Consider the following 71,279-nt stretch of genomic DNA (forward strand, 5'->3'; position numbering starts at 1 on the left):
GTACATGAGATTACTTATTTTATCACTATGATATAAATGGTGGGATAAATAACCCAATGACTAAGGTAGCAGAATACATAACTTAATCTGTAAGGTGGAAAGGAAAAGCAATAAAGAAAAGGAAGTTAATAAACACTTCGAATACATACGTAGGCACAAATATGACTGATTTTTGTGTCAATTTTGTCAAGTTGTACTGTGACAAACAGCTCAATCAATTGCCGACATATTTATCTGAAAAGTATTCAGATGAAAAATCTTGGAATTATATTTACCCTATTAAGATTTCTAGTCTACTGGAAATTTAGTTGCAGTAGCATCAAAGTGAATTTGATGTGCACCCAATTCCAGAGACATTGTTGATATTGTGTCTGCTTCTAATGTAGCGTTGTTTTTAGTGCTGCTTACTCTCCTCTATTTGGTAATTTTAGAGTATTTTTATTTCCTTTACTTTGATGATAGAAATATTAGAATAGAATTATACTCAACATGACAATGATGAAAATATCTTTTATTGAAATTTTTGCAATTTCTTGAGATCTTGGAATGAATCTCCATACTACTAGACATTCTTAGGCTACCTTAAGAGACGTGTTGGAATGAAGCTACACTATCTTTTTTATGTTTAGCTGAGGCCTACCTTCGTAACTAGGGTCATGAAGTTGCTACTTGATTAATAGTTGAACATGTTTGATAAACTTGGGGCTTATATTATGCAAAACCTTGAAGTACAAGGACAAAAATGACAAATTTATGTTGTGTTGTTCTGATCTACTGACCTCTAAAATGAACCAAGAGGTCTGGATTTTGACTCTACTCTGTAATGATTTTTTACTTTTTTCCGTTGGTATGTTCTATATTAATTGTCAAGTTTTATTTTTCGAGAGTCTAATTGATTATTTTTTTGTGTTGAATTGCATAAATTAATTCTATATCTTAAAACCATAATTTACATATCTAAAATTGTATGAAAAATACTATTAATTATAATATGATAAAAAAAATAATTATTAATTAAAATTTATATAGTTTGATATTTGAAAAATAAAACATAACAAGTATTTTGAGATAGAACAAGTAGCACTTAAAAAGACTGCCCACGCATACAAATATTCAATCCCACAATGATTGAAAAAATAATTTTCAGTGCCCCACTGTTTTGAAAAATACACTAGTGACAAAAATAGAGGGGTAGAATGTTGAACCAGAGGCCACTTGCAAGAGAGCCCATACCATATAGTATTAGGTTTCTAGAGGATTTTACTTGGTTTGCTTTGCCTCTGTGGGTATTTGAAGAGCCAGACTTTACCTCTCTAGTATTTTTAAATGACGGCTTGGGATATATTATTACTTCTTTTTCTTTCTTATCCCTTTTCTAATCTAAAACTAAATTTTATTTATTGGGGACAGTGGTATATGACTATAACTACAGTACTAACGGGCAAAAACGTTGCCAAGTTATTTAAGTGGAAAATATCTTGACTTAGAAAAGAAATTAGTTTAGTAACCAAAAAGTCATCAAGCTAGATCAAAAGTAATGAGAAGCAGGATTAATTCCTGAACATATTACTCTTGTCTGTGACTTTCTTTGTCTTCTACTTGTGCCTGACAAAGATTTAGAGTAGCTAGGTATAGCCTCGAATATCATCAAATAGCAAACAAGAAAAATTAGACTAACCCTAATTAGACTAACTAAGGTTGTTGTGGAACAGTGACTACTCTTTCATCCTTAATCAAAATCTTGATTTCGACTCCACTTTCTCAGAACGAATTCAAATTTAGTTGAGCTCGAATGTGGAACTTGATCCAAACATCAAATGCGGATAATTTGTTTTCCCTTACTATATCGAAACACACGAGTAAAGTTGTAATACTTTCCATAATTATTCTTGTATAAACGTTGAATGAGTTGTGTCATGACTCACTTTTCGGATCAGTTTATTTTGATGGATTCAAAATTGACCCAAATTCATGCATTATCTCAATAAAGAAGCAGTCGTATTTGAGAAGAAATAAGCTTCAGCAAACATGTTGGTTGATGTGAAGAAAAACGTTTAAAGCAAAATAAAGTAGCCAGAAAGTGTTTTTCTTCAATAAAGCTCTCGTATACTGTAATTTGAAAAACATTTTGCTTTTTCGACTCTCTTTTCTTTTTAAAAAACTTTTCTTTTTCTTCTTATCTTTGCTTCTTCTTCTTTCTTTCTTTTTTCCCTCCCTTTTGGCAATATCCGAATCATATACTCTGATATAAATGATACAGAAGTTTAACCAACAATTTGGCATATATTAGATTATTATCCGTATGATTATATATTTCCGTGTAAAGCTACTCTATAATATTAATCTCTTTTATTACAATTCATTTTATACATTGATTAATAAATTAATTTGCATCAGAGAGCGGTTTTAATATTTGAATTCACAAAAAAGACGGATGATTTCGGCTTCCAAAATGGTCTCTCAAGAGTCAAGATGTTGACAAATCCACCCAAAATATGAAAACATAAATAAATCGCAAAACAGTACCGAAATTATCACCGGGAGAGCCCATAAATAACTTAAGAGAACAAAATATCTAATTAAATTCTCTGATAAATTAGATTGGCATAATACATAAATGTGTCTTTTAACTTGACATTATTTCACAAATATGCCCTCCAACTTTGGGTGTCAACAAATATACACTTGAAACATTTATAAAGTTGAACAAGTAGACACACAAGTCCTATGTGACATAATACACGTAAGACACCATATAGGATATGTGTGTCTATCTGTTCAACTTTTATACAAATTTAATTGTCTACTTGCTTACACACAAAGTTGAAGAACATAAATGTAAAATGACTCCAAGTTAATAGGGCATATTATGTATTATGCCAATAAGATTTGACAGAAAACAAGTATGGCTACTTTAGGTACTTCAACTTTTGGTTAGGTTAACTCAAAATATATTTGATCAAGGGAAGGAAGGAATCAGTAACGTACAGCCTGAAAATTGCAAATTTACATCCAAAAATTCATTCACCAGAGTCACCCAGCAACCACAATCTGAATAGCTTGGCCGAAAAAGAACTTGGGTGTTGAATGCAGCTAACCGTAATTTAGCCTACCTTTTATGAAAATGAAATAAAAAATGTTCTAATGTTGGTCATTGGTCCAGTAAGATGCGAGTAACACTATTACGTTCATCAATATGAGACTCCTTTCGTCAAGTTTAGGCAATGGTCAAGTAAGATTACAAATGCAGGTCTTATAAAATTGAATTTAGAAAAGGCACTTGATCATATGGGGCTTCCTCCTAAACCTAAGAAGAGATGGCCTTTGAAAGAAGATGGCTTAACTGGATAAAATTTTATCAATGGAGCCACTGAGAGCTTCTTTTCTTCCCAAAAGGAAATTCAGATGAACTTGCTATTTATTTTTATGATGTGGGACCACTAAAGATATGATTTTTCTTGGATTGGGGCAAAGGTGGCCTGCCTCACTAAAGATAACCTTCATAAAAGAGGGTTACCCTTATGAACAGATGTTATTTATGAGGAGGCCAAACGGAAACCACTAATACTAATCATCTTCTTTTTTTTTTGGCACCCCATAACTGACCAGCTATGGCAGCCATTTCTCAACTTTGCCGGAATCAAATGGTCAATGTCTAGGAATATACATAAACTCTTTGGAGTCATTGGTATAGATAAGGTTGGACAAAGTAAGAAATAGCTGGTGGCATATGATTCCAGCTTGTATCTGGTTGGTGTTTTGCAGATAAAGGAACTCCTCTTCTTTTTTCCCCACCCCGCCCCACTAGGAGGGGATCAATAGTGTTCCCACTTACCCTCCACTGACTTGAACCCTCAGCCTAACGGTTGATGGTGAAGGTGCTCAACCATTTGAACAACCCTCACTTGCCCAGATAAAGGAACTTGATATTTTGAAGGCAAACAAAAATCAGTACAGAGGATTAAGTTAGATTATATCTTATTATTTCGCTTTCAATTCTTGTATAAAAAGGAATATGCTATGAGGCATAAACTTCATTAGATTTCACATAGCCCCTCTAAAGATTATAAGAGGGCTATACTTTTGATTCTTCGCTCACTTGATCAGAAAATTACAGCACCTTTGTGTCGTTTACTAATACAATTATTACCATTTTATTTAAAAGGACAGAGGACTCCAAAGTAAGGACAATAGTGAACTACCAAGTTAGCACATCCCACATTTTTATGGCCAATTTCCTTCTAGATCTCTTCCTATACCTTAAAAAATGTTTGAGAAAAGAAACTATTTGATTGGAGAAGGTGGTACTTGTCCATAGGTGGATAAGCTGATCTGATTATCATTCACAAGACACCTAATCACCTGCCTTTTAATTATTTTGAAAAAAGAACTAAGTATGCTGTCAAACAAGACCAATCTACCTCCCATCGATAAGTACTGCCTTCTCAATTTGTCCAACTTCTTCATAATCACAGCTATGATTTAGGGTAGATACATAATGCAGGCGACTATGATTGGAAATTGAGACAAAGTAGGTGAAGAGTAGAAAGAAATCACACGAACTGAAGGTAACATCTCATGGGAAGTAAAGAGTGAGCAACATAATCTCTACCAAGTTATATGGGAGAAGGTAACTCTGGAAACTGTGAAAATTAGAGTGAAATATACCTAAAAAGAACCCCTAATGTTGGATTTGTTATGAGAAAAGCCAAAATCAAGAAGTCTAGAAGACAATGGTTACTGCAAAATAAGGTAGGCTTAATCTCTGGGTAGAAAGATTTCACGAACTGTGTTCTTGACAGCATACTTAACTACTTTTTTATATTAATCGAAAAAGAAATGGACAAACATCCACCTACTTTGTGTCTCAACTCCCAGTAGTAGATGTGGTTGTGAAGTTGTAAAAACTAAGAATAAATTTCCTATTTCAAGAAAAGAGCGAGCAGAACAATTTCCACCCGGTCAGATAGGAAAAGAACTTCCAGGCAACTGCTGAGACAGGTTTCTCCCGTGGTAAAAACACTTGTATTTCCTTTATTTCCGACCTAGAGGTTTGACAGTTCTAGTCGCCCAGGAGGATGTGAGAAAGAAGCACCCTGTGTCCTTGAAAATATATATCAGGAGCTTCTTGTTCAAATGATAATGGACATGTACCTAAGATCATGAGATGATTTTTCCTTTTCATTCTAACAGTAAAGGAGGTTGCAATAGCTCAACACCAAACACATCATGACACAATAAAAAATTGAGAAACTGTTATAATTGGAAATTTGATACCCTATCATCTTAGTTATTGATAATTTGATATTGTATAAGTGGTATAAGAGACAACATATGAGTGTCACTCTTTGAGATGGGGGTAAGTAAATGTGGATCTTTCTTCATCAAGCAATGCTACAGCCTACAATGCATTAAAAATAGCTAAGAGTACCAGCATAAACTGGTCCGGGAAGATCTGAATAAACAAAGTATCTCTTAAGGTGGTTCGCTTCAGCTGGACTGCTATTCATGATATTTGTTTGGCTTGGTTTTATCTCCAGATAAGGGGTATGGTTATGTTTAACAGCTGCTAATGTGTGCCAGAGAGTTGGAAGATGCTAATCATTTATTTAGTTGTGTGTCTCTTGACACAGTTATCGAATATGCTCCTTTATATACACAAAGTTGATGATGCCCATGCCTCTACAGGGAACTTATTTCAGCTGGTAAGGAAGGATACTGGCAAGCAGCACCAAAAGGGTTGGACCATGATTCCAGCTTGCATTTTTATGAATTGTTCGGAAAGAGAGAAACAACAAATGCTTCAACCCAAGGTTTTAACAGTAATATATAAAATAGAAATGCTTATATCTGTTAGCTAAAATTGAAATATATACACAATATAGACAATTAATTTGTACTCTTTAGCTCCTTACCGGAAGTATAGGGAGCTGGTGTATTTTGTATCCACTTTGTAGAGGTAGCACCCTTTTGGTGCTAATTTAGCCAATGTGATGAAATTCTTTTACTTGTCAAAAGAAAGCAGAAATTAAATGGCTCTAGAAGTTTTGATAAGAAAGTAGATATATATGATAAACACACGTGAAGACAACATGCTGCAAGTTACAAATCCAGAGATTTGATAATTATGTGAATATTGCATCACTATATGATGCAAAATCTTTAGTACAACTAGATATATTAGAAATATTAGAACACACTAAGGTCAAGATTCTGAAAAGCTTCCCCACCATATTACCAAGATAATGATTCGGCAACCAATATTTTCAAGCTGGAGAAGAAAAAAATCTCATAATTCTATGGTGTACACTTTCACCATCTCATTGAGAAAACAAAACCAGCTCTAAATTTCCAAAATAGTACTAAACTACTAGCCTTTGAATATACAGAGATTTAGAGTTTTCATCATTTTTCAGTGGTAATCCAACTAGTTGTCTATGTGATACTCATAGAATAAAATTGGCAACTTTACATATATAGCACCAAAACTAAAAAGGTAAGGAAGAAAAAGGAAAATGATATGAAAAGATTTTCAACATGCTCATCTAAAATGAGATTTGTACTATGTCCAGGAAATCTGTCAACAGAACAGAATTTGCAATGTCAGAGCACAGGTTCAAAATTGTATCTAACCTGAAAATCATTAACATGTCCTGGACCAGCACTCCTTCCATTTTCCCTCTCATAATCAGCATCATCCGTGGGCAACTCGTGGCGACAAACAGGACATGTATTACGGATATTTAGCCATGGCACAATACAATCACAATGGTAATCGTGAGAACAAGGCAACCTAGTCACTTTCTCCGTTGACAAAATCTCATCTTTGCAAACTGCACAAGCTGCATTGCTTCCTTTCAAATCTTCATCACTCACGACCAGCAAAGGAAGATTTTCCAGTACAGATTTAGCTGCTGGTGGACTACCCTTTAACCTCTCTTGGCTTCCAACAAAATCAAAAGTACCAAACCCACCGTCATCTTGAAGTATAACAGCATTGTGAAATTCAAGGCTCCTTTCGAAATCATTAACCGCCAGCAGAAATTCCCATTCTAAATTCCTCACTTGCCCCTCTTCTCCGTCTTCACCCAAACCCAAATTTCCTTCTTCGGAAGAGAAATCAGAAGAAACAGAAATTTCTTCCATTCGTCCAATCAGATAACTCATATTGTCCCGCCTCCCTTCAACCCTCTCAACTTCTTCCCACTCTGAATCTTCATCCAAATCCCCCTCATCACCAACCCGAAAACAGCTCCACAAATCCGGCACTCTCGAATCACCAATTTGGTGAATAACCCCCGAAATTACCTCCACATCTTCTGAATCGGACTCGGAGTCTACCCCAACGACCCGAAGTCCATCAAATTCAAACTCAAGCTCTACTTCTTCACCGTTTGGCAAAACCCTAACATTGGAATTGCTGTGAACAACACGGGGATGATCCGTAACGTAGTCATTTCGGGAGTCGAACAAATCGGTTACAAGGTCCATTTGGTCTTCAGTGCCATAGAAGAAGGAACTAGGGTTTGCGATCAAGTCGGAGCGGTCGGACTCCGAATCAGCGGATTCGGATTCGGGGCCCGAGTCAAAATCATCAAAAGAGGGAATAAAGAAGGTAAGGTTAGAAGGAGAAAAGGAGTATGAGGTGTCCTCCTGTTCGACTTCGTTCTCGCTGAAATTGGTTGTCTGTAAATGGAAACTTTGAAGGCTATAATTTTCCGCCATTGAATTGGAAAACAAGTAAACAACACAAAAGGGGAGCTCAAATTAAGTTAAAGCTCCATTGTTCTGCTTGTTCACTTAAAGACATAGTAATACATAAACACATTGCCTTAACTTGACGTCTGTCTATAACTATGATCTTTAGCTTTGAATGTGCACAAGTAATTATTTAAATTTGTATAAAATTGAACAAAAAAACATATATATTTTACATGGCATCCTACATAAAAATTTTATGTCCTACGTCCTATATGTATTATGTCATATAGGAGATGTGTATCTATTATTCAATTTTATACAAATTTAAGTGTCTACTTGTTCATACTTAAAGTTAGAGGGCATAGTTATCCACTGAAATCAAGTTAAGAATCATGTTTATGTATTATATTCCATAAAAACAAGTGAGAAGATGCATGATATTTGCTGTCCTTTTGTAATCTTTTTACAAATTTATATTTGGATAGTTTCAAATGTATATTATAAAATGATTAATATAATTATATTTTTGTTTATATAAAAATAGCTAAAATCATAAGAGATATATTGTGATCATATAATATAGTTTGTGAAAAATCATAGAAAATACGTTGTACGGTATAACTTACCTATATATGAATTATATATTGATTATATATCATACATACTCTAAAAGTTGAATATAACTTAACTATACATAGAATATATTCTGAGTATACTTGAAATATACACTGATTATTCAATCTCAATCAACTCAAAATTACATCTAAACTATCTCAAAACATTTGATATGATTTTTTTTATGTTTCAAGTCTATTGATACATAATTTTCTAAAAACTATTCATATTCGTGGTACATTGAATTTTTACAAAGAAGAAAAACCTGGAAGAAGAAGAGGAAAAAGAATCTAAAAGAAGAAACTGGTAGCAGAAGACGACGACAATAAAGGTGGAGAAGAATTAACCATTTTTTTATAATTAAATTGACTGAATAATCATTTGATATAATTATCCTAACAAAAATGGTCTCTATTTTATTTATTAAGTGTTAAGGTGATGTGCCTTAAATCTGATCGAAGAAGAAGAAGAAATTGAAGGAAATGTACTTATGACTCTTTATGTTTATAAATTATGAACGTTGCAATTTAAAAAATGACTGATTATTTTAAATATATAGCATCTAAACATTTAAAATGATTGTAATACTTTTGGTTGCTTATCGTTATGGTTGAAAAATTAAATCGTATCGTAAAATGAATCAGACATATTAAAATTTAATATTTAATTTGATTTTAGATTAAGAAAATCAACAATGTTTAATTTGATTTTAATTTTATTTTAAAATAAACCAAATTGAATCGAGTTACCATAAATTTTATAATTATTTATTTATTATTCATAAATAAAAATATAAAAACTCATGTTAGTGCTTTTGGTACATAATTTAGTTGTACTCCTCCATGGGTAGATTGAGCTTGAGGTTTACATTTTATTTTTTGCTATAAAAAATTAGTATTCTTTTGATCTTTAGTGTATAATGATTTTAGTATTGCCTATTTAAATTTCTTTATTTGTGTAAAAATAACTCTAATATTGTTTAATTGATTAATTGAATCTACAATAGCTTTTATATGAATTGTTCATGTACGAGGTGTCCGTGTTTATTGAAAGATGTATGCTCTCATCACACTTATTGCTTTCAAATTGAAAACACTAAAATACCCGAATTAAATCGAATCGAACTGTAGTTATTTTTTATTTAATTTTAGATATTTAGATACTGACTGTTTTGATTATAATTTTAACCAATAATCACTCCAAAACAAACCATGAAAACCTCTAAAATAATACTCAAATATACAAAAAAAAAATATTTAATTTATTGTTGCGTTAAAAATTTTCTTCTCCTCAAATATTGCAGCTCCTAATAAATTGCTCGCTCTTTCTTTTTTCAATATGACAGAGGGAAGAAGTTTTGGGAAATATTTAGGGTACCCTATCTATGTTAACAAATTGGATCGGAATGACCTTCAGTTCCTACTTGAGAACTTCAAATAATGCCGTTTGACGGGTTGGAAAGTTAACTTGCTTTCTGATGCGGGAAGAGCCACTCTTATCCGATCTACTTTTAACAGTCTTCCCAGCCACGTAATGCAGCTTATCAAAGTCCCGGATCATATCAATGATCAGATGGAACGCTGTGAGCGTAACTTTTACTGGGGAACTACCCCCACCCATAAAAGGCTTCATCTTCTTAAATGGTCTTGTATTACTCAACCAAAAGATAGTGGCGGACTGGGTATTCAAGATTTGCGCACTAAAAATAAAGCTCTTATTGCGTCAACTGCTTGGAGACTTTTCCAATCACCAAACTCCCTTTGGGCTAAGGTTCTCTACAACAAATATTTAGCGCGCTCTACTAGGCTTACTACTGCTTCTCATACCTAAAAAACTTTGAAACTTGGCTGGGCCAACTGTAGACATGGATTACTATGGCGGCCTTCTAGAGGAGATCGTATCAATCTCTTTCATGATCTTTGGTTTACCCCAGGTGTCAGTCTGCGGATGCTCATTAAGGGACCTCTGACAGAACGAGAAACCACATTAACGGTAGCTAATATGCGACAAGTTCGCAACTAGTCTCTTAATGAGCTATCTTTTGAATTACCCCATAGCATCAATCGACTCTGTTTATTTTCCCCGTTTGATCATATTTCTTGGGGTTTCACGGAGACAGGCGTCTTCTCAGCTAAGTCTTGCTTTACAGAACTTAAGAAGTTAACTAACTTAGAGACGTTGCAACTAATTCAACTACCAATGTCGACTTCTCTTGGATCTGGGGAATGCACCTTCCTCCTAAGCTTAAGCAATTTTTATGGCTTCTCAATCATGGACGGCTGCCGACCTCTAGTTTTCTCAATATTATCCAATCTCCTCTTTGTGTGCTTTGTGATTTGCGAGTAGAAGAGACATGTGCTCACTTGTTCCTTTTATGTCCTAAATTAGCGCCGTTATGGTCTGAGTTAGGAATCACTCAACCAATTGATTCACTGGGTACTTCTCCTTTGCTGGAAATTCCAATTTGGTTGTCTCGCTTTGTAACACTTTTGGGTGGTAGATTTATTCACCGCATATCCGCTTTAACCTTCTTTTCCTTCTGTCTCTGGACTATTTGGTTGGCACGAAATAAATATATCTTCGAGAGGTTTCTCGGTAACACCTTCGTCCATTGCAAACGTGACAGGTGAGTACTGGTTCATGGCGGGGAATCCAAAACCAAATCGTAGTTCTGTGCACATGTATGTCAAGTGGAACCCGCCTACAAATTCCAACTTTATGCTTAATACAGATAGTGGTTTTGATTCTGCCTTAGGCTTATCAACCTTAGGGGGTGTTTTTAGGAATAGTGTCGGAGATTGGATTCTTGGATTTACAGGCACTTGTCCTACTTCAAAGCCTCTTGAGACGGAAATGCGGGCTCTGTTGCTAGGACTCACCTTAGCATTGCAATATGAGATGATGCATCTGGAGATTAACATTGACTCATTACAGTTGGTGCACCTGTACGTTAAACTCCCCTCTGTTTCATGACTCTCCTTTGTTAATTGATTGCAGGTACCTCCTCCGCAGGATGGGTGATCCACGGGTTAGTCATGTTTACAGGGAACAAAACAAACTAGCGGATGCTTTAGCTGCTGTCGCCATAACTACTACTTCTGTGAATAATAACACTATGTTGTTTTGGAACTCTCCAGCATCCTTGACGGATATTTTGCGGGCTGACAAGAATGGAGAGTTGTATAGTAGAAGAGTGCAGGCTGTGTCCCACTCCAGTAGGTTAATGTCTAATACTAGTTCGGCTAGGCAGGTTGTACATACATCCTCCGCTAGTTCGGTTGTTTCTGTAATGGCACAACCACAACTTATGACCCTGTAAACTGTTTTGTTATATGCTATTTACTCATTTTTTACCAAAAAAAAAAAAATGTCATTTTACTAGGTTAAGTTAAATAAAATAAAATTAAATATTTTCAAAATTTATAATGAAATTATGGCCAGTAGAGATAAATATACATTTGATATTCAAATTCTTTGAGCTAAATTTTATATTTAATTTATAAGAAATTTATTTAATATGTATAAATTATTATTTTATAATCTTATACTTACTTTTAAAATTTTGAATCATAAATTTCATATTTTGAATCGATTTATGAAAAATACACAAATTAAATAATACTATAAATTATATATGATGATAATAAATTTCACATTATTAATACAATTAACTCTTTTTATTAAGAAAATATATAAGTAGTAGAATAAAAATTTACAAAAATAATATATTTTGTATGTAGTAATTTATTTTTTTTCGCGTATCAACTACGCGTGTATTTACCAGTTCAAATAGGCAATTTTAACCTCATTATTAAAGGGCATTGAGCCACCCCTATATTATTCTTTTTCTTAATTAACGAAGGAATTCTTGCATGAAATTTCGGTAATATGTCCGATCAAAACCCTAAACCCTAAATCTATTATCTTAATATTCTAAGGAAAATTCAAGAAAAGAAAATTTTCAAGAACCTGTTGGCTTTTTTCAAGAAAATTCAAGTACTTTTTTAAAAATAAGTTAAGTTGTCATTCTGGCAGTGCATGTTAAGGATGTTCAAGAATTTGTTTTCCCTTGCTTTCGTCTGTTAAGTAATGTACTACTTCTCTTCCCATTTTCATGATATTATTCTTTTTAATTCATTAAGAAAAAGAAAAATTGTTCTGGTACTTTCCTTTCATCATAAATTCCCCTCATGATCTTCATGTATTTTAAGTCTCATTTTAGTAGCGGCTATATTAATCTATAGATCATGATCGACGCATATGGGTGTTACAATACGTCTTCGATCAAGAAGAACATAATTTAAAATCGAAGATTCTACATCTGCAAATTCAGCATTACTATTCGTTGAACTAATCAGAAATTCCTTTTATATAGTGGATATACATGGACATCAACAATATAAATACACCATTGTTGACTTTTGTGTTACATATATACCTTTTCTTCTATTAGTGTGATGCTCCATTCTAGTTTCAAAGTTTTTTTTTTTTCCAAATGAATATTTTTATATCGCAACACTATTTCTTTTTTACCATGAGATTTACATTCTTGTAGGACTGTTCTTTTTATGTTTGTTATTCTTATAAGTTGTGTTCTCCTAAGTTGAACTTTAACCCAGTTTCCATTTTCTATAGGCATGGGAATCTGTTATGTTAAGGTCAATGATAATGGTAAGTATTAGTTTCTTTGACATTGATCTAATGCTTTTTGATGGGCATAAGTTCTGCTCAATTTATTATTTTAGTTGTACCTTCTTCTGAAGGATATGGTGTCTCATGAGATGGACTGATACTGAGGAGAGAAATTAGATATGGTAATCATTTTGCAAAATATTGGACTGACAACTATTATATTCATAACTTGGAATGGCTGTCGTAGTATATAAGGTTGCATGCATTACTCAATTGATTGGTTGTTTGACGGTTTGTGTTCATTAGTATCTTTTTACAAATGTCCTTTTATTTATTGTCCCACCGGTTTCAGAGTGCTATTTTCAACCCCACGAGGAGTCAGTCAATGCACGATGAGGAACTACCAATCAGTAACCAATTGACGTTGGATCCGGTGAAGCGAAAAGCGCCTTTACCTTTAGTTGGAAATAAATATAGGTCGGATTTCCACTTCTATAAGCGTCTATGGCAGATGGAATATGAGATCTAGGAAAGTCTTTCTTCTTTTGTTAACTTAAAGGCTATGTAGAATCCCCATCCACGTTAATTAGAAAATAAAAAACAAAAAACAAAAGATTATTTAATACCATATTCTATTAAGTCAGTTATAGTAGACTCCGGAATCCAGAAAACTTCAAATCAAGAGGTCATACTCCGCCAACTATGCTTGGTTAAAGCTTTATCCCGGTTTGTTTCATTTCCTTTCAAGTCTAGTGGAATCACTATGTGGATTTACTTGTAATTGGGGAAACTGGGATGGTTGTACACGACACAAAATATTGATGCTTACATTTTGTTTTTGCTTTTATTGTATGATGTTCATATACATCGCATTGTTGGTGCCGTATTTGCAATAAAATACCTTCTTTATCTGTACCGCGTCCCAAAACATATATAAATAGAGAGAGATGAAATATATTTTTTGTTGATCACAACTGTATGTAGATATTTTTTGATTATTTATTCTAAGCTAAAGTTGAGTTGGAACATACATATTGGTACTTAGGTACTTTTAGCTAGCTCATAGAGATATTAAATGTCCCTGGTTCTTGTTTGTCAATTATAACATGTCACTTGTTCATTTTTGTTTCATGTTAGATGTGCAATCAACTTGCCAGAAATGATGTGTAGCATTGAAATCCCTTTGTTGGCACCATTGATACTAACTGTGTTAATCTGATAAAAGGTATTTTGATGTGTATTTCAAGAATCTATTGTGGTGACTAGTTGGTTCTTAATGGTACTTGTACGATTGGTGCTCTGCCCTTCTCTTTATTGAGGATACTATCGCGAATATCTGGACTGGAAGTGACTTTGTCAGTGAGAGCAATTGTAGAAGTAGTCAATCAGCTCCGCCATTTTACCATGGCAAGAAGAAGTTATTTGCCACGAGTGAGTTTTCAAGAAAGGCAACAGGAAATAAGAATATTAAGACTGTTCATGATGTGCCACTCAAGCCAGGTAATTAGTCCTTGAGTGCTTGTTTGTGTTAATAGTCAATGATGTTAGAAAATGTGTGCAACTAGTTATTGTTCTTTTCCATCACGCAGAAACTAGAGTTGTAAGGAGACTGCATCATTCTGCAGAAGCTATCTGCTTGGAGCTTCCACGGCAGTCATCCCATTAATGTGATCAATCTTCCACCCCAAGTTGTGGTGATGGTGTATTCTCTGATGAAAGGTAATGTTATCAAATTTCTTGGGAGGATTAGGTCTCATTCTGATATTATCTCAATAAAATATGTTAGTAATTCACACGACCTGATGTTTCTCTCTTCAGGTCAAGTGTGAAACTGAAACTTGTTAACATTTGGAATAGCAAATTACAAGCTCTAGGGGAGTGCACAAGTACACAGGACGAGGAGTCAAAAGAAAGTAAACTATTCCTGCCATTCATTCCTGACGTGAATAAGAGCTGAATTTTTCTACTGCATGTTTCAGTTAATTAGCTTCATTTCTTTCATCCAGTTTTCAAGATTATCTTAGAGAATTCTTATTAATCATGAAAACATTAGAGATTACAATGACTTTTTCCAAGTCTCCTAGGCCACAAAAATAGTTTCTTTCATATTCCATCTTGCTTGTGTGTCATGCCTGACATTTTTTATTCAAATTTTCAGAATTTTCACAAACAAAATCTCAAAGTTTCTTACTGAAGAAAAAGAGTGATAGATGGTGCTTTCTCTTTTGCTTCATCACTTTGTAACTGTTTGGCGGAGTTTATTCTTGTGTAGAAACTTAAGCCCACGTCGAGATAGATGTGCGCTCCTTTTTACATAGTCAAGGATTATGATCTTTTGTTTGATTCTAACATTTATCTTCGTTGAACATTATACTCATCGTCATGTTCTACAGCATGCTGCAGATGAGTGAATTGTAACTTACTGAATTATCAGGTCCTATCTGGAAAAATGAGGACAACAACCTATCTTGATTCTGAGCAAGAAATGGTATGTTTATTTTGGTCATAGGTAACACTGATTTTGAGTCTTTGACCATGCTTTCACAGGTCATGCTTGAGACCAAATTCAAAACTGGGGTTGGATCTGCAATATTCATTCTCAAGCTTCAAGATCATTTACCAACTAAGTTACGATCTTTGTTTGGAGTTTCATGTCACAACCAGTCTATGGAACTTGAGAAAACTGTCATTTACATTTCACTTACTTTTGCAACATGAAGTTATATGTTTTGGTTGAAGCAGTAACATTATAAATCTGATTCACAAGCAGCTAAAATCTGTCACACTTCTTGCGGTAACATTTTCTAATACTTGTCTCTGTCATATTATACATTCCTAAAGTAAAGTACATGCAAGCCATCTGCAAATCGGTCTTAGAAGGGAAAGGTATTGTAGTACTGATTGTAGTTGTTGATACAGGATTAGTTGCTCACCTACTACATTCTCAAACCTTTTACTACAACTTATAGCTTATCTCTTCAACATTTATATTCCTCCCTCCGGTGGATATATGCCTGTCTAAATGTGGAAAAAAAGAATGACAAGCATTTCTTCTCAGACTAGTTATTATTTTTTGAGGTATCAATAACACAGTTTATATCAGTTATGTGCTCCATCTTAAGGCTTTCATGTGTCATTTGTGCGCATTGTCTCTTAAGGTCCATTTTATGTTGTTTTTTTGGGTAAAAAGTAAATACCATTGACAAACGAAGGGGCCAATACACCTACAGAGCGGCTAGAATCCATAGCCACCTTCTATGATCTTTTAAGCCTCCTACTGAACAAGAGAACTAGTTACATGAAAAAATGTTGAATCAACCTATAATTTCTATGAGCTTTCTTAGATCCTCTAAACAATGCTATTATTCTCTTTTATTCCATTTTATGCTATTCGCTTTCTTGGTATATTCCATTTTATGTTTTTATTGGGTTGGTTATAGCAAGTAAATTATGAATTGTAATTTATAAAGGAAGAGCTTTTTTGTTCTAATACCATCAGTAACTAGACAATGCTAGAAAGGTACTCTTCGAAGCACTATCATAAAGAACGAATGCAAACTTTCACAACCTGATCTGGAGGATAAGGACCTATATCCCTCAAAGTTCTGTAAACATTGATCACTTCATTTGCATTCTTGTTTAACCCATACTATTGCTTAAGATGTGGCCTTGAAATATGTCATCCACAACAGCAAACAACCTCGGAAGATTGGCGAGTAAGCCAAGAATCCAGAAGAACCACGTTCAGATGAGATTGGAGATCGGAGATCGATAATGACATCAGTCATAAGAATCTATAATATATTCAGATTACAAATTACATCTGCTACAAATTTAAAATAATTCTCCAAAATATCAAAGGTAATAATAACCTTTTATGGACAATTTAAAATAATTCTCCAAAAGAAAATTCCGACCGTTATGGAGTTTGAGAGAGAAAAAAAAAATTAATAAATTTTAATAGATTAAAGGTTTAACTAGGTTTGGCTATTGCCGTTAAACTTACCTGATAGTGTAAAAAAACTTTACACTGTCAATGCATACAAGTTAATTTATATAAATAAATAATCGTTGGTGAAGGGATAAATAAATTTTAAAATGTTAACAAATAGTTTAGTTCTAACTTGTAGAAAGTTTAGCTCTACCTTTTGCTTTATACATATGATATGATTTTAAACAAGCACATCTCCCAACATTTGAAGAGTTAGAGGGTGTAATAGCTATTAAATTTAAAGATCTTTGGGCCTAGTTTCTGTTGGGTTTTAAATGGTGTGAATGGAAAATGAAGAGTTGCGATTTTTTTTATGAAGAGTTGTGATTTTGATGAAAAGTTGCGACTATTATGAAGAGTTGTGACTTTTATCAAAAGTTGCGACTTGTATGAAAAATTGTGATTTTTATGAAAAGTTGTGACTTTTATGAAAGGTGGTGATATTTCTGAAAGATTATGACTTTTCAAAGGTTTGTGACCTTTCCGGTAAGGCACAATAAGAACCTTTTCACAATACCCTCTGTTTTCTATAAATTGAGGAATTTCCTCTCACTTTAAAATAATCAATTTCTGGACTTCTTCTTCTACTACTAAATCTAGTATTCTAAGTGTACTTTACTGCCGTTGAGTGGCTCGCTGACACCAGCGTTATGGGTATCAGATCATTCTATTCTGGGAGGACATATTCCAAATCAAACTTCGGATACTAGAGGGGAATAATTTCCTTAAGGGGACACTGTGCATTCAGTGGGCTTGATCTTCTCTCTGTTTTTTCAGATTCTGGTATGTGTTACAGATTTTAGATTTGTGAATTAATTTATGTTCTTCACTGGTTCATTAAAGTTTGGTAACTTGGTATTTCTGCAAAGTTTGTTGGAATCAGTAAGATTCTTTAAACACAGATTGACAACAATTTTTCTTTAAGAAAAAATATTTCGTATATTTTTTCTAATCTGTTTCTGATTCTAGTTTCTCTACTAGTTTTACTTTTCTAGTTGTGAAAATGTTCTTAAACTTTATTGTGTCTTACCAAGTTCTTCAAAGTTTTGTTCTAGTATCTTAGGAATATAAGTTGAACAACAGTTTCGAGCAAAACAAATTGCTCGTCAATCTAAATTATATATCAAGAGTTAGGGAAGTTTGAAGAAGACATTATCAGAAAGATTTCTCCTTATGATCGACTCTTGTGTTTACGTCTAAGTTATCATCTTTGAGATTATTCGAGCATGGAAAAAGAGACTAAAATTGAGCCTAAAGTCTAAATGTTCAAGTGTACAAAAGTGAAAGTTTGCATTCGTTCTTTATGATAGTGCTTCGAAGAGTACCTTTCTAGCATTGTCTAGTTACAGATGGATCATCAATGGTACCCCATTAGTGAATCAGGTCCTGAATAACAAGGCTTGCAAGGAGTAAGTTAATATTTAATGATTTTAGATATTTTTCTTTACTCCTGATGTCTTTGTTTTCATTTGTGTTGGGGCATGGATTGCATCGGCATGAAATCAACCTATAATGTGCAGCAAAGCGACTAAGATCATCTGTATCCCAGTGACAAAATTATCCCGTGAATATACCTAATTTAGTTTTACGATACCTACCAAGCAATAATTTCGTGCTGAAGATGATATGTAGTCTGTGATCATCACAGTGAAGGATAATCTAGATCTGGAGCACGATACATCTATAGAGATTCAAGAAATAAATTGTACAACGTCAACTCTCTCTCTCTCAAAACACACACTCATATGCTCATACGTACACACATTGCTGCAACCCTCAATTTGCCTTCTCCACAACCATTCACCCAACAAGGCACTGAATTCTAAGTATCACTTGAGTAGTTTAGATCTTTTAATTTAGTAAAAGTAAGCACTTTTAATCTCTATCAAATATTTATCAATATTAATTATTAAATTTTATCAATACTTTAAAAATAAATTTAGTAAAAGTAAGCACTTTTAATTATTGAAACATAGAAATATGAAAGCATACAATGTTAAAGTTCAAAATTTTGACCAAAAAAATATCTAGCATACAAATTCCTTACATTCTTAGTTGTAAATTTCATGAACTTAAAGATCATTTCCTTGAGTTCTCTCACATTGACAAGTATATATTTTGGTGATATTCAAACTCATGAACATAATTTTTGAATATGTATATAAGTTTAAACTTCAAAAATGATTTATCACATATAAACTTAACTCAAAATAAAATATAAAAAAAATATTAAAATTTCAACTTCATGAATAATTTATGGAATTCAAATTCCTAAAACGATTCATAGGGTTCAATGAGGAAGAAGAACGTATTTTTTTAATACTTAATTTATTGATATCTTTATTAAGTTTATTATAAAATGATTATATATTATTTACTTTTGAAAATAATAGTTAGTTCCTCATCACTATTCACTAGTCAAAGTGGGGAGAGGTGGCTATTATTTTTTCCATTTTATCCACCTATGCAGCTTCCTCTCTTTAAATTATTTAATTTTTTTGTTTGTTAGTTGTTTTCAAACTGAAGCCAATCCATATCACACATACATGTATATGTTATCATGTCTCAATCACTTCGCAATTACCATTTAGGTTTAAAGTCCGCTTATATTCTCTACGATCAAGATATATTAGTCAACCAATGGATGTAATTCAAACTTTAATTTGAGCATTTCACATATTTGCCTTCTACAAGATATTTATGTATCCTTGAGGAATTTTAACTTCATCACTGAACACATACATTTTTGCCTTATGTGTTATCCAAATCTCACTTTCCCTCTATTTTATTTCCTACCAACAATTACACCTATTGGTATAAAATGATTGTTTTATCACAAATAATACAAAATGGTTGTTTTATCATAATTTTTGTGATGACTATTTATAAAAATTTCTCATTTGCACAGGATGATTCCTTTTGAAACCGATTAATAAACAAAATAAATTTACATAAATCAAAACGAAAGGTGTACTTGTGAAACTTAACACAAATATTTTTTCTATAATAATAAATTAAAGAGTCAATTTAGTGAATCACAATTAGCCAATAAAGCAAATCGCTTAGATTCCTGGCTAATCTAGTCATTGTTCACGTTTCCAATCGCCACGTGTCACAACCTCATTCCTACGTTTATGTTAGAGAAAAACTTAGAATAATAACTTGCTTAGTGCTTACCATGTGATTAATTAAAAATTAATACACCTACAAAGGCCAATTCTGATTTTTCGTTTGTTTTGTTATATTGTCATTATTGACATAATTTATATTTACTTTTGTCGACTAACTATTGATGATTACGTGACAAACACATCAATGGCCTACCTTGAATAGGACTTTGATTTATATTTTGTTTTCCTTTTTTGTTATCCTCACTATGAACTTAATTTAATTTAAACATTAGTTCAACTAATATATACTGACCAAATTTAAACATGTAAATACCTAGAAGGACGGCGAGCTAGTGTAAACACTTGGATAAAAACTTACATATCACAATTTTGTATTAAATTATATTTATTTATTGTAATTAAATAATAAATTGATGTTAAAAACTTATAAGTAATTAATATACTCTGTATTATCGAATATAGTGATTCTAAAATTTGGAAATTCGTCCTTTCATTAGGAGCTTCACTATCCAGAAATGTATGATCACACCATGTTTAGGATAGTATTTAGCTTTTGTATTTCTATAGGGGCATTCTTATATATAAAGTCACAATTCCAACCTCATTCGAGTTTTTAGTGTTTTTTTTATGAAAGCATATTAAATTTATTCTTGTTATATTTAATTTTTGAATGTGAATAATTTTGTCATTCGATATATTTTGAATTTGATCTTATATATTACTACATATTATTATCCTTTCTTTGATATGAAAAAGTCTCGTTTTTAACTTTGACAAATAATTTATTGGTAACTTTAAATGAATTACAATCGTATATAGATAAATTTAAAATATTTTATACATAAAATTCACGTTATTTACGTTGAAACTTCATCAATATCAAGAATAAATACTTGCATTTTTATATCATGAATGACGCGTATAATATCAATCCACCTAACAAAAAGTACTTTCGGCTCGTGTGAAATATAATGGTCATGGGAATTGGGAAGGCCAATTGTTGTTCAATTCTCGTTTATTAAATTATTATTTCAAGGAAAAAAACAAAATTCTTATTTCATCGTCTATCTATCTTTTGACAACTTGGATTGTATTATATTTGTATAAAGTATACTATTTTGATTGTTTCAGCAAACAAAGTCCACGATTATCTTACTCTGTCTATTATAGTAAAAAAAAATAAAAAAATAGCACGTACTTCATCAAATTAAACTACCACTATTACTGTATTATTAAGGCATGTTGGTAAAATCACTAAGAAGGAAAAAACACCCGTATACCAATTTTTCACTTTTTATGAGGATACTATCGTGGTGAAACAATTTAATGATCCAAATATTATAATTTGAACTATAGATTACACGTTTAATTTTAATATTGAACCGGTTAAATTTGAAAAGTCAAAATTGATATAGTTATATTTTTTTATCTTAAAAAAATAATAAAGAATTACAAAATAAAAAATTGAACATTCACTAATAAACTAATAAGATACAATTTTAAACAGTCAATCAACTAAACTGCTATGGTTACTATTTACTCACACAATTAGGAATTCTTCTTTGTCATGTTGAAACTGTTAAGTGTTGTTGGGTAGACAAAGAGTTGGAGTTACAAGGCATAACAAAAAGTTACCGCAAGAATAAATATGATCCCGTCTCAAATTATTCACGGTATATTTTAAAAATTAAATGTCTCAAATTATTTTATTTATTGTCTTAGCCATTCAAGACAAATTCACTAATGAATTTTTCCATTTCAGCCTTAGCAATAATTTTCTTGAAATTACAAACACCTTAACTACATAGAGATGACACATACATTACATAAATATTAAATAAAAAGAGATTATATCTTAAAACATAAATAAGAGCAAAATAATCAAACTCATTCTAAGAATAATATTTTCTTAACGGGTAAAATAAATAAAAATCACTCTTAATTATTGTTATTGTTTTAATTTATTTGACATATTTCTTGACTTTTTAAAAATTATTTTTTAATTTCAATTTTTCAGATGACATGTTTAAAATCTCAAAAATAAAAATAAAAACATATCGATACATTTAACATATTCCAAATTTAAGATCATAAAATTTTAAGAAAAATCCTTACTTTCTTATATTTTTATCAAATCAAAAATAGATTAAATAAATTGAAAAAAAAAATCTTATAAAATGTGTAAAAAGAAAATTTGAGCCAAAAGGAAGTAGAACTCAATTAAATGAATTAACATTGGACACAAATAATTGTCGAAATGTCCCTAATAAGTATATATAACCTTTCAAATCACTACCTAACATTTCTTGATCTTGAAAATAAGTGAGAAGGCACACGTTTTCCTTTCATCTCTTTCAAGAATTTCAAGATAAGAATTAGCAAAGGCCGAGTTTTGGATTTTCTTTAACAAAGTTTTAGTCAATGAAACTGTTCATACACGTACAATTTATACAATCAATTCTTTGCGTGAAGCTTTCTTCTTCTTCCTTTTCTGTTTCTTATATTTAACCATACAAAACCCTATTAAAGTTTTGGCCTTAAATAAATTTTATTGGTCTTCAATAATTTTTGAGAGACTGCGGATTGTTGATTTTTTTAATTTTTTGGATTAAGGACGATATATCAAGATTTTCCAATTCTGGGTTCTTGAATTCTTGTTCATTTTTTGTGTCACTCTTGTGGAAAAGGTTTATCTCAAAGAGTCTTGCTTTTAAAAAAAATCCATTTCAGGTATGATTTTTTAGTATCTGTACTCTTAAAAGAAAATTGAGTAGATTCTATTTATGGGAACCGTTGTTTGATTATGTTTATTGGTTACTTTCTTGTTTGATATGGTTTTTTGTGTCGGAATTATTGATTGCGATTTTGGGGGTAAATTGCAGTTAAGGAGATTTAGTTTTGGGTTCTTTAACTTATGTAAATAATTGGATTTTGTCCCAAATAGTTTGTTTCACTGGTTAAATTCATTGTTCAAAAATGTTTGAAATTCTTGTGGAATTTGTTCCCTTTTTCAAGGGTCTATCAGAAATAACTCTCTATCTCGAGGTAGAGGTAAAGTTTGCATAAACTCTATGCTTCTAATCAATAATATAATTTAAAAGTTTCCTAGAACCCACTTGTGGGATTATAATACTGGGCAATGTTGTTGTTGGGTAGCTTGTGGAATTTACTATTTAGGAGGTCATAGAATGTATAGACTGATACCTGTTAAGTATTATGTGCAGATTTTTTTTTCCTGAAGGATTCAAAAAGCGTAAGCTGGTCTGCATATAGTTGGTAAAGTTTCCAATTTTGAACTCTCGAAGCTTCAGATTTCAAACATGACTATTGGAAGCATTAGACCTGTAAAAGAGAAAAAATCAAGAAAGAACAAACAGCCAGTAGTAGATGACCAATCGCCATTATTGCCTACAAAGCATCAGGAAGATGGGTTCAATGGGGCTTCATATAGTGGGGCTGTATTTAATTTGTCGACTACAATTGTCGGTGCTGGAATCATGGCCTTACCTGCAACTATGAAGGTGTTGGGACTCATTCCTGGGATTATTATGATCATCTTGATGGCTTTCCTCACAGAAGCTTCAGTTGAGTTGTTAATCAGGTTTAGTAGGACTTCAAATTCAGTTTCTTATGGAGGTCTTATGGGCGATGCTTTTGGCAACTATGGGAAGATGTTGCTTCAAATATGTGTACTTGTTAATAATATTGGTGTTCTTATTGTATACATGATTATCATAGGTAGGTATGCAATAATTGATTACCAGACCCTTAAAGACTTAGCTTCATGTGCATTAAGTTTATGACTACTTTCTCATCCACCTTTAATTCCATGACGATTGTGATACTCACTCTTTATATTCTCCTTTCAAAGGTGACGTGCTTTCTGGAACAACTTCAAGTGGAACCCACCATGCTGGTGTCCTGGAAGGTTGGTTCGGAGTTCAATGGTGGAATGGACGATTCTTTATTCTTCTTGTGACCACCCTTGGCGTATTTGCACCATTAGCTTGCTTAAAGCGTATAGGTAAGTTCTTTCTGTAGATACATCAGTTTTTTGGGATATCACTTAATTTATCCAATCCTTTCATGCTATTTTTACTACCCAAATATGAATGTCAGTCAACTAGGTATATATAGAACTTGGTTGCCGTTTGGTAAGCAGCTCGAATTTTATTTTTTGTTCACGACTCTTCAGAAATACATGGGCAGTTTCTACATCCTTTTTCCTGTGAGTAGATAGTATTCTGTGCAATGCAACAATAAACTTTACATCAACAGTACTATTTCTCTGTATTACATGTGCAATGTGGTGACATTATGTTCCTCAATTTGCTTTGCAGATTCATTGAGATATACATCTGCATTATCAGTCGCCCTGGCTGTTGTATTTCTGATCGTAACTGTGGGAATCACCATATTCAAGCTGATAAATGGATCAATTCTTATTCCCAGATTGCTTCCCAGTTTTTATGATCTAACGTCATTCCTCAAGCTCTTCACAGTTGTTCCTGTAATGGTCACTGCGTACATCTGTCACTATAATGGTAATGGCCCAATTATATTTTCATGCGGATACTGCTGTTTTGTTTTGCTGCTAATATTTTATGAAAGGGAGGTATACATAGTTTCGACCAAATATAATGGTAGAAATACTCTGCTATGCTTGAATCATTAATCTTAGGTACATACTTCCCATAGTTTTTGTATTCTTATGCTTTCAGATTTCTCAGTTGGAGGAGTCTTTCATATAATCATATAAATTCTTTAATTATATAAGTCATGACAACCATATATATCTCAGATTAATGCAAACAGTTTTATTATATTAGAAGTACTATTAGTACAAAAATTCTGGTTGTTTGGTGCATTAATTGATGATTACTGAATGTGTTATTCAAATATATCATATTTCAAGATCATTACTGCTTGCATTATGACTTTCTTTTCCTACTCTTTTTGTAAGTCCACCTCTTGATTTGATCTGCCCATGGATGATAGAGAAACCATCAGGAGTTCCTGTTATCTTTAGATGATCCTACTTATAAGTAGTTTGGCTCCGTGTAGTTCATTTAACTGTTTAGTCTACTTCATATAGTATATATGATTGACGTAATAGAATATCCTATGTGAAATTTTCTTCCTTGATGTGCATTCTTGTCAAATTGGATGTTGCAGTTGTAAATGGAAATTTAACTGTACATCCGTCTTGCTACAACATTAGACTAAACAAGTGTACTTATGCAGTTCACTCCATAGAAAATGAACTTGAAGAAAGCAGGCAGATCAGATCAGTGGTGCAAAGTGCGCTAGCTCTTTGCTCGAGTGTGTATGTGCTGACAAGCATTTTTGGATTTCTCCTATTTGGCGATGCAACTCTTGATGATGTGCTTGCCAACTTCGATGCTGATCTTGGAATTCCATTTGGCTCCTTTCTTAATGATGTTGTGCGTGTCAGCTATGCTGCCCACCTGATGCTCGTCTTTCCCATTGTTTTCTACCCACTGCGGCTTAACTTGGATGGCCTTGTATTTCCTTCTGCAAGGCCTCTAACCCTGGACAATTTGAGGTTTGCTTTAATCAGCGGTGGCCTCATTGCCATCATCTTTTTGGGGGCGAATTTCATCCCAAGCATCTGGGATGCTTTCCAATTCACTGGAGCAACTGCTGCTGTTTGCATAGGGTTCATATTTCCTGCTGCTGTTACTCTCAGGTAAACACATTTCTGTTGCACAATTCATTTTAAGTGTAACTTGACTGATGCTTGGCAAATCCAAAACTTGGGATTATAGCTTGCAATATATATCTTTTCTGCCAACCCCCCCACCCCCCCACCTACCCGACCTGCGCCAACTTAAAAGGAACATGATAATAGTACGACTCATTTGAGTTGTTGCATGCATGAAAGTTTGTGTGAACGGAAATTGCTGACCAGCTTTGTTGGCACATCTGATCAGCCTGCATTTGGTGGCCTTCGTAAGATTTGGTGCGAGCGTACTTGCTCTGCTCTCCGGTCAAGGAAGTGAATAAGCTGACCTCATCTTAGTTTGAGTTCTGTTCACTTTTTTGTGGATTGGGAGATGTCTACTTATGTTCACCTCTCCTTTAAAAAAGTTGGACATTTGAGACTACTGACAACACAGTTATCTGACTTCTATATGATAGAGGAGTTGTTCAAAAGGCAGAGAATATTTTGTTTGTCCAATGTTGAAAGGTTGCTAATATTTTGCTTCTTGGAAAGGAGTAGAAAGACATCACGTCTGAAAATTCTATGCTAGTTAAGTTGGAGGTGCTTGGATATCTCATGGTTAAATACAATCAAAGGATGACTATAAATTGATTACAACTTGCTTTTGTTACTGATACCAGATTTTCCCTAATCAATCCTCTTCCCTCTCAAATTTCTTTGCTGATCCACTGGACGGTATTCTAGTAATACCTTTGTCATTCTAAGACCTTTATCATTCGATACCTTAAGAGTTTCGAACTGATACTTGTGTTTTCATCTTTCCTATTCGAATTATGGTAAGGTACAAGAGCACTATCTCTAAAATTTAGATAAAATTTACCTTGTTTGCAGTTTGGAAGTTTTGTCCAGGCAGGACTATATGTTGATTGATTAATGAATTTAGGTTTGCTGGTTTGTTCCAAGTCCTGGGCCATTGATTATTTAAAGTTTAAACATTTAGGTGTGAATTTTAAGAATTACGAAGATTAGATATAGCTTTAGCCTATAATTGCAATATATCCTTCTCCCTGCTTTCAAACCCCACCATCCTTTCCCCCCAGGTGTATGGCGAAATCAGATGAGCATTTATAGAATTGGTTGTATTTTGTTGCAGGGATCGGTATGGCATAGCAACTAAGAGGGACAAGATCTTAAGTATTTTTATGATTGTCCTTGCTGTCTTTTCAAACATGGTGGCCATATATAGCGATGCCTATGCCTTGTTTAAAAAGAATTCATCACCGCGTGAGTGATTTCTCATGTACCTGTGCGACAGGAGGAATTGGAAGTATCAGTTGTACTCATGGTGAAGTTTAGGGTGAAGGCAGGATAATACTGGTTCAGCTTTTCTTTGAAGCTACTGGAGTCTAATTCTAATAAGTTTTATAAATACTGCTCAATATCAAAATTTGAGTAGCTTTGCTCAACATGCATCAAGACATGGCTACAGCCTACAGTTTTGTACAGTGTCCACTGGAGTTTTGTCTTACATACGAAATGATGGTGTATAAACATCAAGTTCAGCTTGGATTGGCTTCAGTTCTCTGTATGTTGATTTCTTGTGTATTCATTTCCCTTGGTTGGGTTTGTTTTTTTCACATACTGTTTTTTTCTTTTCCTTAATGAATCTCCAGGTCCCAGACGTCCTTTTTAGTTGGCTGGTGTTTGGAATTCATTTATTTGCATTGTTTTGTTTTCTTTCCCGTCAGTTCATAGGAGAGTTTTGTGGTTAAAGGAGTGAGTGGAACTCTGTAAAATTCTCTGTTATATTAATTGCTTTTTTTAGCAATGGTAATCACATCCATGGATGGTTTTCATTCTCTTGTATTTTTTCCATCAAGCAAACGAATTTTATCTTCTGAAGAAATATAAGTGCAGCATGAACTATTATTTTTGATTGACTAGATTCTGAAACAAAAATACATTGGTGCATTCTGAATACAGGGCCTAAACTAACTCTACATAATAATAGGGACACTACACCTATTTACAAAACCCAGCTAGTCGATAACAAATTTTTTCTTCTGAAGAAATATAAGTGAAGCATGAACTATTATTTTTGATTGATTAGATTCTGAAACAAAAATACATCGGTGCATTCTGAATACAGGGCCTAAACTAACTCTACATAATAATAGGGACACTACACCTATTTACAAAACCAGCTAGTCGATATTCAAACTTTGTGCTACCAAAATAATGTGCAAAATGACTTCTATGGATTCCCAGTACTAGTCACAAAAGGAACCAATCTTCTGTAATCTCTCCTCCTCCCAAGTGCACAACTATCAAGAACTCTACCTAGTATCAGCCTCGTGTTTTGAAGCGCTAATTCTTTGGCTGATAAACCTGATTCAGATGCATTAAGTTGGACTACTGGTGTGGAGCCAGCTCCAAGTCCGAGCATTGCATACTGCAATGGCCCACTCCGAGCCTTAAATGAGGTCTGAGGCGCAAGAATCTTCTCTTCAGCGCCAGCAAGTCCATTCTCAAACTGTCCTGGCTCATGCGGATGTGATCCAGGTAAGCTACAGCTCTGCAAGAGGGCTTCCAATACACTAAGTGCCTCCCAACACAAAGTGCTCTCTACCAACTGAGATACAATTGCATACATATGTGGACTTTGAGCAGCATCCATTGGAGTATGCTGAAGCAATGCCTTCAGCATGAGAAGTATGACACGCTGATATTCAACTGGCCCTTTCTCAAGAAGACGTAGGAGATGCCCAAATGCTAGAGCCGAGTGCTTGGGGAACCATTCATTGCACAGTAATGGTGAAACACAAGCTAGAAGGTGTTCTATATTTTTTATCTCACCTCGGGAGTAAGCCATGAACACAGTAGCCAATTCATCTATCGATTTTGCTCGACACCAGACAGCTATATTGGTTGCAACAGAGCAAGCCTTTTGATACTGGTGATGGAATGGTGAAGCAGGACCAACCCCTGCGTCCTGGTTAAGCTGTAAGCAGAGCCAGGGAAGTAAGCCTGTTATGTTCATTAGTAGGCGTGTTTCTGCATCACCAAAGATTGAATCACATGAAGGCACGGTGATTCTCGATAGAACTTCAATAGAGACAACATGACTGACAGTTGACATAAGGCCTTTAAGAACCAGTGGCTGCACTCCTTCAAAGACTGGCACCTTTGCATTTGAGGGTAATGGCTCACTAGCGTTCCGTGATTCCAGACGCTGGAAGTCAGAACTGTCACGAACATTTGAATCAAACTCATCTCTGGGCATGCTTGAAAGAAGCACATTCTCAGTAGTTCTATCTCGGAATGATAAGCGATCAATTACACGACAAACGAGTTCCAGCACCTGACAATACACATGAACGAAGTCTGTATGCATCATGGCAACACAACCCCAGAAAAGCTGGGGATATAATATCACCTTTTCTGGCTCCATATTCTCCACCATCACCTGTAATGTCAACAAGATCTCCATGACAAAGCCTAGAACAGGTGGTACTGGGTTACTCAAGCATCTGTGAAGGCAACGTAGCAAGGATACACAAGCATCATTAGTTACACGAGGCCGCAGCGCACGGTATATCTGGTGCGAGCGGCAGGCCAGGTGTCTTGATGTGCATTCCATAGCCCATTTAAGAGCCTCTGCTCCCCAAGTTTCCCGGAGATCTCCTTGGAAAAAGATAGCATCCACCATGCTCTGCACTAAGGCAGATAAGAGTGCTGCACTTGGCAGTTCCGTTCTGACAACTGTAGTGTCCTCGTTCTCCCACATCATGCTACCTCGCTTAGATTGAACATACTTTATCAAGCTCACTACTTGCTGCTTGTTCTCTCCATCACTATTTTCAACGTCATACAATTCCAAATGACGCCCAGCAAGGGAATACAACAGATTAACAAGAAGGTGCTGACAATGCTCCAAGACAATATCCTCTGAACTATCCATGGAGACGAAAGTGACATGAAAGAGCAATGGTAAATGCTCCCGGAAATCTTCATCATTCTCATAGGCGATTTCAGCAAGTAAAATCAACGCTATGTCTGCATGAGTGAGTAGGTGCTGTTGATGACCTTGCAATGCTGATTGAAGTTCTTTTGCATTAACAGCATGTGTTCCAGCCGCCAAGTGCAACCCTTCTTCCCCGGAATTTGGAGTATCAATGTGATAATCTCCACTGTCTCGAGAGACATGACGACTTCGTAGGCTTCCTGTTGAACTCCGTACTCCCATTAATGGCCCTGACATGTTCACCAGTGAAGGAAGAAGTTGGCCGGACCGACCAGCAGTTAGAGGAACAATATTCAATTCAGGAGGCATAGGACTCAAGGGGCCCGAGGCACTTCTGCCTCCAACCCCTGCTGTTCTCCAGCTCAAGCTCCCACTTGTGTTTCTTAGAGGACCATCAAGAGATCCACGAACTAATAAAGGTGACATATGCGGTTGGCTGTCTACAATTGATGAAACTTGAGCCACAGATGGCCCTTGCGAGAACTCCAATAGAAAGTTTCCATTACCGTCTCCTCTGTTTGCACTAGGCCTCAGAGGCTCTATGTTATCTTCAAGCATACGCTGAGCCAGTTGATAAACGAGGTGATCAATAGTACGTTGGGGGCAGATGCGAGCCAAGTATAAACCAACCCTTTTAGCAACAGAGAAATATGTAGCAAATGCACCACTTATTTCTGCTGATGCATTTGAATCACAATCTTCAATCCCTTTTGCAATCAAAAAATCTAAAACTGGACTTATGTTCCTGGGTTTGCTAGCAATTGTGCTCCAAAGCTTTTCAATTTCATCAGGAAACTGATCACCATGTCTCCATGTCACATAATACAGACTTTTCAATAATCTCTCACTCCAGCCAGAATCCTTGAGTTTCCAGAAATTGAGATTCTCTATCCATGGAGCCATGCAGGTGAGGACTTGGTGCTGTGCAATTATATCAACAGCATCAAGCTGTCTCTGCATAATTTCTTCACAAAGCAACTGGCTCAGTTCAGGATGATCTTTAGCAAGTTTGCAAGAGAGTTTGTATTGGAACTGTTGATACGAGTCTGGAAGGTTCCCAACTACAGCAGCTCTGTAGCTTCCTGACCCCTCCATCCCATCATCGGCCCATTCACGGACAGAAAGCGTCTCAAGCATTTGGAGGGCATCATCACGAATCTGTCTGGAAGGATCCACCACCTTGTAGAGGATCAGACTTAAGAGTCTCTGTATTTCACATTTTGGAATCTCTTGACGCATATAGACTTCAGCTAGCACACTGAAATAGCCATCTGCAATTGCAGCATCAGAGTAGTAGCACTGTGCCAAATAAAGACGTGTAAGTATTTCAAAGGTATAAAAATAAAAAATGTATGCTAAACATCTGCCTAGGGCAAGAAAAGTGATAAACTCGCTCCATGTCAAAAAAATCAAAGTAGAGGATCTGAATTTTCAAACATATTTTTTGATACTAGATAGAAAAATAACAAAATGATATAAGAATACCACCACTGCACCAACTAAACAGAAGGCATAACAGAGGAAACTCACTTTCCATTCAAAAATGCATAAAAGATTAAATACTTACTAAATGATTTACCCCCTGAAGTCAATGGGGATTATACAGCACATAAAATCACTATATTACACATCCTCACCCACAATATTGACAAGTCACATAAAATTCATGTTTTAGAAGGTTAATATGATTACAGAATACATTTTAATAAAATATGTAGTGTACAATAAACGAGTAAATTGCACCATGAACTTTCTATAAGCATTAGGAAAAAGAAGCAGCACCTGGTCAATGCAAGCAGGAAACAGGTCCAAGTTAGTTATAAGAAGATTTCTTAAAGCTAATTTTGCAAGTGAAACTCGAAGATGACCTCCTCTGTGCCTATCACGACCAGTTGTTCCTCTGCCACCTTCACCAGTGTACTTTGAATAAGATGGAGTTCTTGGATCAGCAGGTGAATAACCAAAGGGTGCCCTTGGTGCAGGCTCAATGAATAGGCTATTTATCCAAGATATTACACGGCCACTCATCTTTCTGGCATTATCATCAAAGCAGGGTCCATATAACAGTGAAGCCATTGCATTCATGGAAGCCCATTGGATGGCTTCTACCTGTTCATTCAGTTCTTTATCAAATGTGAGTTTGTCTATAGAATCCTTTGATCGAGAGTGCTGAGTAGACTTGTAACGCTCAACTTCACGTCGATAATCATTAACACCATCCTGACTCCATGTATTGCCAGCATCATCGCTCCAGGAGAGCAGAAGATCAAAAAGCCGCTTCCTAGTTCTAATATCAAATTTCTCTGATTTTGACTCAACAAATTCAGGGGCCAGAGATCTCAGTACAGAAGCAAGTGCATAACGGAGTGGTTGCATCTCCTGGAAACTCTCGGCAGATGCTGTTAATATCTGTCTGGTTGTTTCTTCAATGAACTTCAAATAATGTAGGCGGAAAACAGGCTTCCTACTAAGCATTCCAGGCCAGATGTTTTCAGAAACTGTACGGTATATATTTGCAATGTGAACACGAAGTTCTTCTCGACGGGACCTTTGGCTCTGCAATGAAGCAATTGAAATTCTACTAAAAAGAACCAAAGCACAGAATTTATACTGACAATGACACAGACAATCAACAATTTACAAACTTTGGCATGGGGATCTCAAAGGACTATGTAGCTGCAGTTTCAGCAAGTTCCATACCTGTATTTTCTTTGGCATAAATTAGGAAATATCCTATGCATGTAATAGGTGTGAGCAGTATATTTTTCAATACATGAATTTGACATCTGATTTCATTCTTTCTTAACATCAATTGTAGAAGATCGTTAGAAGTTCTTTAAATAGAGTAAGATGCTAGTATATAAGAACGTCATCAGCAACATATGCTCTACAACTATAAGCATTCGTTCAAGCAAAAAAGTTTTAACCTGGATTCTTGTAAGGCTTTTAGGCACAACATTATTGCTTGGCATTTATGTACCTAACAGTATGCATGAGCTCATAACCTGACAAAGCAAAGGGAGGGAGGGAAATGAAAAATCACAACAAGGAAAAGAACTCCAGTTTTGGAATATTTGCTTAGTCTAACTTGCTCCATATTTATATTTTGGCTTGCTTTATTCCAAATTCTTCTAGATTACGACTTTCCCATTGAACACATTTTCTCGACGTTTCTTAACAATATTATCTTTTAATCATCATGGTTTTACACATGTAGATAGGTGCATTTGGAAGTTCGCGGGGATATGATCAAACCATCTCAATCGACCTTTTCTAATTGTATCCTCTAGTAGCATACATAGAGGATAAAGCAAGAGAAGTTGCTTGAAACAGTTCGTAAATTTCGTACATAGACATCCGGCTGGTACACGTTAAACCAAAATGTTGAAGTTATTAAATGGGAAAAAAGTAGACCAAAGATCACATGGAAGAAAGTTGTCTCAAAAGACCTACAATCTCTCAGAATCTATGCAGATTTGGCAAGAAATAAGACAAATAACAAATTAGAAGCGAAAGATTCATGTAGGCAACACTGACTAGTTGGGGTAATGCTTAGTCTTGAAGTATGTTTACAATATGCCCAATGTTACTGGGAGCCTTTTTGTCTGTTTAGATATATGGATGCCAGTAGAACATGTCGATAATCTTAGTAATTTTTAATAAATTGAGAACCTCTAGAGTCAGTGAACACCCAAATTATCAAATATTTGAATAAAACGGGTTCAAATAGAGCAAAATGAATATACTGAGCCAAACTAGCTTAGCATTGAGGTGTCGTTATTTTTGTTTTCTTTTTCAGGTATTCTTTTGTTCCTCAATTTCATCTCCTTGCTGACTACTTCAAGTTTGTCTACTAACACTTAATGCCAGATCGGTTTCTTACTGTAGTATAAGAACCAAAAGGAGTATACTTTTATAATTCTCAATACTAGCACATACACACATCAAAAAACTCCTAGGCTACTTAGTAATATATAAAATGGACAAAACATCAAATAGCTCAATCCATCCAAACAAAACAAAAACGAAAGCAAGATCACTCTTTTACTGAAATTACATATAAAGCAAGTGAACGCAAAAGGAAAGCTACGATGACAAGAGTTTGAAAAAATTACCTTCCATTTTGGTTTCCCTTCTGCCTCCAGAGAGGCCTCGTCAATGAAAGATGCAAGCTCACTAAACATGACTTCGCATATTTCAAGATGGGAGTGCCCCAGAGCCATTGTAGCTGCATGCTAAACAAGCAGAAAGAAGAAGTCACTCAACATGACGCCAAATCAAAGAAGAGTTATATTTCGCTCGTTTTACTTTTTTCAATCATGCAGATACTTTATTTTTGGAAAAAAAAGAACTTAAGTACAACCTAATTTTTTGGATGCTTATATTTAGTATCAAAAGTTTTGGAGAATAAAAAATCCAAAAATACTTATCTCAAAAAAGTACCGATAGAACTGCATTTAATGTGCACATGAGGTTTATCAGTATGACTGTCAAATTTTAAGCAACGCCAAGATAAAGCATCCTTAGCCCATTAATCCTACAGAAATTCTTCCAGTGATTACCCAATTAAATCTTGGTTTTAACAATCTTTGAAGTTCCAGAATATGAAATATTTGTTCTTAAGCAAGTCACTAGAGGCTAACATATCAGAAAATAATTTAGACAGTGGCTTAACAAATTTTTAAACCATATATACAGTTGGAGCTTGGATGCTTAAGTATCCCCAGTGAAAAATAAAGGTAAGAGAAAAATGAACCCAAGTAAATCACACTCATGTCATGTTCAGATTTTCCACCAATACAAAATCTCTTACTTACTGCTACTCCGACCAATAAATGTAGTAAAAATGATAACATAGGTCCGACCATTCTGCTACTATCAGAATGATTACAGGTAGTAGCTACTCACTATATTTGTTTCAGAGCCAGACTTTAGGGACGGGAAGATGAGGTGGAAAAGTTCTTTTATTGCTGCCGAGCCACCACCTTCTCTACTATCAGATGGACATGAACATGCAAACATAGCATACATCAGCCATTGATCTAGCTTGTTGTCAGTGTCCTGTGACTGATGGGCCTTCCCTCCCAACTCAGCAGGCGTTATATGAGCAAGCCGCTGAATAACTTCCAATCTGCATGAGGCATCAACATTATATGAAACTTCAAACTTTCTGCATAGAATTACTCTTAAGTTTAAAAACTTTAAAATAAGGAATTGCATCAATGATTAAGGAATGGAACTTCAAATATTCAATCGCTTTAACAATGAAGAAAATATTCCTATAGAAGACATGCTTCATGAAAGAACTCTGAAATCCATCAAACAACAAGCAATGCACAGCTTGAACATATATCAGGAGAAACTATCACCTTATGGAATGGGCATTCGTATATTTTCCTAGAAGGAAAAAATACTTGTGAGTAATGGTAAGTAAAGAATTACATTTACTACGTTTAAGTTTTTTTGCAAGCTATTTACTAAATTATAGGTGGACAACCATTACACACAAATAATTCCACAACAGGGTCATTTTGGCTTCCCCAAGTATACCAAAAAGTACTCATGAAAGATACATGACACATTAAAGCAGGAAGCTTGGGACATTTCGGCATGTTTCAGATGTCTATATTTCCACAGCTTGCTTACTTTGCTTCCTGAACAGAACTTGGACACAGCTCCGATGAATGCTTGACAAGCTCGCTAAGACAGCGGGCCCATCTGTTCTTATCCGGGCTCTCAAAGAGTATAGATTGGAGAGTAACATCAGGGGGTACAGGATCAGACTCTCGCCTCAGATCAAATGGACGGCCCGAATCCCAGTAACAACTCTGAACAATATCATCCTGCAGAAGCAAAGATCCTTACTAGATATGCGCTTGAATTTCCTAATAAAAATAAGAGAATGTCAAGATGCATTAAAAGGGAAAGAGAATGCTACCCACCCCATGCTCTTCTAAAACATCAATTATGAATATCGGTTCAGCTTCATCTTTCAAAACATGATCTGATCTCTCATGCAATGAGAGTTCCCTAGTATCATTTCTTAAAGCACGAACACAGCGCAGTAACTCCAGTGCTGTGTGTCGGATCTGACTATCCACTGAACTAAGGAAAATAAGACCAACTGCATCTATCTCTGAAGCACGAAATTCAATTGTTTCTTGAGAGTGATGGAAAGAAGATTTCTTGAATCCCTCTGTTCTTTGCACACGCTTTGCATCAGAAGCATCGTACTCCACCTTATCATCAACTAGACAAGCTCTCCAAAAACGCATGAGCTCCAGAAGGCGCCCCAGAGAAGTCTGAATGAGAAGGGGGAACTCATCTGGAAGACGTAGAATGAAGTTTGACATCCCTCTCATAACTGAAAAGCGACGATGTGGCAGGTACCTCACGATCCGATTGAGTACCTGTACCGCTTCCTCACGCACACCAGGATCAATACTGATGCCATGTTGTGGTATTATCTCAGTAATTTTATCACTTCGGCCAACTTCTTCAATCAGATATGGTATACACTTCAGAACTGAGCGGAATAGATATCCCTGAGACTTCTCTTTTGTTACAGCATCTGGCACAACAAAAGAGTTCTGTAAATAAAATCACTACTTCACACAATGTAGAGGGGCAGTTCAATCTCACAAACCAAAAGATATTTCTTAGGGGATGAATGGAACGTAAACGTGGCTAGTTTATTGAGTATCAAACCTAAAAAGTGTGGATGATGAATAGATTTGGTGTTATGTTATGATTTTACATCGTAAACCATAAACATGGCACAAAGCAGGTATATGGGCAAGCAGCAATTAGCAGAGACAAATGAGTGACCCGTGAATGGAAGACTTTAAAGCTGTGAATTTGGATATGAGTAACCAAAGTTTAATATGTCAATCTATTAAATGAAATAAGAAAATTGAACATCCACACATACCTACTGAGACAGATTAATGCAATTAGATGCAATACCCACACATACTTCTGGCATTCATACTTCAAGTGGCTTACTTTCTCAATACACGAAACAGATAAAAAGGTATATACGTCCATGATGGGGGCATCTCTTGATGTATGCAGTTAATTTTAGCTGACCAACAAATAACGCATTTTCAACGGGAAAACAATTGAGAAAAGCATCTTAAGGAGGTAACAGTCAAAAACAAGCTAAAGTACAAAATTCTTGAATTAAATTCCACATGTCAGCTGACCTTATCATAAAGTTTTGCAAGTTAAGTCCCATCAATCTTCAAGAGTATAAGTGCTATTTGTACCGTAGATAATTACCTATAGTGGTCCTTGAAGAAGTAAGAAGAGCCTGGCTATATGTCCTATGACAAGATCTCAAAATTGACTCAATTGCAGCCTTCACTTTTGGGATGAAATGGCCAATACCACGAACTGTCGTATATGAGATAAAGAATGTCATGAGTTCAGAAAAGCAAGGCCAAACGAATAACAAATGCCAATGAAACCGAGTATATTATCATTACCATGGAGAATTTCCAAGCCAACATGCTGACTGGTCGGAGACATGACAATGGCAAGCAAAGCACGAAGACCAATAACTTTAGCTTCACTTGGACTGTCTTGCTTCAGCAACTCCAATATCATATGGTTCATAGCGAAATCAATGTTATGTTCAGCAATAGTCACACAGAATTCGACGAGCTTATCATGTTGTACATCCTGTGTAAGCATGCCTTTTCTGAGAACTGTAAGGAGCTGTGATGTCACACTGTCTAGGTAATCCCAAACACGATTTGGAGGCTGGGAATCACCATGAACACTCAAGTAGAATCTCAGTACACGATGTAAGCAGTCTAAGGCCATGAATCGATGGTTCTTGTCCTATGAAAAGGATCAATATTATATGTGCGCTGAAAACTCTTCAAAAAGGCAGCCACAACAAGGTTATATTTTTTTGCAATAAAGATTATAATTACAGCTTACCTTCAGATGCTTATACAGTTGTTCCATGTGAGGACCAAAGTTACTGAGAAAAACATGTGGATCACCAAGACACAGAAGAAGTGTCACTAAAGGATAGCCAACCTAGAGTTGCAGAACAAATACAAATTAGAGAAACTACGATAATTACAAGAAGGGGGACTATAAATGTAATATTAGCATTTCTATTTCAAAAAAATAAATGTAATATTAGCATTTAAGAGAGGACTCTTCAGTATGTTCTTGTGTTCCTTCTCACATTTTGAGAGAGCAAGGCCTCTTCACGTACTAAATCCACATGAAGCTCAGGACAAGCTGAGTGTTTATTATTCATTGGAGCTTTTTCCAGGCTAGTATATAAATGTGGTAAGCACTACGCTCTGACCTCTAGATGATAACTTATACAGTGCCCTGAGCTGAATGAAGGAACCAAGCATAGCAAATTCCTGCTATTCCCTGGATTCCAATTTGTTCTTGCCAAAATACCAGAGTGTTACAATAGAAGATCTAATACATGTATCTTGTAGGCCCCTTAATTGACATTCTAGGCGCAAACGATATAAAATATCTACTAAGATCTGAGGAAAGAGACAGCAACATCAATGACGAGTCAGACCACAAAACCGAAATGTAAGAATGTATGTATGCTTTATGGAAAAAGAATGATAAAGAAGCTATCTGGGTCAACAAGCAGGAAGGGGAAACCATCTCACTTGAGAACAAACTTGAGGTACAGTTTGACGGCAAACAAAGATTTTAAAATTTTGAGATTCCTCTTTAAATATTACTCTCTCCGTTTCAAATTGTTGGTCTTATTTTCCTTTTTGGTTCGTTTCAAAAAGAATGTTTCTTTCCTCTCTTTTTTTTTGCAATCCTTTAGTTCTAACATTCCACATTGCATGTTTAAGACCACAAGATTAAAAGATATTTTGGTATATTCTACAAATCCTTGGTTTAAGACCACAAATTCAAAAGCCTTCTTTACTTTCTTAAACACTGCGAAAATTTCAAAACCAGACAAAAAATTGAAACGGAGGGAGTACTAAATAGGTAATTTCAACTATCCTTGTGACCAAAATAGAGATTATATTGACAAGTAAAGGTCTATAAAAAAATTTCTATGCTTACAGAAATATGTTTGCTCTGCTTATCCATCCAATGCATGAGCTGTATCCTTATTCGTGCCACAGCTTCATACCATAGAGTTAGCGCAGGATCTACGCTTGAAGGAGGCCATTGACCCTTAACACCATCCGCAAGAGGTGCTAGGATATTGGATAGCATATTGCATAAGGCATGATGAAGTTCGCTTTTTCGTTTGTGAGGAGCACGATTCAAAGGGTTAGCTTTAGCCACAAAGGAAGCTGAAGCATTCAGTCCACCCTCTGTCTTCACCTGGAAATAACATATCTTAATGATGCTTCTATGCATATCTATTCAGCAAGAAAAACATGACACATACCCCTAGCTTGAGATAGCGCATTCCATTTATAATACTAAGTGCTTCACTGCGAGCAACATTAGTATCTATACGACGAGTATTGAGTTCCATGAAAAAGCGCTCCGTCACTGAACTAAATCTGTTGACAGACAATGGGAAAACATTAACACTCACATAAACTACCCATGAGGCTGAAAGTCACCTCCTCATTGATTAACATGGTTTGTTGCAAAGATTGTGAATTCAATATGTCTACAGGGTAAAGATTTATCACAACTGTATGAAAGTAACTTGTTATTTTCACGTGAAACACGCATCAGGGTAAAGTACAGAGTTGATTTCAATTTTTCCTGTTACTTTCCACTTTTTGTTCTATCTGTTGAATAGTGTTTCCAAATTAAGCAATAAATCTCGGTATGAGTAACTATTAACCGATCAAGAGATTGAGTTTGAACATTGGACTACGAAAAATTGGGTTCCCTTTACTTACCTGATCCGAGATAGAGCACCAAGGAGTTGAGCAACTAAGTCTAGAAGAAGCCCCCGCAAATCAACCAACGAAGGATACTCAACCTGGCTAACAACTCTGCAACAGATAAAATTGGTTCAGCATATGGACTTCAAAGTCAATAGTTATTTCATAATTCTAGCATTTGAGTTAAGATTGACAAGGTCGATTAGATTAAAAAAAAAATGAGATTACATAAATTCTCTTGGCTGTCTAAATAGCCATAGAAACAAAGACATATTTAAACAAAACAAAAGCAACTTTCTTGTAAGTTCAAAATAAAAGCACTCATGTCAGAGTGATAAATATCAGTAGATCTGATATGAAAAGGTTTAGATTGCATATCTGTCCTAGCTACATATTGTAATCCTATAGAAGTCCATTAAAGACCAAATTATATTTTACAGATGGGAAGGTAATAAATACAATAGAAATACTGCACTTTCCATTCAGACCGTCTCAAGAAACAAAGCAATTATTTTGTTTATATGGTAAATACTAATACAGAAGAACATAAATCATGTTGTTTGGATGTTGTACAAGAACAAGGTTTTGAAAAGAAAAAAAAATATTGGCCTTTTAATATGTTATGGCAGACAAGACCAAAATAATTAAATAAAATACATGAAAAAAAAACCCAGGAAGAGGAATGAAAAGCATACTGAGGTTACATTATGGCTCTAGCAAATAAGGATAAACCACAACAGGATAAATGAACTAAAAGGTGGACCAAAGCAGTTGTCAATAACTTATACTATTATTCTGGAAAAAAACAAACAGGAAACTGAGTAGTACCATAAGTTCTGAACTAGCTTTATAACCTACCTGTCTGCATTTATTAGCCAATCGAATACAAAATTCTCAAGCCCAATCCATAGCTTCTCTGCAGTTCAAGGAGGCACATTAAACTCAACTAGCAGTGGATTAGCTTCGTAGAGAAAGGTAGACTTGTTGAATCTGTAAATCTACCTGTAAGCCCTTCTTGTGGACAACATTCCACAAAGCGAATACACGCAGAACAAAAGATGCACTCCACTGCAAGCTGAACCATGGAAGATCTTACTTTTTTATAAGGATTTGAGAAATTTAAGAACCATGGAAGAACTTCCTCACGAGCTTAAACAAAGATACTTAAGTTGCTAAACCATACAGAACTTAATCAGATACTCCACAAAAGGAAAATATGCATGTAAAGTACCTATGATATAATACCACTTTGGTATCATTAGGCACGAAATGAATAGTGGCCTAAATGTACATCAGTAATGCCTTCATGCTCATTACTCTGCCAGTTGAGGTAATAATGGCTACTTCTTTTAATACTTCAGTTAGAACAGTTTTGGGTTTATTTTCTTATATTATAAAAACAATCTCTTCCTTTCTGGTTTCTTCCAACTTCCGGCAGCCAACTGCATGAAGTTCTCTCTTTATATATATACATATACATATATATGTGTGTGTGTGTGTGTGTGTGTGTGTGTGTGTGTAAGGTCAACTGTATGAGGTTCTCCAGTTTTATCGAGTCCCAAAAGGAAGCAAACTCATGAGGTTCTATACTTGGAAAGTTAAGTTTCTCTTAAAGTGAGAGGATGGCTATTCTGCCTGGAAATATTTTGAGCTGCATAGCCGTGTTGTAATTTCAGCCTACCAGATGTGTGATTTAAAAGAAGTGACTCCCATAGTTCCATTCTTTTGCTTTTCCATAGATTGCGTGATAAGTCATTTTCAATCAATTTGTTCAATAACCAGAAAATGGAAGTGCAGAGGACCAACCTCATAGCAACTTCCATGCTAAAAGATGTGAATGAGGGAAGGAGTCATGGCTTCCTTTTCAAAAAGGAGTCACAGACAAGAGAGTTGGTAGATTAACAAACCTTTCTCTGAAATGTTGATGCATCATTTGCACCTTTGGGAGATTCGCTGCAACCAACCATAGTACATCAGATTCAAAGCATTGAAAATTTCTCTACTGTAGTATACACATTATTGTAGTGTAATCCCATCACATTAACAAAGCTTCATCAGAAATAAAAATAGATTGATGGCATGGCGATTTTCATGATAGATTTGTACTTTCTATGCGTACCCTAGATCTCAATCAATGAACTACACTACTTCATAAAAGAAGACTATAAGAGTGATAATTTCAGAAAGAGCAAGGTTTCTTTATTTAACCAAAAAACACTTATCACATGTAAAATCTCCCCATGGTCACCTCAAGCCAAAAATGGTAAGTGAAGGCCCCAGCTATGAGAGGTCGTCCATATTCAATAACAGTAGCAGAAAATGCAATAGATCGCGTGGCAACTAATCTCCTCTATTTTCCCTTGTCCTAGTTTTACTTTTTCAAAACTGTAACATACTTATCCAGTCCCAGATTAACTAGAAAGAAATGAAACTATATATAACTATTATTCCGCCATACCATTTTACCTGGACACGCAGTTTAAGATGTTAATTTAGTTCATTTTTATAAGTGGTAGTGGATGAATATAGTAAAATAATGCTTGAAAAACTGGGTATTTTGTCGTTGCTGTAATGGTTGAAAACTAGCTCGGAAGAAAAAAGATCATATCAAATCCTAAATGTTAATAGCTAAAAGAATTTGAATTGCTGAAAGTTGTGAAAGTTGTATAAAATAGCGGTATTATGATTGGAATTGGAATGATGGCAAACATTTGAGATTTCCCAAAATAAAAAGAAATGTTTATATTGGGAAGTGAGGAGTAATTAACAAGCTAGTGAATAATTTACCATGGTTTATCATGTATGTGAATTCTCGTACAGCACATGTAAGGGGAACAACTGTACAATATATATTTACCAAATGGATCTGCTAGCACAACTGTATGAACTATGAAGGGCAAATTTTCTTTCACCAAAATGAACTTGCATTAATTGGCAGTGGAATGATGAAAAATACACTTTGACTTAACACATAAATGAAAACCATGTGCCATGATTAGGATAAATTGTAACTGAAAATGTGCACCTCTCTCTCCATCTTAGAAGGGCCTCCAGGAGAGGAACAGGTGTGTGGCGTGCAACCATAGCCAATGAATCCAGTACTTGCTCATAGGCTGGATCAGATGGCCGAAGGTACTGTCCATCCTGTACTTCGTCAAGTGAGAAATTTCAGACAAAGTTGAAGAATCCAAGTCAAAAGGAAATTAATCACAAACACCTATCAGGAAAAATTTTAAAAAGAAAATTAAGCAAAAAACAACAACTTGTTTTTGCATAATCCAGAACCAAACTAATGAATGTAAAGCACGTAAACAACGAAAATATTCCGCTCCACCTCATCTTAAGTAGAATATGCTTGTCATTTTCCCTTTGTGGGGTTAGAGGACCAACTTAAGCCAAGGGCGGAGCCAGGGTACCGTAAGTGGGTTCATCGTCAAAAAATAATACTATATATATAAGGTCAAAAATATTTTTTATGTATATATAGTAGATGTTGAATCAACTTAATCTCTTTGTTTATTTTCCTCCATATATTCCCCCTCTAGTAAAAGCATACCATAATTCTCCTTTCCACACTTGAGACCTAGAGGCAGCATAAAAGGGTATTCCTCAAAACAAATTCTAACGCGCTTGCATTAATCACTCTCGGGGAAGTTTATCTTTTGTCTAAACCAGCATAGAATGGAAGAATATGACTCCAAAATCCATCTTGAACTTTCTCTTAGTGTTACAGGAACTATACTGCCGACTAATATGACAAGCATTTTGCAAATATCTTTCTTGACAAGAATTTAAGAATCAAAATCACAGTACATCACAAAAATACAAATAATCCCCAAAATGGTATCAACACATGAAAATAGAGAAAACTTTTTGTTAAAGAGTACCTGAGCTTGAGCGGTTTCAATGCGACGCCTGGCAAGCGGAAGGAACCTCTGAAGCAACGCGTCAACAATCAGCTTAGCTGCACTCCCAGCCTTCATTTCTTTTTACTTCCGTTCTCTCAATCTTACACCACTTTGATGCAACTGCAAACTTCAGATTTCATATCCAGTAGAAAATGTCCAATTTGTACCTGACCGTGATCCCAATTCAGATTGAAGGACTTCGAAATTTCACTCAACCAACTACCCCTCGATCCCAAGCTAATTTGAGTCAAGTACGTGAATTCGAAATGCAAGGTATAAATTAGGGTTCATCCAGATACTGTTATCATGCTATATTTAGCCAATTTGTTACAAAGAGAAATAGAGGATGATAAGGACTGACCGAAGAGAGATGGTACTGGAATCCGGCTACTTGAAAATTCAGCGGCGAGTGAATAATCCATCTTCATCTTCAAATTTAGTCATTGATATTGTTTTCCAGTTTTTATTTCTGCTGCATCGCCCTTCCTGTCTGATGCTGATTTCTTATTCAGTAGTAAAAAATAAAAAAATAAAAAACTTGCTCCAATGCGTTTCACTGCCCGTTCATTACTGCAGTTTTTCTTGCTCTGATGGTTGGATTTTAGCTGTAGCCCCACTCAGACCAGTGCTCTCTTCGTTGTCGTCAATTTCGTCAGACTACTTTTAATGTCTTTTCTTTTTAACAATTTGCTGACTCTTTAATTGTACTTTATTTGAACACTGTTATTAATTTATATTTATTTTTAAAACTAGTAAAGGAAATTCAATATTACGAAATTTATAAAATAATACTTAGGGCCTGTTTGGAAAGATATTCTGGTAATTGGATTTGGTATAATTGGGTGTAATTACATTGTATGTCCTGTTTGGTTGGACAGGTAATTACTTGATCAGCAGGTAATTGGTGTAATTGACAGGGAGTAATTACACTCTACAATTCACAGGCAAAGACGGTGAATTGCTGATAATTACATGGTGTAATTACCAGTTGATTACTTTTTAATTTCTATTTTTATTTTTTTTTGTTTTTATTTTTTTTACTTCTATTATTTTAAGTTCTTTTTTTATTTTTATTATTCTAAAAAAAAATAAAAGTTTATTTTTTATTTTATATTATTATATTTCATTTTCTTCTTGTTCTCAACCTTACTTTACGTGATTCTATGCAATTTTTCGTATTATATATTTCTTTATCCCATGCTTATTTTCTCATTAGTATAATTTTATTAGTATTCTAATTTTTAAATCAAAATAAAATTTATTGTTAAGTAATGTTATAGACTAACGTTTTCTTTTTTAAGAAAAAAAATCATATTTATGCATGCTATGTTGAAATTTGCTATAAGAGTATCATGTTAATTTTTTTGTTTTGAATTGATAACTTATGTTATATTTTTTGTTTCATTAGTTTTAGTAATATTGAATTCACATTGTACGTTATTTTTTTAATTAAACTGGATAGATTATCTTTTTGTCAAACATTTAATAATTTATGACATTTTATTTATATATTAATCTTTTTATCAAACATGCATTTTACGATGTTTGTAGTAGAAACTTCATACTTTTAGTTTTTACGATTAAGTCAATTGAAATATATTAATTTGAAAAAATATAAATCAATTATTTTTTCATAATATAGGTTAAAGAATATATGTTTATTAATTAATATATTTTCAAAAAAGAATATATATCTTAAATATTTAATTTAATGTCATTTATAAAGTTTCTTAGTTGTCTAGTATAAATTTTAAATAATTAATTTTTATTCTTAAAATTTAATAGAATTTTATGATTGCAATTGTGGATCCAAACAGAACATGTGTAATTACACTGTGGCAATCAAACAGATCAGTGTAATTACTAGGCTGGTAATTACTACCCTAGTAATTACACCAATTCCGATTACCAGGTGGATTTCCAAATAGACCCTTAAAATCTATCTGTCATTAAAATTAAAACACTATATTATCTTACATACAAGATTACATAGTAACGAACATTAATAATTTTATAATTTATCTTTTTGCTTCCAGGAAGTGTTGTATTTTTGAGGAATCAAAGAAACATCAACTTGAGATATTAAATTTTCTAATAAATAAATAATCGTTGGTGAAGAAATAAATAAATTTTAAAAAGTTGAAAAAAGTTAACAAATATTCTAATTTTAACGTGTAGAAAGTTCAGTCATACCTTTTGCTTTACATATATTATTTTAAAATTCATAATTTAAATATGTATCATAAGAAATTATTAAAATGAAAAATTAAAGGAAGAATTGATCATATTAAACAACAATTCAACTTATTAATTGAAAGAGAAAAATATTACACAAAACTATTTAGTTTGTTTGGTGCTTTTTAAAAATCATCATACCAGAGTGATGAAGTTCAATTTGAAACTGCATTTCTATTCCAATCGTAGTGTTGATAAGCACGTCTATTACTTCAAAAAAGATATTTACAACTTGCAGTAAACTTGAGAATTTATTCATACTTCATATTGAATATGAGGAATTAATTTATTATGTAATTATCTATGTTTTTGGGATTAAAAGAGGCTTCAGTCTAGTCATATTCCTTTATAGGTCATTCAGCACAATATCCTTGAAGCTAGGGGTGGGCGTTCGGTTCGGTTTTATCAAACTTCAGTTCGTTTCTTTGATTTTTGGTTTTAGAAAAGTGTGCACTGTATATTAAACCAAACTAATTTAGTTCGGTTCGATTTGATTCGGTGTTTTTGAATCGGTTTTTTGGTGTGAATGAAAAATAAAATAAGGATAAAGTATAAGATACTTAGAAATTTAAAACTATGTTAAGGAATGATGTGTATCACCGTGGAACATTTATTGTGCTAACTAAAAGACTATATTTGTCTTTATCAAGAACATTGTGCCTCCAACTATTTCTTGAGAAAAACAAGTACGAAGACGGGTTCCTTTACATAATGTACATTGGTAGAAATATGTTTGAGTTTCTCTTGGAAATTAATATTTGAAGTTAACTATTGAATTGTATGTTTGTTGTTACATTGATTTGTTCATGAATAATTTAATTGTTAGTTGAATTTTTAATTTTTAGTTAAGGGAATGCCCATATATATATATTAAAAAAAAATTAAAAAATCATTTTTTAAAAATAAAAGTTCGGTTCTTCGGTGCATCGAAGTTTTGAGACCCTTACACGAACACCGAATCGAAGAACCGAAACACCGACACCGAACCGAAAAACCGAAGAACCGAATTAGTTTGATTCGGTTCGTTTTTTCGGTATTTATGCCCACCCCTACTTGAAGTCATGTTAAAAGTTTATTAATTCTTGTCTTCTTTTACTGGTTCACTTTGCACATCAAAGTACGATAAAGTTTTTAAGGTCCTGATGTCCTTACAATAACATACCAAATTTGAATTTTGTCTTCAAGAGATAGTTATATAGATTTTTAAGGAATTTTTTTACGGTACCTTCAATAATTTCAGTAGAGAAAACTTCATGAATACTCAATTAACGTGTGTTATTTAATTTGTACTAACAAATACATAACAATAACTTTGCAGAAACATAAACAACAAAGTTTAAAGCACGTACTCAAAAACAATAATTAATAACATAAGCATAAATTAATGACTGTAAAAAAATACCAAGATCTGTAACAATAGAATGAAATGGAATGTAAAACGGATCTGTAACCGGCAGTAAAACACATTCGACTATGAAGACCACCGTAGTCCTTCACTTGGGCTGGAGTTTGTTGGCTGTAGGACGACAGACCCTCCCACGGCCCGTCATCATGACCACAACCCGTAGAGGGTTCCGTGGTCTGATGCCTGAGCCTGGGTGGTTCTGCCCTCGCCTCCACGAGCCTTCCCACGGCTCGTGTGGTGGTCTATGGCCCGTGAAGGGGTCCGTGGTCCACCACTGCTGGGTGGGTGTGAACCATGGGTGAGTGTGAAAGGTTGTGACATTTCTAAAGGGTTGCAACTTTTTCAAATAGTTGTTACTTTTCTGATAAGGCACAATAAACATTTGTTCACACTACCCTTTATTGTCTATAAATAGAGAGATTTCTTTTCATTTTAAAACAACAAAAATTCTCAACTTCTTCTTCTTCTTCTTCTGCACAATTAAATATTCGTGTACTTTGCTCCTGTTGATTGGTTCAATGACATCATTGCTTATGTTACAGATCATTATATGAATTTTTACAGTCATGAATTTATGCTTATGTTATTAAGGATAAATGATAAAATGTTATAATTTTCATTTTTGCTTTACATTAATAATGTTCGTTACTACGTAATCTTGTATGTAAGATAATATAGTGTTTTAGTTTTAATGACAAATAAGTTTTAACTTTTAAGTATTATTTTATAAATTCTATGATATTAAATTATAATTTTACTAGTTAATTTAATAAAAGGGAAAAAGGACGGATTTATCCCCGAACTTTAATAAATGGTACGCCTATACCCTTCGTTATACTTTGCGTCCACATAAGCCCCTGCCTTCTAATTATAGGTACACACATGCCCCTCTCACTAACGGACCCCTCATTTTTTACACGTGTTTTAATTCTAATGAACTACCCGTTTGACCTTTTTTTTAAACCCATAAACCAACTATCCGCCCCATAACCCAATTTGCTCTAAGATATATCCTAATTAAAAGACCCAAATCTAAAGGTCCCGTTCCTATCACCCAATATTAGGCTTAGTCATATCACTCAACATCTCATCATATACACATTTCATATCATCAATTATAATAAACCTCAATAAGCACATCAGCAACTTGTTATAACCCCAAACATCAACTTTAAACCTGTACCTCATCTCCCGAACAAAACCCATCACGAAAACAACATCATCATGAGTTTCACAAGATTTAATCATGGAAAGTTGGGTTCTTTCAGCAATCCGAAAGAGGTTATTGGAAATCAAAATGCATAAAAGGGGTGCGTAAGATTGAGGATTGGGTTTAAATAAAAGGGTATTTCGGGTAGATAAATTATCGAAAAAGGAGATTACAATGTGGGGGTTGAGATTTGGATTTTGCAAAAGGAAATAAGAGAAATGAGAAGGGGATAAAGAAGGAATAAGGGTGTTGAGAGAAGGGTGTTTTCACCAATTTGGGTTCGAAAGGACGAAGAAGAGGTGTTGGTTAATGGAGGAAGAAGAAGAAGTGATGAATTTGATGAAGAAGATGGAACTTGAGTGAGCTGAACGCAACGTCGTTGATAGTTGCATCATTGTATGATCGGGAAATTCAGCAACAGAGATGAAGAGAACTCCATGTAACAGTAAGGAAGAGAGGAGAAAATTTAGTTTAAGTGTTACAGATCCATTGGAGCTAAGAAATGAAGCTCTGCAGGCTGAGTTGAAGAAGACAACAATAGGTGTTTTTTTTAATTTTTTTTTTTTGTGTATTATTTTGTGTGATAGGAATGGGACCTTTAGATTTAGGTCTTTTAATTAGGATATATCTTAGAGGAAATTGGGTGGATATTGGGTTATGGGGCGAATAGTTGATTTATGGATTTAAAAAAAGGTCAAACGGATAGTTCATTGGGATTAAGACACGTGTAAAAAGTGAGGGGTCCATTAGTGAGAGGGGCATGTATGTACCTATAATTGGACGGCAGGGGTTTATTTGAATGCAAAGTATAACGAAGGGTATAGACGTACTATTTATTAAAGTTTGGGGGTAAATCTGTCCTTTTAACCTTAATAAAATAAACCCTTCTGAAGGGAGTGCCACGTAAAAATGGGTATAAATCCGTTTTGGATGCTTTAGACCCGTATCCGGAGGGCTTCAAGATTTGGGTCCAATTTCTCCCCCTCCTTCTTTCTTGCTGTTTCCTCCCATCTTCGATTTTCCTCCACCTTCCTCCTTGCCACTCAGTTCACTCTCCCGTCGTAGAATGACGACTGACATGAACCCGCCGCCGCACCGGAACCCTAAAACCGGGGTTGTGACCCAGGAACCTCATCCTTCAAACTCAGACGAAGTTACGACCTCAAACTCTACTCGGACTTCAATGAAACCCCCACCTCCAAAATTTCTAAGCAAGTCGGACTCGGATACATCGAAACAATTCGATCAAGAGAATTCCCAATCACAACCGGTTATTTCTCAAAGCGGTGCAGAACCTACTGAAAGTGCCAATGCTCAAGAAGATTTCAGCTTGAGCTTAATGAAACCCCCACCTCCAAAATTTCTAAGCAAGGCGGACTCAGATTCATCGACACTCGATCAAGAGAAGTCCCAATTAAAACCGGTTATTTCTAAAACCGGTGCTGAACCTGATGAAAGTGCCAATTCTCAAGATGACTCCAGCTCGAGCTCCGTGTCCCAAAGTAAAGACACCAATGAAGACAAGAAGCAAGAACAGCGATCGGCTGCTTCGGTTCCGTACACGATTCCAACATGGAGTGGGCGTCCGTGTCATCAGTTTTATCTTGAAGTGCTTAAAGATGGATCCATCATTGATAAATTTGATGTGTATGTGTCTGCAAACTTCAATGCAATTGATGTTTAGTTCCTCATAAGCTTATTCTTCTGTTGTGCTGGCTTTTAAGTACCACTTTTGGTACACAATCAAATGAATTGATAAGGCAGAAATTTTATTGTGTCCTCCAGTTAGAAGTTCTAGGAATATTTTGACTAAAACAAAATAACCATTGTCCTTGATTATCACATTAAGTTTTTTTTTTGAGTAGTATTTATATTTTTGGTGCAATTGCCTAGTGTTTAGTTTATTGGTTTGAAATTGTCTATCATATTGCTAGAAGCTACGTGTAAGGGTTACTGAGGTTTCTTATCAAGTGCTATCTTATTTTGTAGTTACCTACAAATGAACTTGTACAAGTTTAATTTTTCTAGTTATCACATTCTGTACGGGTTTCTGTATCTCTCTTACTGTTCATGCCTCTCATATAGGGAGGACGGCCCATTTGCATTGTCTCTGAGACTCTGCAAGGCTTCATTTTTTGTATCAGTTGCTGGGATTTTACTTTATTTAATGGAATCTTATCACCTTTTACTGTTATCCAGGCACAAGAAGGGGGCGTACATGTTTGGGCGTGTTGATCTTTGTGATTTTGTCCTTGAACACCCGACCATCTCTCGCTTTCATGCTGGTAATGCTTCTTTACTTCTACAAGTGGTATATATGGGACTAACTTTGCTCTACCAGCCTTTTATTTCCTTATATCGTTGTGGTGGTGTGCTATATGGATATTCTTGGTGTAATTAACACAATTCATATGCAAGTATTTGTTCAGTTTTTTAAAAAAGATTTTTGATTGGCATTGATTATGTAACCACCATCTCTTTGCAGTTTTGCAGTTCAAGGGAAACGGCAATGCTTATGTTTATGACCTTGGTAGTACACACGGGACATTTGTTAATAAAAAAGAGGTACTTTAACACATCATTTTATACCTATCCGTTACTCCAGTTAACTCAGACTATATAACAGATGAGGAGGTTCAAATAATCAATTGCATGCCTTCAGCTTATGCATCATGCCTTTTTATACTTGTCTGCTCTATCCTCTGCCCATAATTGATAGCTACCCCATTATTTTTCTTTTAGCACTTGCATGTTACTGTCAAGATTATTATTATGGTGTGATTTCATTTTTCAAATCAGTAAAGAACATATATACTAATGGCTTGCCCATTTGCAAACTATTAGGTGAAGAAGAGAGTTTTTGTGGATCTCCATGTTGGTGATGTCCTTCGATTTGGACAGTAAGTTATTAACTCCAGCTTTGACTCTCCGGAAAAGAAAAATGGCACTCTATGTTGTTATGTTATCTATCTGATAGGATTGTAGTAAAAATCATGTATAATTGAGATTCTAGGATATGCTACATTCATAATTGATGGTTGCCTCATTCTGATATTATGATCTCGTAGTTCCACTGTGAGCTCTTTCATTTTATCTTTTTTTTAAATATAAAATTTCATCATTCAGAATGAGAAGGCAAGTTAGATGAGAAGATTTTAAGAATTAAGACCAACAAAGTAATAATACGATGAATGTTGGGCCTTTAGGATGCAACATTTTCAGAAGAAGTGTGTCCTAGAAGTACAAAGGTTATGTTGCAGGCGCAATCATACACTGGATTAAAAATGATCATGCTCGGAAGGAATAAACAAGTTTTCTTACTAGTGGTGTTATAATGTTTTGGCATTTTTCTAATGTTCTTCACTTTCTACAGATCATCACGATTATACATATTAGAAGGACCAACTGACCTGATGCCACCGGTATGACAGTTGTGCTATTGCAATTCCAAAAATACTAGTACTTTTGTAATGACAATTGGAATGATATTAACTCCTATTTATTCATTATCTATGTCACACCAGATGTTCTATGGGTACAAGCCTTGATCGGATAATTGTTCTTATTTAAAAATTAAAAAGACAGAGTTCCTTTTATTTCCTTAGAACATTTTATACAGTTATTTTTGCTTGTCTTGCCAATGCAATATAGCATTTTTCTTTAAATCCCTTTTGGAGCTGATTACCAGAACAGATGGCACGCATTCAACAAATTGAAGGGCAAAATTTTACCAAACAGAACACTTTTATTAGAGTTAACTAGTTTCAAATGCATTACTTTGTTTTTATGTTGTAGGAAGCTGACCTGAAGAGGGTAAGACAAGCAAAGATCCGGGAAGAGATGCATGACATGGAAGCATCACTTCTCCGTGCAAAACTGGAAGCATCTCGTGCAGATGGGATCTCATGGGGAATGCGTGATGATGCTATTGAGGAAAACGAGGTCAGTTTTTGTGTCTCATTTTCCTTTAGGGTATTTGGTGAATGTAACATTTCTTTTTGGATAACAATTATTAGAGTTACTCTAGGATATGTTCACCTACACATATCAATTAATTTCTCACTGGCAAGGTTTTTAGTGTTAATTTTTCTCTGTTTTTTCCGAATGTTCCCTCTCTGTAGGCTGTTAGACAACTTAGATCTCTGCAGACGTGCAGAGCCCAATCCCCAACCCACAGTTATTTTTTCTGGAAAGAAATTGTTTATGTATTTAAAATATTCAGCAACACCTTTGACAATGTAGTGGACTCCATAATAAGTGATACTGTCCAGGGAATTAAAGAGTCACGGGTTGTGCAAGTAACTGTCTGCTTTGGTTGCTTTCACCTGCTATAGACGATTTAAACTTTTTATCCGAGCATTGATCCCTTGCACACTGCAGTCATTCTTTCCTGCTATTATTCATTCAATATTTTAAATTCTTGTAGCATGTGATGAAATCCTGATAGAGTGCTATCCGAATTGATTTTGATGCTAGGATGAAGTTGACGAAATAACTTGGCAAACTTACAAGGGACAACTTACAGAGAAGCAGGAAAAAACACGTGAAAAAGTTGTGAAAAGACTTGAAAAGGTAGCTGTTTACTTAATTTCTCTATGTTACTGTTAACCCGAAGGATCTCTTGAGGAAAGGTACCCCTTTGCAAATGTATGCGTTTCTTATTGTACCCCTTTTGATTTTAGATTGCTCATATGAAAAAAGAGATAGATGCTATTCGGGCCAAGGATATTTCTCAAGGTGGATTGACACAGGGACAGCAAACTCAAATTGCTCGTAATGAACAGAGGATGTCACAGGTTAATAGCTCTCCTTCAGCGTTTTCTCTTTGTTTCCTTAATACTCAAAGAAGATATTCTTTTGTTCTATTTGGTGTTGAATATCACATGTTCATTTAACTCCTTTCTTGTAAGGTCTAATAATACTCCAGTACACAGAATGTTTTAGCAATTTCTTAGGGTAGCCTGGCCACTTCCTTTAATTTATCTGCTGAAAATTTATCAGATAGTGGAAGAGCTTGAAAACTTGGAAGAGACTTTAAATGAGAGTATACGGGAAAGTCTTGGGGCACGCACTGGAAGGACATCCAATGGAAAGAAAAAGGAGCCTGAAGAAGAAGAGTTTTCAAGGTTAGTATGTAATTTGCAGATCTTCAATTATTTCAACAAGCTTCATTGTTTGGTTGATGCTTTATGCAGTACATAATTCTTGAAATGATCTTAGGAAAGGTTAGATTGGCGTTTGGCCATGAAAATTGTGAGTATTTGAAAAAAGTTGTGTTTGGCCATGAGTACAAATTGAAGTTGTTTTTGAATTTTTGTGAGTAAGTTAGAGTGAAAGTAGTTTTTTGGTGTTTTTTCACATTCCTGAAAACACAATTTTTTGGCCAAACGCACACTTGGGATTGTCGTGATTTTGATTTAGTGAGTGGAGCTAGCCCATTGACAACATGTGGTTAGTACATAACTTGTAGATCTTCAATAATTTCAACAAATTTCATTGTGTGGTAGATGCTTTATGCCGTATGTGTTACTTGAAATGATCTAAATAAGGTTGGCTGTAGTATTATACTTGGGATTGTCATTAGTGAGTTGAGCTAGCGCATTGACAAGGTGAACTTGAATTTCTTACCGCACAGTGAGGAGGATGAATTCTATGATCGCACACAGAAGCCTTCAAAGAACAAAGCTGGCGAAAATCAATCAATTGAGACAGCTGATTCTCTTCTTGATAAGAAGGATGCCATTGTCATGGAAATGGAAGACAAGAGAAAATTATTTCTTGATGAAAAGGATGGTACTGGTCAGGAAAGTGCAGTTGAAGCTGGAGATGAACTAGATGCTTACATGTCTGGGCTTTCATCTCAGCTAGGTGCGTGATTATTTTAGCAAATAAACTCCAAAATTGTCTTGAATGTTAATGCCTTATCTCGTTGGAGGTAACGTTTGGGTTTCTTTTTATGATATTATATATTTGAGATTTCGGTTAAATCTGACAAAGCTTGTGGAATATCTTGTGGCATCTTATCATGCGCTGGTCTCTCACTGTCTCTTCTGTTCATAATGGGAGCATACCTAATGATTGGTACTATTATATTATTAAGTTTTTTATTTTTTTGAGCATACATACAAATAAGGCTGTCAGTTTATAAGTATGATTGTGCATTTATCTAAGAGAAATGCATTGGGTAGTTTTGTTCAGTTAACAACATGCATATCTGCTGAAAGGTGTAGCTGAATCCTTCCACACCAGTAACACTTACATATTTATGTGTATGAGCATTCAATTAAGCAAGGGATCATTTCTGACGGTGGAAGAATGGGTATCCCATGAATTATATTCAAACTCCTTTGTTGAGATAGATTTTTGACAGAATTTAGCATGTGCGTCTTGTTGAGGCTTTTACTTTTTTGTTCTGATGCCAGCTCTGGAAAAGGAGGAAAAGCTTCACAAGGAACTCTCTACTCTCCAAACGGAGTTGGACAGGGTACTTTACTTGCTTAAGATTGCTGATCCCACTGGTGAGGCTGCTAAAAAGAGGGAGCTGAAAGTACAAGAACCAAAGACCAATATGACCAAAACTGTTGCAACTGCTGCCCATCAGCAGTCTCCACCCGAGCAGAACAAAAAAGATAGAGCAGAACCTAAGGTCTTAATGGAGAAACAGGGTACTATTGATGCGAACTCTTCATCCAGTCAAGAAACAAAGAAGGAGATTGTGGCTGATGCAGCTGGTGGTAAAAATGTTGTGTACATTGCTAGTAAGCCCCAATGGCTTGGTGCTGTAGATGAAAAGAAAAAACAAGAGAAAGTTATTGAACGACAGACAGAACTTCAAGAAAATGATCAATTTGTCGACTACAAGGACAGGAATAAAGTTTTGGTAAAACCAGATGCTACACAGTTGACTGCCGACTCTGGAATTGAAAGTGCAGCTCCTGGACTAATAATAAGGAAGCGCAAGCAAGTTGATAAGTCTGATGTTACTGAACTCAAAGATTCTCAAGAATCCTCTGGAGCTGATATACAAGCAGAAGATGCGGTAGCTCTGCTGTTGAAACATTCTCAAAGATACCATAGTACTGATGATGAAGTGGAATCCAGCGGATGCGATGTATCACATGAAAGTCAAACCAGGAAGGAAAAGAAAAAAAAGCAGAAGAAGGTTCTTGGTCCAGACAGGCCATCATTTCTGAAGAGTGAGAAGGACTACGATTCTTGGGTTCCTCCTGAAGGTATGCCACTCATTTGGTTCATACCTAGCTTAGTTGCTTACTAATGGATGTTCAAGTTTTTTGACAATTTTGCTCGTCTTTGTGAAACTTTTACCAGGGCAATCAGGTGACGGACGCACCTCACTGAATGATCGTCTTGGTTATTGAATGGTTAAGATTTTGATTGTTTGACACATAACTATGGGATGGGGTAGCTCGACTTACAGCCTCCGGATGGATCATGTAACTAACTAGCATTTACAGCTTGGTTTGAGATCTCATCTTGCAAAAATCCGTGACAGGGATGTCTGAGGGAGAACAGCAAGAACAGCAGAGGGGTCCACATCTGTGATGTTTTATGCTTGGCTGAAACACCAATTTTGAATTGTAGGCGGCATAATTCCATGAAAGATTTGTTGTTTGAAGAGAAGAAAAGAAGTAGAAAACGGGAAGGTACAAGAGCTGGATTATGATCCCCTTCTCCCACGCTTGCTCGTGTTCCTTCTGTTGAGTAACAAGAACCTGACACTTTCCTGATTTGAATTGTATATAGAGATTGACCTGGAAAGGATAGAGATAATGAGAAGATGTGCTTGTAATGCAATGCTTTGTGCCAGCTCCAAAAAGCTCATAAGTGATTTTGTGTAGCATGATACAAGTCGATTTTATTTTTGTATAACCCGTGTTCGGCAACCGATTAATCAAGATTTTCAATGCATAAAAGGGAAACAACTACCGTTTCTCTATTCTCAATATTTGAATCCAAAACATCTGATAAAGAGTGAGAGGTTGTTTTCTTCTGAAGGCATGGAATTTTACATTTGAAAGCCATTACCTCAAAGCTGACACCTTTGGGAGAAAATAATTCTGCAGAATTTTATCATTCACCCTGGCTACCGCAGATACAACCCCGAATCATAGTTGTGTTCAGTGCAACATCGGGAACAACATAATTCTCTAATGATTTTTCAAACACTTCAGAAGTGCCTGTGCTTCATCAATCATATTTAGTTTACAAATACTGCAATACACTCCTCTCACTCACTTCATCTGACAGTCACAAAGCATCATTAGCCTTGCCAGTTACCACTCTTTCACAGCCCATCAATAAAAATGTTGTGCATCACATTATACACAGCAAAAGTTAACAGAATCGCATTTTTTCTAACCATAATAGGTAGGATCAAATTGTAGGTAACAAAATCATGATCTTTACCAAAAGCCTCAACTTCTACCTTATTTACCTTCCAATAACCCCAAATCAAAGCTGAAAAAGCGTAATAGAACAGTCCAGTATAGATCGAATCCACCATCTTTTACAAGCAAAATCAGCTGCAAAATCGCTTTCGTTTAAAAGCCCAGATGAAAAATCGAAAACTCAGATCATGATTTTTCCGTTGAGCTTCTAGAATAGAGAACATTTTGTCAAGTGCTTCGTCGGGTACAACCATTTTCCCGATAGAAAGAGAATGATTTGGAAGAAACTAAACGACACATTTGAGAATGTAGGAGTTTCAAATCTGAACAGAGAGAATTAATCTACTCAGAGTGATGTACTTTAATCGAAGATTTCGGGAGGGTGGCCGGTGCGGTGGTATTCAAGTTGCCGGCGGCGGTTATTAAGATACTCAAGAGTCGAAAAATCAGTTTGTTGCTGTAAAAACTACTAAACTAGTCTTGAGAGAGAGAGAGAGATTGCTTTAGTATAAAAAACCATTCAAACGCCAAATTGGCCTTGAATTAGATGACTTGAACATGCTATAATTCTTATGGTACACCAATAAATATCACTTAAGATATAATCATAATCATAATATAAAATAAGTAACATAAAAAAGCTGCATAATTAAAACCATGCTATAGTACTTGTAGCTAGCCCAATCTTCTTCTATATAATTGGGGCCTAACATTACTAGCTAATACACCACTTGAGACAAGTGTTGATTAATTAATACTAATAGATTTGACAGAAGTAGGGTGTCTGCAGTCACATAATACAATAAGGATGATCATGGGCACTTTGGGCCACCTCTCTTGGTCTTCCAGTTATTGTAGCAAGGGCAACTTTGCTTATTGCCATAGGTACCAGCAGGAACACACAGACACTTTGCACAGCATTTCTGGCAGAAAAACATACACGGCTTCTTATACGATGTCTTTGAACACCGATACGTGCATTTTGGTTGACAATCTGTAAAATAACAGAACACACTTGATCAGGACGGAGCTACCTTTATTAAAGGGATTGAAAAATTGTACGGTAATTTCAGCATTACTAATACACCATATTCAGTATGATGAAGTTAAACTTATAATTAGTAAGTGAGCATATGTCATGTTGAAGTGAGTGTTATATACCTTGAGGATGGAGACTTCCCTGACTAACACCATACTGCAAATACCACATTTAAAATATAGTTTAGCCATGGAAATTAAATTAATTAGCTAAGAAAGTACATAAATAACAATGTAGTAATTAAAACAAGTTGATCTTACCAGTTGGTTATTTCTCTGTTGTTGCTGCTGCTCATCACGCATAATGTTGGCCCTTGAAACCTGAACACACAACCACACACATCATTTAATATATTTTCAACAATACGTATATATATAATTCGAGTCGAAAACAATAGATCGATGCACAAAACATTTGGGCTCACCTGATTTTGAGTCAGGAAAACCACCAAAAGAACAAACAAGACAATGCTCATTTTCCCAGCCATTGCAGTAATATAATTTTGTTTGAAGCTAAGAGAGGAAGTGAAGTGTGTAGAGCTTTGAGAGAATCGACTTCTATATATAGAGAGAGATCTTCTCAAGTGGTTAAGCTCTTTAGACTAGCACTTGCTGTTGTCACACTCCAACAGTATCCCCTATGCGAAATTGAACAAAAAATATCCACAGTTAATAGTTTGGTCTAAAAATGTCTCTGCCATCAATAGTTTGGTCCAAAAACTATTAACTGCATGAACATTTTTGGGTCAAACTATTAACCGGGAGCATTTTATTTCAATTTTGCATAGTTCAAGAACTTTTTTGCCCTTTTCATTCGTTTTAAGTCAATTTTTTTCTCATAGTCCAGTTCAAAAAGATAATGTTTTCTCTTTATTTTAGTTACGGTATTTGATAGAATTTTAAGAACAAAAGAAAAACTTATAAACATGTTTGGAAAATGTTACTCGGTTGGAGTCATCCATACATCCGTATCTAAACTAGCGTTAACGGCTAAATATCTTCCGTTTCAATTTATGTGTCATCTTTGACTTACATAAAATTTGATAGTTATAGTTTAAAGTGTGAATATAAATCTTTTCATTAAAAAGTAAATTTTAAAGTTTTTTTTTTTGGATGAACTAAAAAAGAAAGTGTGAGAGGAGAAGCAGTACATAACATAATCTAAAAAGTTTACATTAGGTACCAAAATAGTCCTCATTATCAACAATTTAAAGAGGATGTAAGAGCTCACATGTCTTTTTTATATTTTTCTCTGCTCTTAAAAACGTTACACTTTTGCATGAAGTGGCCCCAACAGGTCATGTCATTAATGGTAGTTGTTTAATTAATTACCAATTATAGAAAAATGACAAACAAATTAAGATGAAATAAGCAAATATATAAATTGAAAAAAGTGCTAGAATGGTATGTGAAAGATATTTCTCAACTTGATCATTCAATTCTTAGTCTCAAGCAGTAAGAAGCTGTGGGAGGGTCATTACTTCATAATTGTCTTTTTCAACCTTACAAGGCACATGGCTCTGTTCTTCATTTATTTGGGATAAATAGGAAAATAAAAAGTTGAAAGCCAAAAAGTTTCTCCAAGTAGTGATGCAAAATGAAAAGGAGAATAACAAAAAGGATGGAAAACACAAAACTGCTACATTTTGGGTTTAATAGGTGGAAAAACACTTCTTTAGGGTGTGTTAAGGAAAATGCATTTCTGAAAAATAAGTTTTTTCCGTGTCGGGTAAGTAAGTAAAAAAATATATCTCAAAAACATTTATATGTAATATAGCAAAATACTATAAGGATGGCAAGTGTGGGATGGTCAAGGGGTGGGGAGTGAGGGTTCGGAAGTGGGATGGTCAAGGGGTTGGGTTGAATAGGTGAAGAGGAGACAATAAACTTGGAATGTCTCTTGAGAAATTTGTTTTCCGTACTTCATTTTAAAGAATTTGTTTATCTAAAAAATATTTTCCAAATCTCGATAATTCATTAATTGGAATGAGCTGTTACTTTAATTCATGAAGGAAGATTGGCTAAATTCATATAATTGAGGAGTCTAACTTTTCCTCATCCCACTAATGTGGGACTTAATAATGAAAACCAAATATTTTTTGGACTTCATTTTTTGAAATTTTTTTATATATCAAAACGGGTCTGTTTAAATACCATCCGGTGAATTCATTATCAACACCGCCTCAATTTCGATATTTTCTCCCCTCAAAATATGGTAAATTTTTTGTAAGTTGGCTTTTTTTTTTGTGCAACCCAGAAATTCGCAATTGCTATTTCTTAGGTGCGCGTTAGGTAAATTCGTTTTTTTGTAATAGTTTGCAACCCACACCAGAGATGTAATTTGCGCTAGACAAGCCCGATCCAATGAGCTCAACAGTTGATGGGGAATCTATTGGGATATATACTATTAACCATATGTTAAGAAATAATATTTATTATAGAATAAATATTTGCTCAATTTAATAGATCATATATTCGTTTATGGTGCATGTTTACTTATATAGTAGATGATTTAGTGTGTCGAGTTTTAGCTTATACATAAAGGATTAAATCATCGGTTCTTATAAGTATAAAGGTTTTTGTTCACAATCTAGGATGTAAATTGGACATGCCATCGGTACGATTGTAGCACAAGATTATATGTAATTTATCTTGATTATGGGAACAATATAGTTCCAACTTCTTGTGCTAGTGCATTTTGTATGTATTAAACGGGGGCCGAGTAGAGATAGTTGTTTTAGACTGACTGACAAAAACATATTCTCTAAACTATTAAATGTACTTATATTCTTAATCCTGATATAACTATTATGATCTGTATATATTAATTGTCATTTTGATTTATTAAAGGGTGAGATTCTGAGATGGGTCAATATGTCTTGTAGATTGGATGATAATAATATATATTGGTGAAATAATAAGTTAGTTGATGAAATTCATGTCTCGTTATAGAGATTGATTGATATGCTTTTCGAGAAACTTATAAGTTTTCATCGTATCAAACCTTGCAAGTGAATTTATGAATCCAACAGATGAAATAAGTTAAGTAGTGCTCTAAAGGAAATTAATCATTGAATTAAATTCGTCAGTAATTTAATTTATTGATTAGTATCTGTAGTCTTAACATGGGGAATTACATAAGTGTTTAATGGGGAATTACGAAATATAAATAGAGGAGTGGAATTACGAATTTCTAGTGGAATGATTTTGTAATTTATTATGGTAAAAATAATTCAAATTAATTATTTGGAATTATTTCCATAATAGGAAGCCTCAGTAATTAATTATGTGGTCCCTACCGTGCCCATATTTAAAAAAAAAAAGGAGTTAGGCGCGTGTTTCTTGTTTTTTCCAGAAAACTGGGTATATCTATAAATAGAGATTCTCTAACCTAGAAAAAAATTGAAGGTTATTTGCCCACCCAAGTATCGAGAGAGTTTAGATTGTGAACTTGGGATCTCTGTAGAAGATCATAGTTGTTGTCTATCTTGTAGATTCGCTTGAAGATTTGGGAATTCGCTTGAAGGTATTTGCTCACACTTCAAGAGGTATTTATCGAATTAAATTTCAGCAAGTTTATATGTTCTAGCATAAATGGTATTGATTATCTATTATTCATGTAAGTAGTATGATATGGTATGCTTCCGCTGTGATATATGTTTTCCAACAGAATCGATCCCTAACATTCCTTATGGGATACCACCCGACACCTATTGCACCAATTAAATCACCCCGTGTGAGATATCCTATTTCGACATTTTCATATATCTATTCAGTTTTTTAAAAAATAATTCACATGCACTCGCTTTAAATATGCGATATCGGTTAGACTTGATAAAACCAAACTTTAGACTTGATAAAAATAACTGAACTTCAGTAATATATAACCGAAGTTTAGGCAAAATATGTAGCAGCGATTGTGATAAACAGAGTGGTGACAAGTACTAAATAATTTAAGAGGAAACAAGTTGGAGTGAGGAAGTTATCTCAATTATCTCACATCAGCATGTGCAAATGAAAACAATGAAAGTGATAGCATACCCTTCACCATGTGCTTTCACATGCCCTTTTTAGAGGTACACAATTTCCAGCTTTCAATTTGCTTTAATTTGCCCACCACCAACAATATATGTACAGCAACTTCCAAAATATAAATGGACTTCAACAATATATCTTCACCATCCAACTAACTAATAAATTGCCTCACTCAGTACAAAAGTCATGTTTGGTCATAGATTTTGAAGTTAAAATTTGAAAATTTTGAGTTTTTAAAGTTGTAGTTTTTGAAACATGAAATTGCGTCTGGACATGCATTTTACTTGAGAAAATTTTAAGTTTCGTGGGTGAAAGTGAAGTTTCTCTCAAAAACTGTTTGAAATTCAAATTTTGAAAATCTGATCAAATTTCATCGCCAAACACTAGCTATATCCGGTGATTGTTTTGAGTGGCCACTAGTCTTCCCACTTTATGTTACTTTTCTTCTCTTTTGTCTTTATACTTGGAGTTTCATACTACAGAAGCCGATTCAAGAATTAAATTTAATAGATTCCATGTTAAAAGTTCTTTTAACACTGAATTCATAATATATCACTAGCTCAGTCCGTGATACATTTTTTAAATTAATTCCTAGTTTCAATAATGCACTTGAAGTTTTGCAATTTTCTCTTTTGATTGGGGCTGAGGGTGGGTCAGGGATGGGATTAATTGGTTGTATTCATTGAACAATAGAGAGACTTCCAGTTTTATAAGTTTGTGCAAAGTACAATGCTTGCAGGATATTAAAAAGTAAGCATTTGTGGATTACACCATCGAGAATGTGGTGAAATGATTGAAATTTCTTCAATTTTTAATCAAACGTTATCAGATTCAAGTCTTGAAAATATGAAAGAAAAAAAAATACATGCACCAATGTAGCCTGAATATCTCTAACCATGGTTAAGTAGTTTTTTTGAATTAATAGACCAGAAAAAGCATAGCCATAAATCACCATTTGCTTGCTTATATGCAAAGTCTCTTCATGACTCACCTTTAGATAAAAAAAAATTATTGCCTAAATTAAGCCATAGTTTGGCCATAAAGGAAAGTACAAAGGTGACTAGTAACATTACATTAAAAAAAATAGAAAAAAATGTTAAAAAGAACGACCATGGAGACTTAGGGATCTAGAGCATTTGATCGTTATCTAAAAAATAATAATTCAAGTTTCAAAAAACTGACTGACCAATTTTTTTCACGGAACTTCAAAAAAAATTCAAGTAAAATACATGTCCAAGCACAACTTCAAAAACTCAAGTTTTCAAACTTCAAAATCTATGACCAAACGAGAGCAAAGTCAAACTGAAAAGTCTGTAAGGAAATGATGATACTTTCTAAGGCAAAGGCTTACTCTTCTATCAGAGTTTTACTGCTTTGAAGTTTGAAGCACCTCAACATAAATTTCCTGAAGACTACTGTAAGGAAAGGGGTTGTTCTTGATTGTTATGAACTCTCACTGGCACTGAATCACATCGCAAGATTGATCAAGACAACTCTTAGATAAAAGAGACATTGTCAGCATATATACAGAAGATATAAACAGATTTTGTTAATACAGAAGATTCACCACCAGAAGATCTTGTGACAATACTGTTGTCTCAACTACTATACACGCATGCCTCAAAGCTTGCAAATGTCACTCTATCATATCCATGTTCTCTCATAATGGTGGTTATAGCACAAACCGATACTATTTACAATTTGAAAATACAAAGAATAGTATCCTTTGCATAAAGGAAAACAGCCTGCAAAACCTGGAATTCATTTGTATCCTTGCACCTCAATGCTTCTGCAGTAGAAATTAGACCCCAGAATGATCATCTATATTTATTCACAAGCTTTCTTCGACCATGACTAAATTACGAGGCACCATCACATATCCTCCATAATCTGTTAGAAACAGGTTGGTGAATCTGAATTCTCATCGCATACAGGCTTCAGCTGGAAATTTCTATCCCAGCTGCACTAGAGAGTGCAGGCTAAATGATCGAGAAAAGAACCAGAGCATCCAGGATGCAAGACGCTAATCATGTTTTTATACATCATACAGCAGAATCTGCATCTCACTGGATCCTATGTAGTAAGAACAAACTTTTCATCGTCTTACCATTATGGCATTTGAAACCCAAGAAGGCACTGCCCAGCTTAGTACTTAAAGGGGTGTGAGGCTACACGTGAACCTAATCAATTGAAGAAATAGGGAGATTCTATGACATCTCTCAAATCAAAGTCCCCACGTTCAGGCAAAGGGGGGAATGATAGTGTAGGATAGGAAACTTGGAAGCTCTCCAACAACTGCGAAAAGATGGAAAGAAACAAATATGAGTGGACAATGAAGTAACATTTTCAGATTTTGACACATCAAATGCGTTAAACTAATTTTAGTGAATGGCTTCAGTCCTTTGATCAACGGGACAGGTTTCATTCTTGCAACTACTTCAGAAGGAAAAAGAAAGAAGCCAAGAAATATTTGGATTATTTTTGAATGAATAAATTAGTCATTCTCGTTCAACTTCATCAGCTCTGTTTGATAACAAGGAAGAGCTGCAATCATTTTCCAAACAGATTATTTCTTCCAATGGTCAAAGGAAGCCGGGCAATACTATTTTTTTTAAAACATTTTAATGCTTCCTTACATTCTTGTTTGAAAGGCGGAGTGTAGATTCTTAAGTAATAAGAAACACTGAAATTGATAATATGATATATTCTACTTCTCCGATAATGCTGATACTTACTTTCTCTAGAATTGGCGTTTCATAAAGCTCTACAAACTTTTCTCTCAATATCCTGTTCAACTTATCAACATCGCACGCATGCGTCCAATACGAGTCATGAACACCTGTAGCAGAAAATGTTCAATTGTTTTCTTTCCTCAGAACCCGCGCAAAGTGGGGGCAAAAAAAGAGAACTAAGGAACCTGCAAAATTTAAGCCTGCCCTTCTGCATGCAACTGCAGTCATCATCATATGTGAACCATCAAGGGAGTGAATGAAATTTGGCGGAAAAGCTGTCCTTTGCCTCTTGACCATTACCTGCAAAGGACATAGAAATATAAGCAATTTTCTTCTGGAGGTTTGCCAAGTTGAGTCTCAAAGAGGAAACATTTGAAGAAGAATATGTAAATGAAAGTGAAAAATGAGCATTCATTTGTATCCCCGTTAGTTCCCACCTCGTTGATATAGAAGAACAGAATATTAGATAACATAAAGCATGAGGGCAAAAACAAGAAAAATACCTTTTCTGTTTCCCGTTGCAAAGTCAAAATTTGGAGAGAAGTCTTAATCTGCAACAAGATTTGCCAAATAGAGATGTAATGACTCTTGAGTAGTTTATACTAGCATGGGGACCAAAAATGGACAAATAGTAACACTCACAAAATGTCTTCCAATTTTGCGGTAAGGCTGAACAACTGGAAGCCCAAGAGGAGTTGTCCATCTGACTGGTTCATTTTCAGAAGCAATTATCTGTTGAAATTTAGAGGTCAATGAAGATAAACTTCAGCAGAACAAATTCTAATACACTTTTATCACCTGATCAAATATTTCTGCAAAATATCCAATCTCAATTTTTTTTTAATCATTGAATAAACATAGTTCTTGTACAATTTGATAAGCCTGCTTCAGATGGAAAATCTTTTTTTTTCAACTGTCATCAGATGGAAAATCTATGACCGATCTTAAAATGACTCATGGCAGAATCAGAGAAAACTCAGAACAAAGAATCAACCATGACTGACCTGGCGCGCCTCCCCTCCCTTCCCACCACCACTTACAAAAACAAAAAGTAGGGAACACAAGAAACAACAGATAAGAAAGAATTTCTTGTACGCTCAAGTTGAACAAAATTATACAGACATCCCTTCTAGTGTAATAGCTGGTGCATTATGGCAAAGATGAGGTGTGCTCAGCTTCTGAAGGCTCAAAGTAATTAATCAAAACACATATATGCTTATGAAGGGCCATCCTACCAAAAATAGCTGATAGGACTAGTCTCATCTACAAAATTCAAGTTAGTTTTTTTTTTTTTTTGATGAAGAGCGGATTCAAATAAGCTATCACACTCTAATTAATATCCATCCCCAAAGAATCGTGTGCGATTTGAGTGTCAAGAAGAACGAATTTGCAAAACTGGGAGATGCAAGAGTTCCAGAGAATGCTGGAGCTGCTGTACTAACATATTGTTACACCGACAGCAAAAGAATGCAGGGGAGTGGAGCTTTCTCAGTGAGATCTTTTTACTACGGGCTTCTCGCAAAGAGAAGAAGCAACATTTCCGCGCTTCACTATTTGGATCCCTATAGCTCCGAGCAAGGTATGCTTCTTCACGTGCCTGGAAACTAAGGGTTCATTTACAACACAGTGAAATCCCACAAATGAGGTCTGGGGAGGGTAGAATATACGCAGAGCTTACCACTACCTCGTGGAGGTAGAGATAATTGGTGCATTTACACGGTGAAAAAATGGAAGTGGATAATTGGTGCTATACCACTACCTCATGGAGGTAGAGATAATTGGACTTTGGAGTACCCACAAGGTCCCACTTGTGGAAAACGTAGGTTCTACCACTTTTGTGTTCCACTTGTATACCAACTTTCCCTCAACTATCTCAACGGTCCAATCAACCAGGGAAAAAACCCTTCAGCCAATTAAAATCTTTACCATCATGTGTCAATAACAACAGGAACATATAATCACAGACATACATGTCCATATTGATAGCTTTAACATCATTAGAAACAGAAGTAGAAAAATAGGGTTGAGCGAATTTACAAAGTGTGAGAAATATATACGAAAAATATTATTGAATTGTGTATCTAAATAGTTACATTGAGACCCTATTTATAGACACTACATTGGAATCCTTTTCCAACTAGGATTCCTATTCTTATTCCTATTCCTATTCCTATTCCTATTCCTATTCTAAGTAGGAAATACTTATTTCTATTCTAACACAAAGCAATTTTGACTAAGATCAACTAAAAGATGACCACTGAAGAGTTATTACACACTTAAGAGCTTGTACAAGAGTAGAACAGTCCGGTAGTTGACACCATAGTGTAGCAACATTAAACTGCTCTTTGACCTAAACAGAGAGGGATTGAACTTGCAACACATTTCAATGGTGACAAAGTAAGCAATTAGGCATACCTTAGCACATTCGCCAAGCCAAGTCATGATGCTGCGTGCAGCTTCAAACATCTCCCCCAATGCAGTTAATGTGACCTAATCAACGCGTCAAAAGATGCTGGTCATTGACCAAGATAAGAACTTAATTACATATGATGGAATCGGTATATCAATGCGTCAAAAGGTGCTGATTATTGACCAACATAAGAGCTTCATTATATGATGTAATGGGAGTTTATTTATTGGCCAAGTTAATCAGCACTCTATAAGCATCATCACATTGGTGATGTCTTCTTATAGAACTTCATGTGATACGATACATCGATTACATTTAGAGAAAGTAACAATAATAAAGCATGTGACAAGTGGGCTATTTATGGGTGTGAACACACACAAATTGACAGTCACTTCCAAGCAAGCAGAAACCAGATACAGCTGCCACCAGAAGCAGCAGTTCTGTTCTTTTGTTTTAAGCAATTGAAGAGCTGATTCTCAACTGATGACAGTTAGGCCTAGAAGTAGCTACCAAAGGAATATCAATTATAATAAAACCCACTTATCATGTTTCAATATGTTAACATATAGAACACCTATCGAAAGATTATCAACATATGGTACTCCATCTTGCCCTTACTTTTGCGGCATAGCTAGCAGCACCAAATAGCTCAGAATCATCAGCAATTGCACCACGCTCCTTTAACCTCCTCTTTATTTGATCACGAGCCCCAATGTAAGTGACCCCATAGACTGATGTCATCACTGTCTGCTTCACCAACTTCCTGTCAACCTGTTTGACAAGCCATAAATCGAACCTGAGTGATTTAGTTGCCTTATCATCAAGCAACTGCAACACATAAAGCTCATGATATCAGAAGCATCAATTCTCTTTCAGGTGGCACACCAAAACTCTATCTGTCAAACCATTTATCTCAAACTACCAACAAGTTCAGAAAAGGGGAGTACGCTGTTGGCTGTGGCCTTAACAAGGTGATCAGCATAATACCTGATTAACTAAAACCCTTGCACGAACAGCATCTGGAAATTCTGCAGGATCTCTTTGTGCATCTCTATTCATAATATCAAGGACTCTGAAAAATAGCCACATCAAAATATTGTTCACTATGTCTTATTCCTCAATACTAACTTCCAAGGGTTTAAACTTAATTAGCCAGAAGTGTTGAGATGAAAAATATTCCAACTCAATGCTTCTTTTGACAGTTAAGGGAAAAATTCTGAAGCTATAAGCGTTTGAACCTGTGATAACCCAAAGTGAATGCAAAATCTTCAAAAAGAAAGAGCTTCTAGTTCTAATTCAGCAGTGATAAAGACCCCACAAAGTATGAATTAATGCCTCGTCCAACACTTAGATATCAACCAATTTTCCCTTGCACATTATGAACAAGCTTATTTTCATCTCCTTTAAGATTTTCATATGAGCACGACATGGGATCTCCGAAAATTTTCGTGACATTTCGCAGAGCTCACAGATCGATAGGTCGAGAACTCCATAACTAATTTAATGATATTAATCATTCCATAAAGCTTAGTAAAGGACTCCATATTTTGTCTTTACACAATTAGATGCAGAGCAGCAGCAAAATTTTGAAGCCAAATCATGTCATGTTGGGTATGTTTGTGGCCCATGGGTTCATTGTTTAATTAAAGTGTGACCTTTCACGTGCTGCACTCTTTTATCCTCCTTAAAAGATCATAGCAAGCAATAAAGTAAAGCATAAATTACCATAGATACAATGTTCTTTCTATTCCAATACAGTTTGTTCTCCAAGCATGAATAGTAGAAACTACGGAAAGCTTTGTTATGGCAGGAAAGGTCGACCTGCATCCACTCCTAATGTTCTAGTCAGAAGCTGGCCAGTGGTTTGTCAAATGCTAATGACCAAGTGTTGGTACTATAGATGCTACCGTGGGAAAATTGTTTGCTTCACATGCAAGTAGAGGTCAAGAGAGAGAATAGCAGCACCTCAAGGCCTGTTAGTCCATTAACAGGAAAAAAGATTAAAAAAACTCACCTAGCTGCTATGCCAGAGTAAACATCAGCAGGTTTTTCTCCAGCAACCAAATTGACTGCAGCAGCTCCCAACTGAACCGATGAATTTCAATAGAAGAGTTGATTAAGTAGATCCAGAGATTATTATAGATAACAAAATAGAAAAGTAATAAATAATTTGTTTGGCTTATCTCACACAGAAGGAAAATGAACTCTTTATGCTTGATTGATAAGATAAGAAAGAATGGAAATAGTGTTAACTGATGGAGACACTCCAAACCTGAATTTGTTTACAAATTGTAACTGAACCACATACGATTCTGAACCCCAAAGGAGGAAGTAGCGAGGAGGATGGAAGAAGAAAATGGTGGTGGTCTAGGCTTTAATATTAATTCAAGCAAGTTAAAACATGTCAATTGGGTGGAAAGGGGGAATGCATATCAGATTCATTGTAATCAAACACTAATGTTTAACGTCGTGCTTTTTATTACCTTATCTCTTCCAAGGGCAGCATAATGTTGTAAACCATTGCAGGAACCATCCTGAAAATTATAACAGAAAGATACAAAATTTTACACACAAACTCAAAATATTACAGAGAAGTTCAATCAAAAAAGATAATGTACTTAGGCAGCAAATGGTCTCATTAGTTGAAAATTATATCAAATATTTCTCGAACAACAGTTAGTTTGAGACATGAATAGCTGTCAGGTGCAACTGAGTTCTAGCCCAACTCCTGTAGTCGACATGAAATGAATTGTCAACTTTCACCAACTTATATTAAATGACTCTGCGATAAGACCAAAAAGAGAATTCCTTCTGTTTGAACTTTTTCATTAGTCTGGAAGCAACTAACGAAATCAGCCAGCTTGTTCAAAATATGCAGTTTATTATGGAATTCAAACCCCAAGAAACTGTTTGAAATACATGCCCCATCAATTGGCGAGAAAGGTATATATAAAGCCTTTCTTAAACCATTGCAAATTTTGTCAAAACTAAATTAATAAAATCCAAATATATCAATGATCTCCACATAAGACTTTGTGCTGCCTTCTAATCATACTGACATGATTTTCATAACACGTAGCAATGGCTTATAAATAAAGGTGCAGATATACTCTCAGTTTGAGTCAAACATCAAAAGACAATGTTTTTTGTTCTTTTTTGAGAAATGGTAATACATTGGGTCTATCGGAAATAGACTCTCCGCCCCACAAAGGTAGGAGAACTGCCCCACAAAGGTAGGAGAAAGGTCTGTGTACATCCTAACCTCCCCAGTCCCCACTTGTGTGATTAGACTGGGTATGTAGTTGTTGGTAATACATTATCAACATAGCATTAAGGAAGTAATCTGTACAAAGGTTATCTGAAGCAAAGATAGAGCTTCAAAAGCATCCCTAGCCTATTCTTTGTAGGGTTCCTAGAAATTCAAGCATAGATTCTGCATTATTTTAGGATACTCACTTCCTTACACCAGAACGGAAAACACATTAACAATTTGACTTGCTCTTGTGTAAAGTGTTGAATTTTTCCTCAAGGCATCTAAGGTTTCTTTCTCTCCAAAACATCAACAGACAAATTAAATGTGCAGGCCTCAATAATAGTGAAACTTGCCTGGTGTACAGGAATATGAGAAATAACTGTCTCTGGGGATGGGCTTCTGACAGCTTCACTAAGATTAATGCATACAGCCAGGCACTGAAAGGGATCCTCTGCATTCAACCACCAGCGCCTTCCTTCGATCGGTTTGTCAGCAGAATCAAATATATCATCCAAGTGACTTTCAGTAAAAGCTATTCTACCATCAAGAGATAATTTATCCACACCACCAGCAAATAAATTTGCAAGATGTATCTTCAACCAGCGCAAACCTGACTCTCCAAGAGGACGACCTGCTGAAAACTCCAGGACACCCCGACAGATATCAGAACCGAGATGGTTTAAATGTGGATGCATGGGGTATGCCCGACCTCGGAAATCAACGTTGTGCGGATAGAAGAAACCTTCTTCATCTTTCATTCTATGCGCTACCTGTTCAATCATGGAGAAGAAAACCTCAGGAAGAAATGTAACAGATAAAGAAATATATGAGCCATGATTGCAACTGTGCCCGAATAAGATTTTCTATATATGTTTCCAGATGTTATTGGAAGTTTAGTAAAACATAAAAAAGAGAAGCAACTGGAACCTACAGCAAGTTTCAGCTCGATGTCACATCGTTGTGAGTGCCTTTCTCTGTTCTCTTTCTTGACAGATTTTACTTTCC

General features: G+C 35.0%; 6 protein-coding genes across 9 annotated transcripts in view; 2 read left to right on the forward strand and 4 right to left on the reverse strand.

Annotated features, from left to right (window-relative positions):
* Positions 1-5,284: 5,284 nt before the first annotated feature.
* LOC125849014 (E3 ubiquitin-protein ligase SIRP1-like) lies at positions 5,285-7,753 on the reverse strand. Its single transcript, XM_049528987.1, has 2 exons — positions 6,634-7,753; positions 5,285-5,757 (listed from the first exon to the last, which is right to left on the reverse strand). Exons 1-2 carry the CDS (start codon positions 7,723-7,725, stop codon positions 5,683-5,685), a joined length of 1,167 nt encoding a protein of 388 aa, XP_049384944.1. The 5' UTR covers positions 7,726-7,753; the 3' UTR covers positions 5,285-5,682.
* Positions 7,754-22,526: 14,773 nt separating this feature from the next.
* On the forward strand, positions 22,527-27,503 carry LOC125849091 (amino acid transporter AVT6A-like). Of its 2 annotated transcripts, none has more exons than XM_049529099.1 (6): positions 22,527-22,800; positions 23,295-23,808; positions 23,942-24,094; positions 24,411-24,614; positions 25,315-25,780; positions 26,648-26,993. In XM_049529099.1, the coding sequence occupies exons 2-6, from the start codon at positions 23,391-23,393 to the stop codon at positions 26,688-26,690; spliced, it is 1,284 nt and encodes a 427-aa protein (XP_049385056.1). In that variant the 5' UTR covers positions 22,527-22,800; positions 23,295-23,390; the 3' UTR covers positions 26,691-26,993. The 2 variants fall into 2 exon arrangements, with proteins under 2 accessions (XP_049385056.1, XP_049385055.1); XM_049529098.1 differs by having other exon boundaries at positions 22,549-22,800; positions 26,910-27,503.
* Positions 27,504-27,750: 247 nt separating this feature from the next.
* On the reverse strand, positions 27,751-44,059 carry LOC125849089 (uncharacterized). Of its 2 annotated transcripts, none has more exons than XM_049529096.1 (18): positions 43,910-44,059; positions 43,528-43,715; positions 42,666-42,784; positions 41,548-41,593; positions 40,643-40,715; positions 40,499-40,556; positions 39,656-39,751; positions 39,187-39,304; positions 38,853-39,119; positions 37,728-37,829; positions 37,268-37,625; positions 37,062-37,175; positions 35,723-36,351; positions 35,427-35,623; positions 34,689-34,911; positions 33,896-34,015; positions 31,563-32,336; positions 27,751-31,079 (listed from the first exon to the last, which is right to left on the reverse strand). In XM_049529096.1, exons 2-18 carry the CDS (start codon positions 43,621-43,623, stop codon positions 28,011-28,013), a joined length of 6,459 nt encoding a protein of 2,152 aa, XP_049385053.1. In that variant the 5' UTR covers positions 43,624-43,715; positions 43,910-44,059; the 3' UTR covers positions 27,751-28,010. The 2 variants fall into 2 exon arrangements, with proteins under 2 accessions (XP_049385053.1, XP_049385054.1); XM_049529097.1 differs by having other exon boundaries at positions 43,926-44,047.
* Positions 44,060-49,360: 5,301 nt separating this feature from the next.
* On the forward strand, positions 49,361-56,327 carry LOC125846750 (uncharacterized). Its single transcript, XM_049526334.1, has 12 exons — positions 49,361-50,045; positions 50,598-50,683; positions 50,884-50,963; positions 51,243-51,298; positions 51,772-51,820; positions 52,194-52,340; positions 52,875-52,970; positions 53,081-53,194; positions 53,400-53,524; positions 54,034-54,266; positions 54,821-55,630; positions 55,728-56,327. The coding sequence occupies exons 1-12, from the start codon at positions 49,465-49,467 to the stop codon at positions 55,775-55,777; spliced, it is 2,427 nt and encodes an 808-aa protein (XP_049382291.1). The 5' UTR covers positions 49,361-49,464; the 3' UTR covers positions 55,778-56,327.
* Positions 56,328-57,416: 1,089 nt separating this feature from the next.
* Positions 57,417-58,514, reverse strand: LOC125846752 (protein GAST1). Its single transcript, XM_049526335.1, has 4 exons — positions 58,270-58,514; positions 58,106-58,165; positions 57,968-58,001; positions 57,417-57,800 (listed from the first exon to the last, which is right to left on the reverse strand). The coding sequence occupies exons 1-4, from the start codon at positions 58,330-58,332 to the stop codon at positions 57,619-57,621; spliced, it is 339 nt and encodes a 112-aa protein (XP_049382292.1). The 5' UTR covers positions 58,333-58,514; the 3' UTR covers positions 57,417-57,618.
* Positions 58,515-63,375: 4,861 nt separating this feature from the next.
* Positions 63,376-71,279, reverse strand: part of LOC125847874 (DNA-directed RNA polymerase 2, chloroplastic/mitochondrial) — a 12,262-nt gene continuing 4,358 nt past the window's right edge. For both annotated transcript variants that reach the window (XM_049527591.1, XM_049527590.1), the window contains exons 8-19: positions 71,202-71,279; positions 70,628-71,040; positions 69,505-69,555; positions 69,036-69,106; positions 68,009-68,093; positions 67,640-67,792; positions 67,027-67,101; positions 65,254-65,343; positions 65,115-65,162; positions 64,797-64,911; positions 64,615-64,718; positions 63,376-64,174 (exon numbers count right to left, since the gene is read on the reverse strand). The exon at positions 71,202-71,279 is cut by the window's right edge and continues 58 nt beyond it. In XM_049527591.1, coding sequence (XP_049383548.1) covers positions 64,064-64,174; positions 64,615-64,718; positions 64,797-64,911; positions 65,115-65,162; positions 65,254-65,343; positions 67,027-67,101; positions 67,640-67,792; positions 68,009-68,093; positions 69,036-69,106; positions 69,505-69,555; positions 70,628-71,040; positions 71,202-71,279 — 1,394 coding nt within the window. In that variant the 3' untranslated portion in view covers positions 63,376-64,063. The remainder of the gene's footprint in view (positions 64,175-64,614; positions 64,719-64,796; positions 64,912-65,114; positions 65,163-65,253; positions 65,344-67,026; positions 67,102-67,639; positions 67,793-68,008; positions 68,094-69,035; positions 69,107-69,504; positions 69,556-70,627; positions 71,041-71,201) is intronic.

Source organism: Solanum stenotomum, chromosome 12 (genome assembly GCF_019186545.1).
Source record: "Solanum stenotomum isolate F172 chromosome 12, ASM1918654v1, whole genome shotgun sequence".
Taxonomy (NCBI): Eukaryota; Viridiplantae; Streptophyta; class Magnoliopsida; order Solanales; family Solanaceae; genus Solanum; species Solanum stenotomum.

Bases quoted from the DNA above. Each gene is read 5' to 3' on its own strand.
- LOC125846752 (XM_049526335.1), bottom strand. From the start codon at position 58,332: ATGGCTGGGAAAATGAGCATTGTCTTGTTTGTTCTTTTGGTGGTTTTC. The intron at 58,166-58,269 runs GTGAGCCCAAAT...TTGTGTGTTCAG, and splicing joins TTTTCCTGACTCAAAATCAG to GTTTCAAGGGCCAACATTAT. The intron at 58,002-58,105 runs GTAAGATCAACT...TGGTATTTGCAG, and splicing joins AACAGAGAAATAACCAACTG to TATGGTGTTAGTCAGGGAAG.
- LOC125846750 (XM_049526334.1), top strand. From the start codon at position 49,465: ATGACGACTGACATGAACCCGCCGCCGCACCGGAACCCTAAAACCGGG. The intron at 52,971-53,080 runs GTAGCTGTTTAC...TTTTGATTTTAG, and splicing joins TTGTGAAAAGACTTGAAAAG to ATTGCTCATATGAAAAAAGA. The intron at 55,631-55,727 runs GTATGCCACTCA...AACTTTTACCAG, and splicing joins TTCTTGGGTTCCTCCTGAAG to GGCAATCAGGTGACGGACGC.
- LOC125849089 (XM_049529096.1), bottom strand. From the start codon at position 43,623: ATGAAGGCTGGGAGTGCAGCTAAGCTGATTGTTGACGCGTTGCTTCAG. The intron at 35,624-35,722 runs GTGGGTAGCATT...TTGCTTCTGCAG, and splicing joins ATGTTTTAGAAGAGCATGGG to GATGATATTGTTCAGAGTTG. The intron at 31,080-31,562 runs GTGCTGCTTCTT...TATTTGGCACAG, and splicing joins TTCCTGCTTGCATTGACCAG to TGCTACTACTCTGATGCTGC.
- LOC125849014 (XM_049528987.1), bottom strand. From the start codon at position 7,725: ATGGCGGAAAATTATAGCCTTCAAAGTTTCCATTTACAGACAACCAAT. The intron at 5,758-6,633 runs GTTAGATACAAT...TAAAAATGCAAG, and splicing joins GACATGTTAATGATTTTCAG to CTGGAATCATGGTCCAACCC.
- LOC125849091 (XM_049529098.1), top strand. From the start codon at position 23,391: ATGACTATTGGAAGCATTAGACCTGTAAAAGAGAAAAAATCAAGAAAG. The intron at 24,095-24,410 runs GTAAGTTCTTTC...TTTGCTTTGCAG, and splicing joins AGCTTGCTTAAAGCGTATAG to ATTCATTGAGATATACATCT. The intron at 25,781-26,909 runs GTAAACACATTT...ATTTTGTTGCAG, and splicing joins CCTGCTGCTGTTACTCTCAG to GGATCGGTATGGCATAGCAA.